This window comes from Lathamus discolor, assembly GCF_037157495.1.
Source record: "Lathamus discolor isolate bLatDis1 chromosome 2 unlocalized genomic scaffold, bLatDis1.hap1 SUPER_2_unloc_1, whole genome shotgun sequence".
NCBI lineage: Eukaryota > Metazoa > Chordata > Aves > Psittaciformes > Psittacidae > Lathamus > Lathamus discolor.
In genome coordinates, this window is record NW_027069094.1 from 65574 (window position 1) to 136861 (window position 71288).

Genomic DNA, 71288 nt, shown 5'->3' on the forward strand with positions numbered 1-71288 from the left:
CTAATTTCTCAATTGAAACACAAAGTTCTCCAGCAAAACGCTTAGTTCTCCAGCAAAACGCTAAGTTCTCCCGCGAAACACTAAGTTGTCCAGCAAAACGTTAACTTCTCCAGTGAAACGATAAGTTCTGCATTACCGAACTAATTTCTCAATTGAAAAGCAAAGTTCTCCAGCAAAACGCTAAGTTCTCCAGCGAAACGCTAAGTTCTCCAGCGAAACGCTCAGTTCTCCAGCGATACAAGAAGTTCTGCATTACCGAACCAATTTCTCAATTGAAACACAATGTTCTCCATCAAAAAGGTAAGTTCTCCAGCGAAACGCTAAGTTCTCCAGCGAAACGCTAAGTTCTTCACAGAAACGCTAACTTCTCCAGCGAAACGCTAAGTTCTCCAGCGAAACACTAAGGTGTCCAGCGAAACGTTAAGTTCTCCAGTGAAAAGGTATGTTATGCATTATCGAACTAATTTCTCAATTGAAACACAAAGTTCTCCAGTGAAATGCTAAGTTCTCTACAGAAAAGATAAGTTCTACATTACCGAACCAATTTCTCAATTGAAACGCAAAGTTCTCCAGCAAAAAGCTAAGTTCTCCAGCGAAACACTAAGTTCTCCAGCGAAACGCTAAGTTCTGCATTACCGAACTAATTTCTCAATTGAAACACAAAGTTCTCCAGCAAAACGCTTAGTTCTCCAGCAAAACGCTAAGTTCTCCAGCGAAACACTAAGTTATCCAGCGAAACCTTAACTTCTCCAGTGAAACGATAAGTTCTGCATTACCGAACTAATTTCTCAATTGAAAAGCAAAGTTCTCCAGCAAAACGCTAAGTTCTCCAGCGAAACGCTATGTTCTCCAGCAAAATGCTAAATTCTCCAGAAAAAACACTATGTTCTCCATCGAAACGCTAAGTTCTCTACAGAAAAGATAAGTTCTACATTACCGAACCAATTTCTCAATTGAAACGCAAAGTTCTCCTGCAAAACGCTAAGTTCTCCAGCGAAACGCTAAGTTCTCCAGCGATACAAGAAGTTCTGCATTACCGAACTAATTTCTCAATTGAAACACAAAGTTCTCCAGCGAAACGCTAAGTTCTCCAGCAAAACGCTATGTTCTCCAGCGAAATATTAAATTCTCCAGCAAAACCCTAAGCTCTCCAGCGAAACACTAAGGTGTCCAGCGAAACGTTAAGTTCTCCAGTGAAAAGGTATGTTCTGCATTATCGAACAAATTTCTCAATTGAAACACAAAGTTCTCCAGCAAAACGCTTAGTTCTCCAGCAAAACACTAAGTTCTCCAGCGAAACGCTAAGTTCTCCAGCAAAACGCTATGTTCTCCAGCGAAACACTAAGTTGTCCAGCGAAACGCTATGTTCTCCAGCGAAACGCTTACTTCTCCAGCAAAACGCTAAGTTCTCCAGCAAAACACTATGTTCTCCATCGAAACGCTAAGTTCTCTACAGAAAAGATAAGTTCTACATTACCGAACCAATTTCTTAATTGAAACGCCATGTTCTCCTCCAAAACGCTAAGTTCTCCAGCGAAACGCTAAGTTCTCCAGCGATACAAGAAGTTCTGCATTACCGAACCAATTTCTCAATTGAAACACAATGTTCTCCATCGAAAAGCTAAGTTCTCCAGCGAAACGCTAAGTTCTCCAGCGAAACGCTAAGTTCTTCACAGAAACGCTAACTTCTCCAGCGAAACGCTAAGTTCTCCAGCGAAACGTTAAGTTCTCCAGTGAAAAGGTATGTTATGCATTATCGAACTAATTTCTCAATTGAAACACAAAGTTCTCCAGTGAAATGCTAAGTTCTCTACAGAAAAGATAAGTTCTACATTACCGAACCAATTTCTCAATTGAAACGCAAAGTTCTCCAGCAAATAGCTAAGTTCTCCAGCGAAACGCTAAGTTCTCCAGCGAAACGCTAAGTTCTGCATTACCGAACTAATTTCTCAATTGAAACGCAAAGTTCTCCAGCAAAATGCTAAGTTCTACAGCGAAACGCTATGTTCTCCAGCGAAACAGTAAGTTCTCCAGCAAAAAGCTAAGTTCTCCAGCGAAACGCTACGTTCTCCACTGAAACGCTAAGTTCTGCATTACCGAACCAATTTCTCAATTGAAACACAAAGTTCTCCAGCAAAACGCTTAGTTCTCCAGCAAAACGCTAAGTTCTCCCGCGAAACACTAAGTTGTCCAGCGAAACGTTAACTTCTCCAGTGAAACGATAAGTTCTGCATTACCGAACTAATTTCTCAATTGAAAAGCAAAGTTCTCCAGCAAAACGCTAAGTTCTCCAGCGAAACGCTAAGTTCTCCAGCGAAACGCTCAGTTCTCCAGCGATACAAGAAGTTCTGCATTACCGAACCAATTTCTCAATTGAAACACAATGTTCTCCATCAAAAAGGTAAGTTCTCCAGCGAAACGCTAAGTTCTCCAGCGAAACGCTAAGTTCTTCACAGAAACGCTAACTTCTCCAGCGAAACGCTAAGTTCTCCAGCGAAACGCTAAGGTGTCCAGCGAAACGTTAAGTTCTCCAGTGAAAAGGTATGTTATGCATTATCGAACTAATGTCTCAATTGAAACACAAAGTTCTCCAGTGAAATGCTAAGTTCTCTACAGAAAAGATAAGTTCGACATTACCGAACCAATTTCTCAATTGAAACGCAAAGTTCTCCAGCAAAAAGCTAAGTTCTCCAGCGAAACGCTAAGTTCTCCAGCGAAACGCTAAGTTCTGCATTACCGAACTAATTTCTCAATTGAAACACAAAGTTCTCCAGCAAAACGCTTAGTTCTCCAGCAAAACGCTAAGTTCTCCAGCGAAACACTAAGTTATCCAGCGAAACCTTAACTTCTCCAGTGAAACGATAAGTTCTGCATTACCGAACTAATTTCTCAATTGAAAAGCAAAGTTCTCCAGCAAAACGCTAAGTTCTCCAGCGAAACACTAAGTTCTCCGGCAAAACGCTAAGTTCTCCAGCGAAACGCTATGTTCTCCAGCAAAATGCTAAGTTCTCCAGAAAAAACACTATGTTCTCCATCGAAACGCTAAGTTCTCTACAGAAAAGATAAGTTCTACATTACCAAACCAATTTCTCAATTGAAACGCAAAGTTCTCCTGCAAAACGCTAAGTTCTTCAGCGAAACGCTAAGTTCTCCAGCGATACAAAAAGTTCTGCATTACCGAACCAATTTCTCAATTGAAACATAAAGTTCTCCAGCGAAACGCTAAGTTCTCCAGCGAAACGCTAAGTTCTCCAGCAAAACGCTATGTTCTCCAGCGAAATATTAAATTCTCCAGCAAAACCCTAAGCTCTCCAGCGAAACACTAAGGTGTCCAGCGAAACGTTAAGTTCTCCAGTGAAAAGGTATGTTCTGCATTATCGAACTAATTTCTCAATTGAAACACAAAGTTCTCCAGCAAAACGCTTAGTTCTCCAGCAAAACGCTAAGTTCTCCAGCGAAACGCTAAGTTCTCCAGCAAAACGCTATGTTCTCCAGCGAAACACTAAGTTGTCCAGCGAAACGCTATGTTCTCCAGCGAAACGCTTACTTCTCCAGCAAAACGCTAAGTTCTCCAGCGAAACGCTATGTTCTCCAGCGAAATGCTAAGTTCTCCAGCAAAACACTATGTTCTCCATCGAAACGCTAAGTTCTCTACAGAAAAGATAAGTTCTACATTACCGAACCAATTTCTTAATTGAAACGCAAAGTTCTCCTCCAAAACGCTAAGTTCTCCAGCGATACAAGAAGTTCTGCATTACCGAACCAATTTCTCAATTGAAACACAATGTTCTCCATCGAAAAGCTAAGTTCTCCAGCGAAACGCTAAGTTCTCCAGCGAAACGCTAAGTTCTCCAGCAAAACGCTAAGTTCTTCACAGAAACGCTAACTTCTCCAGCGAAACGCTAAGTTCTCCAGCGAAACACTAAGTTCTACAGTGAATCCCTAAGTTCTCCAGCGAAAGGTTAAGTTCTCCAGCAAAACGCTAAGTTCTCCACAGAAAAGATAAGTTCTACATTACCAAACCAATTTCTCAATTGAAACGCTAAGTTCTTCAGCAAAACGCTAAATTAGTTCTCCAGCGAAACGCTAAGTTCTCCAGCAAAACACTATGTTCTCCATCGAAACGCTAAGTTCTCTACAGAAAAGATAAGTTCTACATTACCGAACCAATTTCTCAATTGAAACACAAAGTTCACCTGCAAAACGCTAAGTTCTCCAGCGAAACGCTCAGTTCTCCAGCGATACAAGAAGTTCTGCATTACCGAACTAATTTCTCAATTGAAACGCAAAGTTCTCCGGCAAAATGCTAAGTTCTACAGCGAAACGCTATGTTCTCCAGCGAAACAGTAAGTTCTCCAGCAAAAAGCTAAGTTCTCCAGCGAAACGCTACGTTCTCCACTGAAACGCTAAGTTCTGCATTACCTAACTAATTTCTCAATTGAAACACAAAGTTCTCCAGCAAAACGCTTAGTTCTCCAGCAAAACGCTAAGTTCTCCCGCGAAACACTAAGTTGTCCAGCAAAACGTTAACTTCTCCAGTGAAACGATAAGTTCTGCATTACCGAACTAATTTCTCAATTGAAAAGCAAAGTTCTCCAGCAAAACGCTAAGTTCTCCAGCGAAACGCTAAGTTCTCCAGCGAAACGCTCAGTTCTCCAGCGAAACGCTCAGTTCTCCAGCGATACAAGAAGTTCTGCATTACCGAACCAATTTCTCAATTGAAACACAATGTTCTCCATCAAAAAGGTAAGTTCTCCAGCGAAACGCTAAGTTCTCCAGCGAAACGCTAAGTTCTTCACAGAAACGCTAAATTATCCAGCGAAACTCTAAGTTCTCCAGCGAAACGCTAAGGTGTCCAGCGAAACGTTAAGTTCTCCAGTGAAAAGGTATGTTATGCATTATCGAACTAATTTCTCAATTGAAACACAAAGTTCTCCAGTGAAATGCTAAGTTCTCTACAGAAAAGATAAGTTCTACATTACCGAACCAATTTCTCATTTGAAACGCAAAGTTCTCCAGCAAAAAGCTAAGTTCTCCAGCGAAACGCTAAGTTCTCCAGCGAAACGCTAAGTTCTGCATTACCGAACTAATTTCTCAATTGAAACACAAAGTTCTCCAGCAAAACGCTTAGTTCTCCAGCAAAACGCTAAGTTCTCCAGCGAAACACTAAGTTATCCAGCGAAACCTTAACTTCTCCAGTGAAACGATAAGTTCTGCATTACCGAACTAATTTCTCAATTGAAAAGCAAAGTTCTCCAGCAAAACGCTAAGTTCTCCAGCGAAACACTAAGTTCTCCAGCAAAACGCTAAGTTCTCCAGCGAAACGCTATGTTCTCCAGCAAAATGCTAAGTTCTCCAGAAAAAACACTATGTTCTCCATCGAAACGCTAAGTTCTCTACAGAAAAGATAAGTTCTACATTACCAAACCAATTTCTCAATTGAAACGCAAAGTTCTCCTGCAAAACGCTAAGTTCTTCAGCGAAACGCTAAGTTCTCCAGCGATACAAAAAGTTCTGCATTACCGAACCAATTTCTCAATTGAAACACAAAGTTCTCCAGCGAAACGCTAAGTTCTCCAGCGAAACGCTAAGTTCTCCAGCAAAACACTATGTTCTCCAGCGAAATATTAAATTCTCCAGCAAAACCCTAAGCTCTCCAGCGAAACACTAAGGTGTCCAGCGAAACGTTAAGTTCTCCAGTGAAAAGGTATGTTCTGCATTATCGAACTAATTTCTCAATTGAAACACAAAGTTCTCCAGCAAAACGCTTAGTTCTCCAGCAAAACGCTATGTTCTCCAGCGAAACACTAAGTTGTCCAGCGAAACGCTATGTTCTCCAGCGAAACGCTTACTTCTCCAGCAAAACGCTACGTTCTCCAGCGAAACGCGATGTTCTCCAGCGAAATGCTAAGTTCTCCAGCAAAACACTATGTTCTCCATCGAAACGCTAAGTTCTCTACAGAAAAGATAAGTTCTACATTACCGAACCAATTTCTTAATTGAAACGCAAAGTTCTCCTCCAAAACGCTAAGTTCTCCAGCGATACAAGAAGTTCTGCATTACCGAACCAATTTCTCAATTGAAACACAATGTTCTCCATCGAAAAGCTAAGTTCTCCAGCGAAACGCTAAGTTCTCCAGCGAAACGCTAAGTTCTCCAGCAAAACGCTAAGTTCTTCACAGAAACGCTAACTTCTCCAGCGAAACGCTAAGTTCTCCAGCGAAACGCTAAGTTCTACAGTGAATCGCTAAGTTCTCCAGCGAAAGGTTAAGTTCTCCAGCAAAACGCTAAGTTCTCCACAGAAAAGATAAGTTCTACATTACCGAACCAATTTCTCAATTGAAACGCTAAGTTCTCCAGCAAAACGCTAAGTTAATTCTCCAGCGAAACGCTATGTTCTCCAGCAAAACACTATGTTCTCCAGCGAAACGCTAAGTTCTCCAGAGAAATGCTAAGTTCTCCAGCAAAACACTATGTTCTCCATCGAAACGCTAAGTTCTCTACAGAAAAGATAAGTTCTACATTACTGAACCAATTTCTCAATTGAAACACAAAGTTCACCTGCAAAACGCTAAGTTCTCCAGCGAAACGCTCAGTTCTCCAGCGATACAAGAAGTTCTGCATTACCGAACTAATTTCTCAATTGAAACGCAAAGTTCTCCAGCAAAATGCTAAGTTCTACAGCGAAACGCTATGTTCTCCAGCGAAACAGTAAGTCCTCCAGCAAAAAGCTAAGTTCTCCAGCGAAACGCTACGTTCTCATCTGAAACGCTAAGTTCTGCATTACCGAACTAATTTCTCAATTGAAACACAAAGTTCTCCAGCAAAACGCTTAGTTCTCCAGCAAAACGCTAAGTTCTCCCGCGAAACACTAAGTTGTCCAGCGAAACGTTAACTTCTCCAGTGAAACGATAAGTTCTGCATTACCGAACTAATTTCTCAATTGAAAAGCAAAGTTCTCCAGCAAAACGCTAAGTTCTCCAGCGAAACGCTAAGTTCTCCAGCGAAACGCTAAGTTCTTCACAGAAACGCTAACTTCTCCAGCGAAACGCTAAGTTCTCCAGCGAAACACTAAGGTGTCCAGCGAAACGTTAAGTTCTCCAGTGAAAAGGTATGTTATGCATTATCGAACTAATTTCTCAATTGAAACACAAAGTTCTCCAGTGAAATGCTAAGTTCTCTACAGAAAAGATAAGTTCTACATTACCGAACCAATTTCTCAATTGAAACGCAAAGTTCTCCAGCAAAAAGCTAAGTTCTCCAGCGAAACACTAAGTTCTCCAGCGAAACGCTAAGTTCTGCATTACCGAACTAATTTCTCAATTGAAACACAAAGTTCTCCAGCAAAACGCTTAGTTCTCCAGCAAAACGCTAAGTTCTCCAGCGAAACACTAAGTTATCCAGCGAAACCTTAACTTCTCCAGTGAAACGATAAGTTCTGCATTACCGAACTAATTTCTCAATTGAAAAGCAAAGTTCTCCAGCAAAACGCTAAGTTCTCCAGCGAAACGCTATGTTCTCCAGCAAAATGCTAAATTCTCCAGAAAAAACACTATGTTCTCCATCGAAACGCTAAGTTCTCTACAGAAAAGATAAGTTCTACATTACCGAACCAATTTCTCAATTGAAACGCAAAGTTCTCCTGCAAAACGCTAAGTTCTCCAGCGAAACGCTAAGTTCTCCAGCGATACAAGAAGTTCTGCATTACCGAACTAATTTCTCAATTGAAACACAAAGTTCTCCAGCGAAACGCTAAGTTCTCCAGCAAAACGCTATGTTCTCCAGCGAAATATTAAATTCTCCAGCAAAACCCTAAGCTCTCCAGCGAAACACTAAGGTGTCCAGCGAAACGTTAAGTTCTCCAGTGAAAAGGTATGTTCTGCATTATCGAACAAATTTCTCAATTGAAACACAAAGTTCTCCAGCAAAACGCTTAGTTCTCCAGCAAAACACTAAGTTCTCCAGCGAAACGCTAAGTTCTCCAGCAAAACGCTATGTTCTCCAGCGAAACACTAAGTTGTCCAGCGAAACGCTATGTTCTCCAGCGAAACGCTTACTTCTCCAGCAAAACGCTAAGTTCTCCAGCAAAACACTATGTTCTCCATCGAAACGCTAAGTTCTCTACAGAAAAGATAAGTTCTACATTACCGAACCAATTTCTTAATTGAAACGCCATGTTCTCCTCCAAAACGCTAAGTTCTCCAGCGAAACGCTAAGTTCTCCAGCGATACAAGAAGTTCTGCATTACCGAACCAATTTCTCAATTGAAACACAATGTTCTCCATCGAAAAGCTAAGTTCTCCAGCGAAACGCTAAGTTCTCCAGCGAAACGCTAAGTTCTCCAGCAAAAGCTAAGTTCTTCACAGAAACGCTAACTTCTCCAGCGAAACGCTAAGTTCTCCAGCGAAACACTAAGTTCTACAGTGAATCGCTAAGTTCTCCAGCGAAAGGTTAAGTTCTCCAGCAAAACGCTAAGTTCTCCACAGAAAAGATAAGTTCTACATTACCGAACCAATTTCTCAATTGAAACGCTAAGTTCTCCAGCAAAACGCTAAGTTAGTTCTCCAGCGAAACACTATGTTCTCCAGCGAAACGCTAAGTTCTCCAGAGAAATGCTAAGTTCTCCAGCAAAACACTATGTTCTCCATCGAAACGCTATGTTCTCTACAGAAAAGATAATTTCTACATTACCGAACCAATTTCTCAATTGAAACACAAAGTTCACCTGCAAAACGCTAAGTTCTCCAGCGAAACGCTCAGTTCTCCAGCGATACAAGAAGTTCTGCATTACCGAACTAATTTCTCAATTGAAACGCAAAGTTCTCCAGCAAAATGCTAAGTTCTACAGCGAAAAGCTATGTTCTCCAGCGAAACAGTAAGTTCTCCAGCAAAAAGCTAAGTTCTCCAGCGAAACACTACGTTCTCCACTGAAACGCTAAGTTCTGCATTACCGAACTAATTTCTCAATTGAAACACAAAGTTCTCCAGCAAAACGCTTAGTTCTCCAGCAAAACGCTAAGTTCTCCAGCGAAACGCTAAGTTCTCCAGCGAAACGCTCAGTTCTCCAGCGATACAAGAAGTTCTGCATTACCGAACCAATTTCTCAATTGAAACACAATGTTGTCCATCAAAAAGGTAAGTTCTCCAGCGAAACGCTAAGTTCTCCAGCGAAACACTAAGGTGTCCAGCGAAACGTTAAGTTCTCCAGTGAAAAGGTATGTTATGCATTATCGAACTAATTTCTCAATTGAAACACAAAGTTCTCCAGTGAAATGCTAAGTTCTCTACAGAAAAGATAAGTTCTACATTACCGAACCAATTTCTCAATTGAAACGCAAAGTTCTCCAGCAAAAAGCTAATTTCTCCAGCGAAACGCTAAGTTCTCCAGCGAAACGCTAAGTTCTGCATTACCGAACTAATTTCTCAATTGAAACACAAAGTTCTCCAGCAAAACGCTTCGTTCTCCAGCAAAACGCTAAGTTCTCCAGCGAAACACTAAGTTATCCAGCGAAACCTTAACTTCTCCAGTGAAACGATAAGTTCTGCATTACCGAACTAATTTCTCAATTGAAAAGCAAAGTTCTCCAGCAAAACGCTAAGTTCTCCAGCGAAACGCTATGTTCTCCAGCAAAATGCTAAGTTCTCCAGAAAAAACACTATGTTCTCCATCGAAACGCTAAGTTCTCTACAGAAAAGATAAGTTCTACATTACCGAACCAATTTCTCAATTGAAACGCAAAGTTCTCCTGCAAAACGCTAAGTTCTTCAGCGAAACGCTAAGTTCTCCAGCGATACAAGAAGTTCTGCATTACCGAACCAATTTCTCAATTGAAACACAAAGTTCTCCAGCAAAACGCTATGTTCTCCAGCGAAATATTAAATTCTCCAGCAAAACCCTAAGCTCTCCAGCGAAACACTAAGGTGTCCAGCGAAACGTTAAGTTCTCCAGTGAAAAGGTATGTTCTGCATTATCGAACTAATTTCTCAATTGAAACACAAAGTTCTCCAGCAAAACGCTTAGTTCTCCAGCGAAACGCTAAGTTCTCCAGCAAAACGCTATGTTCTCCAGCGAAACACTAAGTTGTCCAGCGAAACGCTATGTTCTCCAGCGAAACGCTTACTTCTCCAGCAAAACGCTAAGTTCTCCAGCAAAACACTATGTTCTCCAGCGAAACGCTAAGTTCTCTACAGAAAAGATAAGTTCTACATTACCGAACCAATTTCTTAATTGAAACGCAAAGTTCTCCTCCAAAACGCTAAGTTCTCCAGCGAAACGCTAAGTTCTCCAGCGATACAAGAAGTTCTGCATTACCGAACCAATTTCTCAATTGAAACACAATGTTCTCCATCGAAAAGCTAAGTTCTCCAGCGAAACGCTAAGTTCTCCAGCGAAACGCTAAGTTCTCCAGCAAAACGCTAAGTTCTTCACAGAAACGCTAACTTCTCCAGCGAAACGCTAAGTTCTCCAGCGAAACACTAAGTTCTACAGTGAATCGCTAAGTTCTCCAGCGAAAGGTTAAGTTCTCCAGCAAAACGCTAAGTTCTCCACAGAAAAGATAAGTTCTACATTACCGAACCAATTTCTCAATTGAAACGCTAAGTTCTCCAGCAAAACGCTAAGTTAGTTCTCCAGCGAAACGCTAAGTTCTCCAGCAAAACACTATGTTCTCCAGCGAAACGCTAAGTTCTCCAGAGAAATGCTAAGTTCTCCAGCAAAACACTATGCTCTCCATCGAAACGCTAAGTTCTCTACAGAAAAGATAAGTTCTACATTACCGAACCAATTTCTCAATTGAAACACAAAGTTCACCTGCAAAACGCTAAGTTCTCCAGCGAAACGCTCAGTTCTCCAGCGATACAAGAAGTTCTGCATTACCGAACTAATTTCTCAATTGAAACGCAAAGTTCTCCAGCAAAATGCTAAGTTCTACAGCGAAACGCTATGTTCTCCAGCGAAACAGTAAGTTCTCCAGCAAAAAGCTAAGTTCTCCAGCGAAACGCTACGTTCTCCACTGAAACGCTAAGTTCTGCATTACCGAACTAATTTCTCAATTGAAACACAAAGTTCTCCAGCAAAACGCTTAGTTCTCCAGCAAAACGCTAAGTTCTCCCGCGAAACACTAAGTTGTCCAGCGAAACGTTAACTTCTCCAGTGAAACGATAAGTTCTGCATTACCGAACTAATTTCTCAATTGAAAAGCAAAGTTCTCCAGCAAAACGCTAAGTTCTCCAGCGAAACGCTAAGTTCTCCAGCGAAACGCTCAGTTCTCCAGCGATACAAGAAATTCTGCATTACCGAACCAATTTCTCAATTGAAACACAATGTTCTCCATCAAAAAGGTAAGTTCTCCAGCGAAACGCTAAGTTCTCCAGCGAAACGCTAAGTTCTTCACAGAAACGCTAACTTCTCCAGCGAAACGCTAAGTTCTCCAGCGAAACGCTAAGGTGTCCAGCGAAACGTTAACTTCTCCAGTGAAAAGGTATGTTATGCATTATCGAACTAATTTCTCAATTGAAACACAAAGTTCTCCAGTGAAATGCTAAGTTCTCTACAGAAAAGATAAGTTCTACATTACCGAACCAATTTCTCAATTGAAACGCAAAGTTCTCCAGCAAAACGCTAAGTTCTTCACAGAAACGCTAACTTCTCCAGCGAAACGCTAAGTTCTCCAGCGAAACACTAAGTTCTACAGTGAATCGCTAAGTTCTCCAGCGAAAGGTTAAGTTCTCCAGCAAAACGCTAAGTTCTCCACAGAAAAGATAAGTTCTACATTACCGAACCAATTTCTCAATTGAAACGCTAAGTTCTCCAGCAAAACGCTAAGTTAGTTCTCCAGCGAAACGCTAAGTTCTCCAGCAAAACACTATGTTCTCCAGCGAAACGCTAAGTTCTCCAGAGAAATGCTAAGTTCTCCAGCAAAACACTATGCTCTCCATCGAAACGCTAAGTTCTCTACAGAAAAGATAAGTTCTACATTACCGAACCAATTTCTCAATTGAAACACAAAGTTCACCTGCAAAACGCTAAGTTCTCCAGCGAAACGCTCAGTTCTCCAGCGATACAAGAAGTTCTGCATTACCGAACTAATTTCTCAATTGAAACGCAAAGTTCTCCAGCAAAATGCTAAGTTCTACAGCGAAACGCTATGTTCTCCAGCGAAACAGTAAGTTCTCCAGCAAAAAGCTAAGTTCTCCAGCGAAACGCTACGTTCTCCACTGAAACGCTAAGTTCTGCATTACCGAACTAATTTCTCAATTGAAACACAAAGTTCTCCAGCAAAACGCTTAGTTCTCCAGCAAAACGCTAAGTTCTCCCGCGAAACACTAAGTTGTCCAGCGAAACGTTAACTTCTCCAGTGAAACGATAAGTTCTGCATTACCGAACTAATTTCTCAATTGAAAAGCAAAGTTCTCCAGCAAAACGCTAAGTTCTCCAGCGAAACGCTAAGTTCTCCAGCGAAACGCTCAGTTCTCCAGCGATACAAGAAATTCTGCATTACCGAACCAATTTCTCAATTGAAACACAATGTTCTCCATCAAAAAGGTAAGTTCTCCAGCGAAACGCTAAGTTCTCCAGCGAAACGCTAAGTTCTTCACAGAAACGCTAACTTCTCCAGCGAAACGCTAAGTTCTCCAGCGAAACGCTAAGGTGTCCAGCGAAACGTTAAGTTCTCCAGTGAAAAGGTATGTTATGCATTATCGAACTAATTTCTCAATTGAAACACAAAGTTCTCCAGTGAAATGCTAAGTTCTCTACAGAAAAGATAAGTTCTACATTACCGAACCAATTTCTCAATTGAAACGCAAAGTTCTCCAGCAAAACGCTAAGTTCTTCACAGAAACGCTAACTTCTCCAGCGAAACGCTAAGTTCTCCAGCGAAACACTAAGTTCTACAGTGAATCGCTAAGTTCTCCAGGGAAAGGTTAAGTTCTCCAGCAAAACGCTAAGTTCTCCACAGAAAAGATAAGTTCTACATTACCGAACCAATTTCTCAATTGAAACGCTAAGTTCTCCAGCAAAACGCTAAGTTAGTTCTCCAGCGAAACGCTAAGTTCTCCAGCAAAACACTATGTTCTCCAGCGAAACGCTAAGTTCTCCAGAGAAATGCTAAGTTCTCCAGCAAAACACTATGCTCTCCATCGAAACGCTAAGTTCTCTACAGAAAAGATAAGTTCTACATTACCGAAACAATTTCTCAATTGAAACACAAAGTTCACCTGCAAAACGCTAAGTTCTCCAGCGAAACGCTCAGTTCTCCAGCGATACAAGAAGTTCTGCATTACCGAACTAATTTCTCAATTGAAACGCAAAGTTCTCCAGCAAAATGCTAAGTTCTACAGCGAAACGCTATGTTCTCCAGCGAAACAGTAAGTTCTCCAGCAAAAAGCTAAGTTCTCCAGCGAAACGCTACGTTCTCCACTGAAACGCTAAGTTCTGCATTACCGAACTAATTTCTCAATTGAAACACAAAGTTCTCCAGCAAAACGCTAAGTTCTCCCGCGAAACACTAAGTTGTCCAGCGAAACGTTAACTTCTCCAGTGAAACGATAAGTTCTGCATTACCGAACTAATTTCTCAATTGAAAAGCAAAGTTCTCCAGCGAAACGCTAAGTTCTCCAGCGAAACGCTCAGTTCTCCAGCGATACAAGAAGTTCTGCATTACCGAACCAATTTCTCAATTGAAACACAATGTTCTCCATCAAAAAGGTAAGTTCTCCAGCGAAACGCTAAGTTCTCCAGCGAAACGCTAACTTCTCCAGCGAAACGCTAAGTTCTCCAGCGAAACGCTAAGTTCTTCACAGAAACGCTAACTTCTCCAGCGAAACGCTAAGTTCTCCAGCGAAACACTAAGGTGTCCAGCGAAACGTTAAGTTCTCCAGTGAAAAGGTATGTTATGCATTATCGAACTAATTTCTCAATTGAAACACAAAGTTCTCCAGTGAAATGCTAAGTTCTCTACAGAAAAGATAAGTTCTACATTACCGAACCAATTTCTCAATTGAAACGCAAAGTTCTCCAGCAAAAAGCTAAGTTCTCCAGCGAAACACTAAGTTCTCCAGCGAAACGCTAAGTTCTGCATTACCGAACTAATTTCTCAATTGAAACACAAAGTTCTCCAGCAAAACGCTTAGTTCTCCAGCAAAACGCTAAGTTCTCCAGCGAAACACTAAGTTATCCAGCGAAACCTTAACTTCTCCAGTGAAACGATAAGTTCTGCATTACCGAACTAATTTCTCAATTGAAAAGCAAAGTTCTCCAGCAAAACGCTAAGTTCTCCAGCGAAACGCTATGTTCTCCAGCAAAATGCTAAATTCTCCAGAAAAAACACTATGTTCTCCATCGAAACGCTAAGTTCTCTACAGAAAAGATAAGTTCTACATTACCGAACCAATTTCTCAATTGAAACGCAAAGTTCTCCTGCAAAACGCTAAGTTCTCCAGCGAAACGCTAAGTTCTCCAGCGATACAAGAAGTTCTGCATTACCGAACCAATTTCTCAATTGAAACACAAAGTTCTCCAGCAAAACGCTATGTTCTCCAGCGAAATATTAAATTCTCCAGCAAAACCCTAAGCTCTCCAGCGAAACACTAAGGTGTCCAGCGAAACGTTAAGTTCTCCAGTGAAAAGGTATGTTCTGCATTATCGAACTAATTTCTCAATTGAAACACAAAGTTCTCCAGCAAAACGCTTAGTTCTCCAGCGAAACGCTAAGTTCTCCAGCAAAACGCTATGTTCTCCAGCGAAACACTAAGTTGTCCAGCGAAACGCTATGTTCTCCAGCGAAACGCTTACTTCTCCAGCAAAACGCTAAGTTCTCCAGCAAAACACTATGTTCTCCAGCGAAACGCTAAGTTCTCTACAGAAAAGATAAGTTCTACATTACCGAACCAATTTCTTAATTGAAACGCAAAGTTCTCCTCCAAAACGCTAAGTTCTCCAGCGAAACGCTAAGTTCTCCAGCGATACAAGAAGTTCTGCATTACCGAACCAATTTCTCAATTGAAACACAATGTTCTCCATCGAAAAGCTAAGTTCTCCAGCGAAACGCTAAGTTCTCCAGCGAAACGCTAAGTTCTCCAGCAAAACGCTAAGTTCTTCACAGAAACGCTAACTTCTCCAGCGAAACGCTAAGTTCTCCAGCGAAACACTAAGTTCTACAGTGAATCGCTAAGTTCTCCAGCGAAAGGTTAAGTTCTCCAGCAAAACGCTAAGTTCTCCACAGAAAAGATAAGTTCTACATTACCGAACCAATTTCTCAATTGAAACGCTAAGTTCTCCAGCAAAACGCTAAGTTAGTTCTCCAGCGAAACGCTAAGTTCTCCAGCAAAACACTATGTTCTCCAGCGAAACGCTAAGTTCTCCAGAGAAATGCTAAGTTCTCCAGCAAAACACTATGCTCTCCATCGAAACGCTAAGTTCTCTACAGAAAAGATAAGTTCTACATTACCGAACCAATTTCTCAATTGAAACACAAAGTTCACCTGCAAAACGCTAAGTTCTCCAGCGAAACGCTCAGTTCTCCAGCGATACAAGAAGTTCTGCATTACCGAACTAATTTCTCAATTGAAACGCAAAGTTCTCCAGCAAAATGCTAAGTTCTACAGCGAAACGCTATGTTCTCCAGCGAAACAGTAAGTTCTCCAGCAAAAAGCTAAGTTCTCCAGCGAAACGCTACGTTCTCCACTGAAACGCTAAGTTCTGCATTACCGAACTAATTTCTCAATTGAAACACAAAGTTCTCCAGCAAAACGCTTAGTTCTCCAGCAAAACGCTAAGTTCTCCCGCGAAACACTAAGTTGTCCAGCGAAACGTTAACTTCTCCAGTGAAACGATAAGTTCTGCATTACCGAACTAATTTCTCAATTGAAAAGCAAAGTTCTCCAGCAAAACGCTAAGTTCTCCAGCGAAACGCTAAGTTCTCCAGCGAAACGCTCAGTTCTCCAGCGATACAAGAAATTCTGCATTACCGAACCAATTTCTCAATTGAAACACAATGTTCTCCATCAAAAAGGTAAGTTCTCCAGCGAAACGCTAAGTTCTCCAGCGAAACGCTAAGTTCTTCACAGAAACGCTAACTTCTCCAGCGAAACGCTAAGTTCTCCAGCGAAACGCTAAGGTGTCCAGCGAAACGTTAACTTCTCCAGTGAAAAGGTATGTTATGCATTATCGAACTAATTTCTCAATTGAAACACAAAGTTCTCCAGTGAAATGCTAAGTTCTCTACAGAAAAGATAAGTTCTACATTACCGAACCAATTTCTCAATTGAAACGCAAAGTTCTCCAGCAAAACGCTAAGTTCTTCACAGAAACGCTAACTTCTCCAGCGAAACGCTAAGTTCTCCAGCGAAACACTAAGTTCTACAGTGAATCGCTAAGTTCTCCAGCGAAAGGTTAAGTTCTCCAGCAAAACGCTAAGTTCTCCACAGAAAAGATAAGTTCTACATTACCGAACCAATTTCTCAATTGAAACGCTAAGTTCTCCAGCAAAACGCTAAGTTAGTTCTCCAGCGAAACGCTAAGTTCTCCAGCAAAACACTATGTTCTCCAGCGAAACGCTAAGTTCTCCAGAGAAATGCTAAGTTCTCCAGCAAAACACTATGCTCTCCATCGAAACGCTAAGTTCTCTACAGAAAAGATAAGTTCTACATTACCGAACCAATTTCTCAATTGAAACACAAAGTTCACCTGCAAAACGCTAAGTTCTCCAGCGAAACGCTCAGTTCTCCAGCGATACAAGAAGTTCTGCATTACCGAACTAATTTCTCAATTGAAACGCAAAGTTCTCCAGCAAAATGCTAAGTTCTACAGCGAAACGCTATGTTCTCCAGCGAAACAGTAAGTTCTCCAGCAAAAAGCTAAGTTCTCCAGCGAAACGCTACGTTCTCCACTGAAACGCTAAGTTCTGCATTACCGAACTAATTTCTCAATTGAAACACAAAGTTCTCCAGCAAAACGCTTAGTTCTCCAGCAAAACGCTAAGTTCTCCCGCGAAACACTAAGTTGTCCAGCGAAACGTTAACTTCTCCAGTGAAACGATAAGTTCTGCATTACCGAACTAATTTCTCAATTGAAAAGCAAAGTTCTCCAGCAAAACGCTAAGTTCTCCAGCGAAACGCTAAGTTCTCCAGCGAAACGCTCAGTTCTCCAGCGATACAAGAAATTCTGCATTACCGAACCAATTTCTCAATTGAAACACAATGTTCTCCATCAAAAAGGTAAGTTCTCCAGCGAAACGCTAAGTTCTCCAGCGAAACGCTAAGTTCTTCACAGAAACGCTAACTTCTCCAGCGAAACGCTAAGTTCTCCAGCGAAACGCTAAGGTGTCCAGCGAAACGTTAAGTTCTCCAGTGAAAAGGTATGTTATGCATTATCGAACTAATTTCTCAATTGAAACAGAAAGTTCTCCAGTGAAATGCTAAGTTCTCTACAGAAAAGATAAGTTCTACATTACCGAACCAATTTCTCAATTGAAACGCAAAGTTCTCCAGCAAAACGCTAAGTTCTTCACAGAAACGCTAACTTCTCCAGCGAAACGCTAAGTTCTCCAGCGAAACACTAAGTTCTACAGTGAATCGCTAAGTTCTCCAGCGAAAGGTTAAGTTCTCCAGCAAAACGCTAAGTTCTCCACAGAAAAGATAAGTTCTACATTACCGAACCAATTTCTCAATTGAAACGCTAAGTTCTCCAGCAAAACGCTAAGTTAGTTCTCCAGCGAAACGCTAAGTTCTCCAGCAAAACACTATGTTCTCCAGCGAAACGCTAAGTTCTCCAGAGAAATGCTAAGTTCTCCAGCAAAACACTATGTTCTCCATCGAAACGCTAAGTTCTCTACAGAAAAGATAAGTTCTACATTACCGAACCAATTTCTCAATTGAAACACAAAGTTCACCTGCAAAACGCTAAGTTCTCCAGCGAAACGCTCAGTTCTCCAGCGATACAAGAAGTTCTGCATTACCGAACTAATTTCTCAATTGAAACGCAAAGTTCTCCAGCAAAATGCTAAGTTCTACAGCGAAACGCTATGTTCTCCAGCGAAACAGTAAGTTCTCCAGCAAAAAGCTAAGTTCTCCAGCGAAACGCTACGTTCTCCACTGAAACGCTAAGTTCTGCATTACCGAACCAATTTCTCAATTGAAACGCAATGTTCTCCATCAAAAGGTAAGTTCTCCAGTGAAACGCTAAGTTCTCCAGCGAAACGCTAAGTTCTTCACAGAAACGCTAACTTCTCCAGCGGAACGCTAAGTTCTCCAGCGAAACGCTAAGGTGTCCAGCGAAACGTTAAGTTCTCCAGTGAAAAGGTATGTTATGCATTATCGAACTAATTTCTCAATTGAAACACAAAGTTCTCCAGTGAAATGCTAAGTTCTCTACAGAAAAGATAAGTTCTACATTAGCGAACCAATTTCTCAATTGAAACGCAAAGTTCTCCAGCAAAAAGCTAAGTTCTCCAGCGAAACGCTAAGTTCTCCAGCGAAACGCTAAGTTCTGCATTACCGAACTAATTTCTCAATTGAAACACAAAGTTCTCCAGCAAAACGCTTAGTTCTCCAGCAAAACGCTAAGTTCTCCAGCGAAACACTAAGTTATCCAGCGAAACCTTAACTTCTCCAGTGAAACGATAAGTTCTGCATTACCGAACTAATTTCTCAATTGAAAAGCAAAGTTCTCCAGCAAAACGCTAAGTTCTCCAGCGAAACGCTATGTTCTCCAGCAAAATGCTAAGTTCTCCAGAAAAAACACTATGTTCTCCATCGAAACGCTAAGTTCTCTACAGAAAAGATAAGTTCTACATTACCGAACCAATTTCTCAATTGAAACGCAAAGTTCTCCTGCAAAACGCTAAGTTCTTCAGCGAAACGCTAAGTTCTCCAGCGATACAAGAAGTTCTGCATTACCGAACCAATTTCTCAATTGAAACACAAAGTTCTCCAGCGAAACGCTAAGTTCTCCAGCAAAACGCTATGTTCTCCAGCGAAATATTAAATTCTCCAGCAAAACCCTAAGCTCTCCAGCGAAACACTAAGGTGTCCAGCGAAACGTTAAGTTCTCCAGTGAAAAGGTATGTTCTGCATTATCGAACAAATTTCTCAATTGAAACACAAAGTTCTCCAGCAAAACACTTAGTTCTCCAGCAAAACACTAAGTTCTCCAGCGAAACGCTAAGTTCTCCAGCAAAACGCTATGTTCTCCAGCGAAACACTAAGTTGTCCAGCGAAACGCTATGTTCTCCAGCGAAACGCTTACTTCTCCAGCAAAACGCTAAGTTCTCCAGCAAAACACTATGTTCTCCAGCGAAACGCTAAGTTCTCTACAGAAAAGATAAGTTCTACATTACCGAACCAATTTCTTAATTGAAACGCCATGTTCTCCTCCAAAACGCTAAGTTCTCCAGCGAAACGCTAAGTTCTCCAGCGATACAAGAAGTTCTGCATTACCGAACCAATTTCTCAATTGAAACACAATGTTCTCCATCGAAAAGCTAAGTTCTCCAGCGAAACGCTAAGTTCTCCAGCGAAACGCTAAGTTCTCCAGCAAAACGCTAAGTTCTTCACAGAAACGCTAACTTCTCCAGCGAAACGCTAAGTTCTCCAGCGAAACACTAAGTTCTACAGTGAATCGCTAAGTTCTCCAGCGAAAGGTTAAGTTCTCCAGCAAAACGCTAAGTTCTCCACAGAAAAGATAAGTTCTACATTACCGAACCAATTTCTCAATTGAAACGCTAAGTTCTCCAGCAAAACTCAAGTTAGTTCTCCAGCGAAACACTATGTTCTCCAGCGAAACGCTAAGTTCTCCAGAGAAATGCTAAGTTCTCCAGCAAAACACTATGTTCTCCATCGAAACGCTAAGTTCTCTACAGAAAAGATAAGTTCTACATTACCGAACCAATTTCTCAATTGAAACACAAAGTTCACCTGCAAAACGCTAAGTTCTCCAGCGAAACGCTCAGTTCTCCAGCGATACAAGAAGTTCTGCATTACCGAACTAATTTCTCAATTGAAACGCAAAGTTCTCCAGCAAAATGCTAAGTTCTACAGCGAAACGCTATGTTCTCCAGCGAAACAGTAAGTTCTCCAGCAAAAAGCTAAGTTCTCCAGCGAAACGCTACGTTCTCCACTGAAACGCTAAGTTCTGCATTACCGAACTAATTTCTCAATTGAAACACAAAGTTCTCCAGCAAAACGCTTAGTTCTCCAGCAAAACGCTAAGTTCTCCCGCGAAACACTAAGTTGTCCAGCGAAACGTTAACTTCTCCAGTGAAACGATAAGTTCTGCATTACCGAACTAATTTCTCAATTGAAAAGCAAAGTTCTCCAGCGAAACGCTAAGTTCTCCAGCAAAACGCTATGTTCTCCAGCGAAATATTAAATTCTCCAGCAAAACCCTAAGCTCTCCAGCGAAACACTAAGGTGTCCAGCGAAACGTTAAGTTCTCCAGTGAAAAGGTATGTTCTGCATTATCGAACAAATTTCTCAATTGAAACACAAAGTTCTCCAGCAAAACGCTTAGTTCTCCAGCAAAACACTAAGTTCTCCAGCGAAACGCTAAGTTCTCCAGCGAAACGCTATGTTCTCCAGCGAAACGCTTACTTCTCCAGCAAAACGCTAAGTTCTCCAGCAAAACGCTAAGTTCTCCAGCGAAACGCTAAGTTCTCTACAGAAAAGATAAGTTCTACATTACCGAACTAATTTCTCAATTGAAAAGCAAAGTTCTCCAGCAAAACGCTAAGTTCTCCAGCGAAACGCTAAGTTCTCCAGCGATACAAGAAGTTCTGCATTACCGAACCAATTTCTCAATTGAAACACAATGTTCTCCATCGAAAAGCTAAGTTCTCCAGCGAAACGCTAAGTTCTCCAGCGAAACGCTAAGTTCTCCAGCAAAACGCTAAGTTCTTCACAGAAACGCTAACTTCTCCAGCGAAACGCTATGTTCTCCAGCGAAACACTAAGTTCTACAGTGAATCGCTAAGTTCTCCAGCGAAACGCTAAGTTCTCCACAGAAAAGATAAGTTCTACATTACCGAACCAATTTCTCAATTGAAACGCAAAGTTCTCCAGCAAAACGCTAAGTTCTTCACAGAAACGCTAACTTCTCCAGCGAAACGCTAAGTTCTCCAGTGAAACACTAAGTTCTACAGTGAATCGCTAAGTTCTCCAGCGAAAGGTTAAGTTCTCCAGCAAAACGCTAAGTTCTCCACAGAAAAGATAAGTTCTACATTACCAAACCAATTTCTCAATTGAAACGCTAAGTTCTCCAGCAAAACACTAAGTTAGTTCTCCAGCGAAACGCTAAGTTCTCCAGCAAAACACTATGTTCTCCAGCGAAACGCTAAGTTCTCTACAGAAAAGATAAGTTCTACATTACCGAACCAATTTCTCAATTGAAACACAAAGTTCACCTGCAAAACGCTAAGTTCTCCAGCGAAACGCTCAGTTCTCCAGCGATACAAGAAGTTCTGCATTACCGAACTAATTTCTCAATTGAAACGCAAAGTTCTCCAGCAAAATGCTAAGTTCTACAGCGAAACGCTATGTTCTCCAGCGAAACAGTAAGTTCTCCAGCAAAAAGCTAAGTTCTCCAGCGAAACGCTACGTTCTCCACTGAAACGCTAAGTTCTGCATTACCGAACCAATTTCTCAATTGAAACGCAATGTTCTCCATCAAAAAGGTAAGTTCTCCAGCGAAACGCTAAGTTCTCCAGCGAAACGCTAAGTTCTTCACAGAAACGCTAACTTCTCCAGCGAAACGCTAAGTTCTCCAGCGAAACACTAAGGTGTCCAGCGAAACGTTAAGTTCTCCAGTGAAAAGGTATGTTATGCATTATCGAACTAATTTCTCAATTGAAACACAAAGTTCTCCAGTGAAATGCTAAGTTCTCTACAGAAAAGATAAGTTCTACATTACCGAACCAATTTCTCAATTGAAACGCAAAGTTCTCCAGCAAAAAGCTAAGTTCTCCAGCGAAACGCTAAGTTCTCCAGCGAAACGCTAAGTTCTGCATTACCGAACTAATTTCTCAATTGAAACACAAAGTTCTCCAGCAAAACGCTTAGTTCTCCAGCAAAACGCTAAGTTCTCCAGCGAAACACTAAGTTATCCAGCGAAACCTTAACTTCTCCAGTGAAACGATAAGTTCTGCATTACCGAACTAATTTCTCAATTGAAAAGCAAAGTTCTCCAGCAAAACGCTAAGTTCTCCAGCGAAACACAAAGTTCTCCAGCAAAACGCTAAGTTCTCCAGCGAAACGCTATGTTCTCCAGCAAAATGCTAAGTTCTCCAGAAAAAACACTATGTTCTCCATCGAAACGCTAAGTTCTCTACAGAAAAGATAAGTTCTACATTACCAAACCAATTTCTCAATTGAAACGCAAAGTTCTCCTGCAAAACGCTAAGTTCTTCAGCGAAACGCTAAGTTCTCCAGCGATACAAAAAGTTCTGCATTACCGAACCAATTTCTCAATTGAAACACAAAGTTCTCCAGCGAAACGCTAAGTTCTCCAGTGAAACGCTAAGTTCTCCAGCAAAACGCTATGTTCTCCAGCGAAATATTAAATTCCCCAGCAAAACCCTAAGCTCTCCAGCGAAACACTAAGGTGTCCAGCGAAACGTTAAGTTCTCCAGTGAAAAGGTATGTTCTGCATTATCGAACTAATTTCTCAATTGAAACACAAAGTTCTCCAGCAAAACGCTTAGTTCTCCAGCAAAACGCTAAGTTCTCCAGCGAAACGCTAAGTTCTCCAGCAAAACGCTATGTTCTCCAGCGAAACACTAAGTTGTCCAGCGAAACGCTATGTTCTCCAGCGAAACGCTTACTTCTCCAGCAAAACGCTAAGTTCTCCAGCGAAACGCTATGTTCTCCAGCAAAATGCTAAGTTCTCCAGCAAAACACTATGTTCTCCATCGAAACGCTAAGTTCTCTACAGAAAAGATAAGTTCTACATTACCGAACCAATTTCTTAATTGAAACGCAAAGTTCTCCAGCGAAACGCTAAGTTCTCCAGCGATACAAGAAGTTCTGCATTACCGAACCAATTTCTCAATTGAAACACAATGTTCTCCATCGAAAAGCTAAATTCTCCAGCGAAACGCTAAGTTCTCCAGCAAAACGCTAAGTTCTCCAGCGAAACACTAAGTTCTACAGTGAATCGCTAAGTTCTCCAGCGAAAGGTTAAGTTCTCCAGCAAAACGCTAAGTTCTCCACAGAAAAGATAAGTTCTACATTACCGAACCAATTTCTCAATTGAAACGCTAAGTTCTCCAGCAAAACGCTAAGTTAGTTCTCCAGCGAAATGCTAAGTTCTCCAGCAAAACACTATGTTCTCCAGCGAAACGCTAAATTCTCCAGAGAAATGCTATGTTCTCCAGCAAAACACTATGTTCTCCATCGAAACGCTAAGTTCTCTACAGAAAAGATAAGTTCTACATTACCGAACCAATTTCTCAATTGAAACACAAAGTTCACCTGCAAAACGCTAAGTTCTCCAGCGAAACGCTCAGTTCTCCAGCAAAACGCTAAGTTCTCCCGCGAAACACTAAGTTGTCCAGCGAAACGTTAACTTCTCCAGTGAAACGATAAGTTCTGCATTACCGAACTAATTTCTCAATTGAAACACAAAGTTCTCCAGCAAAACGCTTAGTTCTCCAGCAAAACGCTAAGTTCTCCCGCGAAACACTAAGTTGTCCAGCGAAACGTTAACTTCTCCAGTGAAACGATAAGTTCTGCATTACCGAACTAATTTCTCAATTGAAAAGCAAAGTTCTCCAGCAAAACGCTAAGTTCTCCAGCGAAACGCTAAGTTCTCCAGCGAAACGCTCAGTTCTCCAGCGATACAAGAAGTTCTGCATTACCGAACCAATTTCTCAATTGAAACACAATGTTCTCCATCAAAAAGGTAAGTTCTCCAGCGAAACGCTAAGTTCTCCAGCGAAACGCTAAGTTCTTCACAGAAACGCTAACTTCTCCAGCGAAACGCTAAGTTCTCCAGCGAAACACTAAGGTGTCCAGCGAAACGTTAAGTTCTCCAGTGAAAAGGTATGTTCTGCATTATCGAACTAATTTCTCAATTGAAACACAAAGTTCTCCAGTGAAATGCTAAGTTCTCTACAGAAAAGATAAGTTCTACATTACCGAACCAATTTCTCAATTGAAACGCAAAGTTCTCCAGCAAAACGCTAAGTTCTTCACAGAAACGCTAACTTCTCCAGCGAAAAGCTAAGTTCTCCAGCGAAACACTAAGTTCTACAGTGAATCGCTAAGTTCTCCAGCGAAAGGTTAAGTTCTCCAGCAAAACGCTAAGTTCTCCACAGAAAAGATAAGTTCTACATTACCGAACCAATTTCTCAATTGAAACGCTAAGTTCTCCAGCAAAACGCTAAGTTAGTTCTCCAGCGAAACGCTAAGTTCTCCAGCAAAACACTATGTTCTCCAGCGAAACGCTAAGTTCTCCAGAGAAATGCTAAGTTCTCCAGCAAAACACTATGTTCTCCATCGAAACGCTAAGTTCTCTACAGAAAAGATAAGTTCTACATTACCGAACCAATTTCTCAATTGAAACACAAAGTTCACCTGCAAAACGCTAAGTTCTCCAGCGAAACGCTCAGTTCTCCAGCGATACAAGAAGTTCTGCATTACCGAACTAATTTCTCAATTGAAACGCAAAGTTCTCCAGCAAAATGCTAAGTTCTACAGCGAAACGCTATGTTCTCCAGCGAAACAGTAAGTTCTCCAGCAAAAAGCTAAGTTCTCCAGCGAAACGCTACGTTCTCCACTGAAACGCTAAGTTCTGCATTACCGAACCAATTTCTCAATTGAAACGCAATGTTCTCCATCAAAAAGGTAAGTTCTCCAGCGAAACGCTAAGTTCTCCAGCGAAACGCTAAGTTCTTCACAGAAACGCTAACTTCTCCAGCGAAACGCTAAGTTCTCCAGCGAAACACTAAGGTGTCCAGCGAAACGTTAAGTTCTCCAGTGAAAAGGTATGTTATACATTATCGAACTAATTTCTCAATTGAAACACAAAGTTCTCCAGTGAAATGCTAAGTTCTCTACAGAAAAGATAAGTTCTACATTACCGAACCAATTTCTCAATTGAAACGCAAAGTTCTCCAGCAAAAAGCTAAGTTCTCCAGCGAAACGCTAAGTTCTCCAGCGAAACGCTAAGTTCTGCATTACCGAACCAATTTCTCAATTGAAACACAATGTTCTCCATCGAAAAGCTAAGTTCTCCTGGGAAACGATAAGTTCTCCAGCGAAACGCTAAGTTCTCCAGCGAAACGCTATGTTCTCCAGCGAAACATTAAACTCTCCAGCAAAACCCTAAGTTCTCCAGCGAAACACTATGGTGTCCAGCGAAACGTTAAGTTCTCCAGTGAAAAGGTATGTTCTGCATTATCGAACTAATTTCTCAATTGAAACACAAAGTTCTCCAGCAAAACGCTTTGTTCTCCAGCAAAACACTAAGTTGTGCAGCGAAACGTTAACTTCTCAATTGAAACGCCATGTTCTCTATCGAAAAGCTAAGTTCTCCAGCAAAACGCTAAGTTCTCCAGCAAAACACTAAGTTGTCCAGCGAAACGTTAACTTCTCCAGTGAAACGATAAGTTCTGCATTACCGAACTAATTTCTCAATTGAAAAGCAAAATTCTCCAGCAAAACGCTAAGTTCTCCAGCGAAACGCTAAGTTCTCCAGCAAAACGCTAAGTTCTCCACAGAAACGCTAAGTTCTCCACAGAAACGCTAAGTTCTCCACAGAAACGCTAAGTTCTCCAGCGAAACACTAAGTTCTCCAGCAAAACACTAAGTTCTCCAGCAAAATGCTAAGTTCTTCAGCAAAACACTATGTTCTCCATCGAAACGCTAAGTTATCTACAGAAAAGATAAGTTCTACATTACCGAACCAATTTCTCAATTGAAACACAATGTTCTCCATCGAAAAGCTAAGTTCTCCAGCGAAACGCTATGTTCTCCAGCGAAACATTAAATTCTCCAGAAAAACCCTAAGTTCTCCAGCGAAACACTAAGGTGTCCAGCGAAACGTTAAGTTCTCCAGTGAAAAGGTATGTTCTGCATTATCGAACTAATTTCTCAATTGAAACACAAAGTTCTCCAGCGAAATGCTAAGTTCTCCAGCGAAACACTAAGTTGTCCTGGGAAACGATAAGTTCTGCATTACCGAACTAATTTCTCAATTGAAACGCAAAGTTCTCCAGCGAAATGCTAAGTTCTCCAGCGAAAAGCTAAGTTGTCCAGGGAAACGATAAGTTCTGCATTACCGAACTAATTTCTCAATTGAAACACAAAGTTCTCCAGCAAAACGCTTAGTTCTCCAGCAAAACGCTAAGTTCTCCACAGAAAAGATAAGTTCTATATTACCAAAAAAGTTTCTCAATTGAAACGCAAAATTCTCCAGCGAAACGCTAAGTTCTCCACAGAAACGCTAAGTTCTCCAGCGAAAATCTAAGTTCTCCAGCGAAACGCTAAGTTCTCCACAGAAACGCTAAGTTCTCCACAGAAACGCTAAGTTCTCCAGCGAAACACTAACTTGTCCTGGGAAACGATAAGTTCTGCATTACCGAACTAATTTCTCAATTGAAACGCAAAGTTCTCCAGCGAAATGCTAAGTTCTCCAGCGAAACACTAACTTGTCCTGGGAAACAATAAGTTCTGCATTACCGAACTAATTTCTTAATTGAAACGCAAAGTTCTCCAGCGAAATGCTAAGTTCTCCAGCGAAAAGCTAAGTTGTCCAGGGAAACGATAAGTTCTGCATTACCGAACTAATTTCTCAATTGAAACGCAAAGTTCTCCAGCAAAACGCTTAGTTCTCCAGCAAAACGCTAAGTTCTCCACAGAAAAGATAAGTTCTATATTACCAAACAAATTTCTCAATTGAAACGCAAAGTTCTCCAGCAAACCGCTAAGTTCTCCACAGAAACGCTAAGTTCTCCAGCGAAAATCTAAGTTCTCCACAGAAACGCTAAGTTCTCCACAGAAACGGTAAGTTCTCCAGCGAAATGCTAAGTTCTCCAGCGGAACACTAAGTTGTCCAGGGAAACGATAACTTCTGCATTACCGAACTAATTTCTCAATTGAAACGCAAAGTTCTCCAGCAAAACGCTATGTTCTCCAGCGAAACGCTAAGTTCTCCACAGAAACGCTAAGTTCTCCAGCGAAATGCTAAGTTCTCCAGCGAAACACTAAGTTGTCCTGGGAAACGATAAGTTCTGCATTACCGAACTAATTTTTCAATTGAAACGCAAAGTTCTCCACCAAAATGCTAAGTTCTACAGCGACACACTATGTTCTCCAGCGAAACGGTAAGTTCTCCACTGAAACGCTAAGTTCTGCATTACCGAACTAATTTCTCAATTGAAACGCAAAGTTCCCCAGCGAAATGCTAAGTTCTCCAGCGGAACACTAAGTTGTCCTGGGAAACGATAAGTTCTGCATTACCGAACTAATTTCTCAATTGAAACGCAAAGTTCTCCAGCAAAATGCTAAGTTCTACAGCGAAACGCTATGTTCTCCAGCGAAACGGTAAGTTCTGCGAAACAGTAAGTTCTCCTGCGAAACGCAATGTTCTCCAGTGAAACTCTAAGTTATCCAGCAAAACGCTAAGTTCTCCAGCAAAACGCTATGTGCTCCAGCGAAACACTAAGTTGTCCAGCGAAACGTTAACTTCTCCAGTGAAACGATAAGTTCAGCATTACCGAACTAATTTCTCAATTGAAACACAAGGTTCTCCAGCAAAACGCTAAGTTCTCCAGCAAAACGCTAAGTTCTCCAGCGAAACTAGAAGTTCTGCATTACCGAACCAATTTCTCAATTGAAACACAATGTTTCCCATTGAAAAGCTAAGTTCTCCTGGGAAACGATAAGTTCTTCAGCGAAACGCTAAGTTCTCCAGCGAAACGCTATGTTCTCCAGCGAAACATTAAATTCTCCAGCAAAACCCTAAGTTCTCCAGCGAAACACTAAGGTGTCCAGCGAAACGTTAAGTTCTCCAGTGAAAAGGTATGTTCTGCATTACCGAACTAATTTCTCAATTGAAACGCAAAGTTCTCCAGCGAAATGCTAAGTTCTCCAGCGAAACACTAAGTTGTCCTGGGAAACGATAAGTTCTGCATTACCGAACTAATTTCTCAATTGAAACGCAAAATTCTCCAGCGAAATGCTAAGTTCACCAGCGAAAAGCTAAGTTGTCTCTAGGGTCTCTATACGGTCTCTATAGGGTCTCTATAGGGTCCCTAGGGTCTCTATAGGGTCTCTATAGCGTCTCTAGGGTCTCTATAGGGTCTCTATAGGGTCTCTAGTGTCTCTATACGGTCTCTATAGGGTCCCTATGGTCTCTATAGGGTCTCTATAGGGTTCCTAGGGTCTCTATAGGTTCCATAGGGTCTCTATAGGGTCTCTAGGGTCTCTATAGGGTCTCTATAGGGTCTCTATAGGGTCTCTAGGGTCTCTCTAGAATCTCTATAGGGTCTCTAGGGTCTCTATAGGGTCTCTATAGGGTCCCTAGGGTCTCTATAGGGTCTCTATAGGGTCCCTAGGGTCTCTATAGGGTCTCTATAGGGTCCCTAGGGTCTCTATAGGGTCTCTATAGGGTCTCTAGGGTCTCTATAGGGTCTCTATAGGGTCCCTAGGGCCTCTATAGGGTCTCTATAGGGTTCCTAGTGTCTCTATAGGGTCTCTAGGGTCTCTCTAGGGTCTCTCTAAGGTCTCTAGGGTCTCTATAGGGTCTCTATAGGGTCTCTATACGGTCTCTATAGGGTTCCTAGGGTCTCTATAGGGTCTCTATAGGGTCTCTAGGGTCTCTATAGGGTCTCTATAGGGTCACTAGGGTTTCTATAGGGTCTCTATAGGGTTCCTAGGGTCTCTCTAGGATCCCTAGGGTCTCTATAGGGTCTCTAGGGTCTCTATACGGTCTCTATAGGGTCTCTATAGGGTCTCTAGGGTCTCTCTAGGGTCTCTATAGGGTCTCTAGGGTCTCTCTAGGGTCTCTATAGGGTCTCTAGGGTCTCTCTAGGGTCCCTATAGGGTCTCTAGGGTTTCTATAGGGTCTCTATAGGGTCTCTATACGGTCTCTATAGGGTTCCTAGGGTCTCTATAGGGTCTCTATAGGGTCCCTAGTGTCTCTATAGGGTCTCTATAGGGTTCCTAGGGTCTCTATAGGGTCCCTCGGGTCTCTATAGGGTCTCTAGGGTCTCTCTAGGGTCTCTATAGGGTCTCTATAGGGTCCCTAGGGTCTCTATAGGGTCTCTATAGGGTTCCTAGGGTCTCTATAGGTTCCCTAGGGTCTCTATAAGGTCTCTAGGGTCTCTATAGGGTCTCTATAGGGTCTCTAGTGTCTCTATAGGGTCTCTATAGGGTCCCTAGGGCCTCTATAGGGTCTCTATAGGGTTCCTAGGATATCTATAGGGTCCCTAGGGTCTCTATAGGGTCTCTAGGGTCTCTCTAGGGTCTCTGTAGGGTCTCTAGGGTCTCTCTAGGGTCTCTATAGGGTCTCTAGGATCTCTCTAGGGTCTCTATATGGTCTCTAGGGTCTCTATACGGTCTCTATAGGGTTCCTAGGGTCTCTATAGGGTCTCTATAGGGTCTCTAGGGTCTCTATAGGGTCTCTATAGGGTCCCTAGGGTCTCTATTGGGTCTCTATAGGGTTCCTAGGGTCTCTATAGGGTCCCTAGGGTCTCTATAGGGTCTCTAGGGTCTCTCTAGGGTCTCTATAGGGTCTCTAGGGTCTCTCTAGGGTCTCTATAGGGTCTCTAGGGTCTCTATAGGGTCTCTATGGGGTCTCTAGTGTCTCTATAGGGTCCCTATTGGTCCCCTAGGATCTCTATAGGGTCTCTATAGGGTTCCTAGGGTCTCTATAGGTTCCCTAGGCTCTCTATAGGGTCTCTAGGGTCTCTATAGTGTCTCTATAGGGTCTCTAGTGTCTCTATACGGTCTCTATTGGGTCCCTAGGGTCGCTATAGGGTCCCTAGGGTCTCTATAGGGTCTCTAGGGTCTCTCCAGGGTCTCTATAGGGTCTCTAGGGTCTCTCTAGGGTCACTATAGGGTCTCTAGGGTCTCTATAGGGTCTCTATAGGGTCTCTAGTGTCTCTATAGGGTCTCTATAGGGTCCCTAGGGTCTCTATAGGGTCTCTATAGGGTCTCTATAGGGTCTCTAGGGTCTCTATAGGGTCTCTATAGGGTTCCTAGGGTCTCTATAGGTTCCCTAGGGTCTCTATAGGGTCTCTAGGGTCTCTATATGGTCTCTATAGGGTCTCTATAGGGTCTCTAGGGTCTCTCTAGGGTCTCTATAGGGTCTCTAGGGTCTCTCTAGGGTCTCTATAGGGTCTCTAGGGTCTCTATAGGGTCTCTATAGGGTCTCTAGGGTCTCTATACGGTCTCTATAGGGTCTCTAGGGTCTCTATAGGGTCTCTATAGGGTCTCTAGGGTCTCTATAGGGTCTCTATAGGGTCTCTAGGGTCTCTATAGGGTCTCTATTAGGTTCCTAGGGTCTCTATATGGTCCCTAGGGTCTCTATAGGGTCTCTAGGGTCTCTCTAGTGTCTCTATAGAATCTCTAGGGTCTCTCTAGGGTCTCTATAGGGTCTCTAGTGTCTCTATAGGGTCTCTATAGGGTCTATAGGGTCTCTATAGGGTCTCTATAGGGTCTCTAGGGTCTCTATAGTGTCTCTATAGGGTCTCTAGGGTCTCTATAGGGTCTCTATAGGGTTCCTAGGGTCTCTATAGGGTCCCTAGGGTCTCTATAGTCTCTCTAGGGTCTCTATAGGGTTCCAAGGGTCTGTATAGTGTCTGTATAGGGTCTCTAGGGTCTCTCTAGGGTCTCTGTAGGGTCTCTAGGGTCTCTATACGGTCTCTATAGGGTCTCTATAGGGTCCCTAGGGTCTCTATAGGGTCTCTATAGCGTCTCAAGGGTCTCTATAGGGTCTCTATAGGGTCTCTAGTGTCTCTATACGGTCTCTATAGGGTCCCTATGGTCTCTATAGGGTCTCTATAGGGTTCCTAGGGTCTCTATAGGTTCCATAGGGTCTCTATAGGTTCTCTAGGGTCTCTATAGGGTCTCTAGGGTCTCTATAGGGTCTCTATAGGGTCTCTAGGGTCTCTATAGGGTCTCTTTAGGGTCCCTAGTGTCTCTATAGGGTCTCTATAGGGTTCCTAGGGTCTCTATAGGGTCTCTAGGGTCTCTATAGGGTCTCTAGGGTCTCTCTAGAATCTCTGTAGGGTCTCTAGGGTCTCTATAGGGTCTCTATAGGGTCCCTAGAGTCTCTATAAGGTCTCTATAGGGTCCCTAGGGACTCTATAGGGTCTCTATAGGGTCTCTATAGGGTCTCTATAGGGTCTCTATAGGGTCCCTAGGGCCTCTATAGGGTCTCTATAGGGTTCCTAGTGTCTCTATAGGGTCTCTAGGGTCTCTCTAGGGTCTCTGTAGGGTCTCTATGGTCTCTCTAGGGTCTCTCTAGGGTCTCTCTAGGGTCTCTCTAGGGTCTCTCTAGGGTCTCTATAGGGTCCCTAGGGTCTCTATAGGGTCTCTATAGGGTCTCTAGGGTCTCTATAGGGTCTCTATAGGGTCTCTAGGGTCTCTATAGTGTCTCTATAGGGTCTCTAGTGTCTCTATAGGGTATCTATAGGGTTCCTAGGGTCGCTATAGGGTCCCTAGGGTCTCTATAGGGTCTCTAGGGTCTCTCTAGGGTATCTATAGGGTCTCTAGGGTCTCTCTAGGGTCACTATAGGGTCTCTAGGGTCTCTATAGGGTCTCTATAGGGTCTCTAGTGTCTCTATAGGGTCTCTATAGGGTACCTAGGGTCTCTATAGGGTCTCTATAGGGTCTCTATAGGGTCTCTAGGGTCTCTATAGGGTCTCTATAGGGTCCCTAGGGCCTCTATAGGGTCTCTATAGGGTTCCTAGGGTCTCTATAGGTTCCCTAGGCTCTCTATAGGGTCTCTAGGGTCTCTATAGTGTCTCTATAGGGTCTCTATAGGGTCTCTAGGGTCTCTCTAGGATCTCTATAGGGTCTCTAGTTTCTCTCTAGGGTCTCTATAGGGTCTCTAGGGTCTCTATAGGGTCTCTATAGGGTCTCTAGGGTCTCTATACGGTCTCTATAGGGTTCCTAGGGTCTCTATAGGGTCTCTATAGGGTCTCTAGGGTCTCTATAGGGTCTCTATTAGGTCCCTAGGGTCTCTATAGGGTCTCTATAGGGTTCCTAGGGTCTCTATATGGTCCCTAGGGTCTCTATAGGGTCTCTAGGGTCTCTCTAGGGTCTCTATAGAATCTCTAGGGTCTCTCTAGGGTCTCTCTAGGGTCTCTATAGGGTCTCTAGTGTCTCTATAGTGTCTCTATAGGGTCTCTAGGGTCTCTATAGGGTCTCTATAGGGTTCCTAGGGTCTCTATAGGGTCCCTAGGGTCTCTCTAGGGTCTCTATAGGGTCTCTATAGGGTCTCTAGGGTCTCTATAGTGTCTCTATAGGGTCTCTAGGGTCTCTATAGGGTCTCTATAGGGTTCCTAGGGTCTCTATAGGGTCCCTAGGGTCTCTATAGTCACTCTAGGGTCTCTATAGGGTTCCAAGGGTCTGTATAGTGTCTGTATAGGGTCTCTAGGGTCTCTCTAGGGTCTCTATAGGGTCTCTAGGGTCTCTATACGGTCTCTATAGGGTCTCTATAGGGTCCCTAGGGTCTCTATAGGGTCTCTATAGCGTCTCTAGGGTCTCTATAGGGTCTCTAGTGTCTCTATACCGTCTCTATAGGGCCCCTATGGTCTCTATAGGGTCTCTATAGGGTTCCTAGGGTCTCTATAGGTTCCATAGGATCTCTATAGGGACTCTAGGGTCTATATAGGGTCTCAATAGGGTCTCTAGGGTCTCTATAGGGTCTCTTTAGGGTCCCTAGTGTCTCTATAGGGTCTCTATAGGGTTCCTAGGTTCTCTATAGGGTCTCTAGGGTCTCTCTAGTGTCTCTATAGGGTCTCTAGGGTCTCTCTAGAATCTCTATAGGGTCTCTAGGGTCTCTATAGGGTCTCTATAGGGTCCCTAGGGTCTCTATAGGGTCTCTATAGGGTCTCTATAGGGTCTCTAGGGTCTCTATAGGGTCTCTATAGGGTCCCTAGGGCCTCTATAGGGTCTCTATAGGGTTCCTAGTGTCTCTATAGGGTCTCTAGGGTCTCTCTAGGGTCTCTCTAGGGTCTCTATAGGGTCTCTAGGGTCTCTATAGGGTCTCTAGGGTCTCTATACGGTCTCTGTAGGGTTCCTAGGGTCTCTATAGGGTCTCTATAGGGTCTCTAGGGTCTCTATAGGGTCTCTATAGGGTCCCTAGGGTCTCTATAGGGTCTCTATAGGGTTCCTAGTGTCTCTCTAGGGTCCCTAGGGTCTCTATAGGGTCTCTATAGGGTCTCTAGGGTCTCTATAGGGTCTCTATAGGGTCTCTAGGGTCTCTTTAGGGTCTCTATAGGGTCCCTAGGGTCTCTATAGGGTCTCTATAGGGTTCCTAGGGTCTCTCTAGGGTCCCTAGGGTCTCTATAGGGTCTCTATAGGGTCTCTAGGGTCTCTCTAGGGTCTCTATAGGGTCTCTAGGGTCTCTATAGGGTCTCTATAGGGTCTCTAGGGTTTCTATAGGGTCTCTATAGGGTTCCTAGGGTCTCTATAGTGTCTCTATAGGGTTCCTAGGGTCTCTATAGGTTCCCTAGGGTCTCTATAGGGTCTCTAGGGTCTCTATAGGGTCTCTATACGGTCTCTAGGTTCTCTATGGGGTCTCTATAGGGTCTCTAGTGTCTCTATAGGGTCTCTATAGGGTCCCTAGGGTCTCTATAGGGTCTCTATAGGGTCTCTATAGGGTCTCTATAGGGTCTCTATAGGGTCCCTAGGGTCTCTATAGGGTTCCTAGTGTCTCTATAGGTTCCCTAGGGTCTCTATAGGGTCTCTAGGGTCTCTTTAGGGTCTCTATAGAGTCTCTAGGGTCTCTATACGGTCTCTATAGGGTCCCTAGGGTCTCTATAGGGTCTCTATAGGGTTCCTAGGGTCTCTATAGGGTCCCTAGGGTCTCTAGGATCTCTCTAGGGTCTCTATAGGGTCTCTAGGGTCTCTATACGGTCTCTATAGGGTCTCTAGCGTCTCTATAGGGTCTCTATAGGGTCCCTAGGGTCTCTATAGGGCCTCTATAGGGTTCCTAGGGTCTCTATAGGTTCCCTAGGGTCTCTATAGGGTCTCTAGGATCTCTATAGGGTCTCTATAGGGTCCCTAGTGTCTCTATAGGGTCTCTATGGTCTCTACAGGGTCTCTGTTGGGTCCCTAGTGCCTCTTTAGGGTCTCTATAGGGTTCCTAGGGTCTCTATAGGGTCTCTAGGGTCTCTCTACGGTCTCTATAGGGTCTCTAGGGTCCCTAGGGTCCCTAGGTTCAATTGTGTTTCAATTGAACACAATGTTTCAATTGTGTTCAATTGAAACACAAAGTTCTCCAGCGAAATGCTAAGTTCTCCAGCGAAACACTAAGTTGTCCTGGGAAACGATAAGTTCTGCATTACCGAACTAATTTCTCAATTGAAACACAAAGTTCTCCAGCAAAACGCTTAGTTCTCCAGCAAAACGCTAAGTTCTCCACAGAAAAGATAAGTTCTATATTACCAAACAAATTTCTCAATTGAAACGCAAAGTTCTCCAGCAAAACGCTAAGTTCTCCAGCGAAACGCTAAGTTCTCCACAGAAACGCTAAGTTCTCCTGCGAAAATCTAAGTTCTCCAGCGAAACGCTAAGTTCTCCACAGAAACGCTAAGTTCTCCAGTGAAACGCTAAGTTCTCCAGCGAAACACTAACTTGTCCTGGGAAACGATAAGTTCTGCATTACCGAACTAATTTCTCAATTGAAACGCAAAGTTCTCCAGCAAAACGCTGTGTTCTCCAGCGAAACGCTAAGTTCTCCACAGAAACGCTAAGTTCTCCAGCGAAATGCTAAGTTCTCCAGCGAAACACTAAGTTGTCCTGGGAAACGATAAGTTCTGCATTACCGAACTAATTTTTCAATTGAAACGCAAAGTTCTCCACCAAAATGCTAAGTTCTACAGCGACACACTATGTTCTCCAGCGAAACGGTAAGTTCTCCACTGAAACGCTAAGTTCTGCATTACCGAACTAATTTCTCAATTGAAACGCAAAGTTCTCCAGCAAAACGCTACGTTGTCCAGCAAAACGCTAAGAGCTCCAGCAAAACACTAAGTTCTCCAGTGAAACGCTAAGTTGTCCTGCGAAACAGTAAGTTCTCCTGCGAAACGCAATGTTCTCCAGTGAAACTCTAAGTTATCCAGCAAAACGCTAAGTTCTCCAGCAAAACGCTAAGTGCTCCAGCGAAACACTAAGTTGTCCAGCGAAACGTTAACTTCTCCAGTGAAACGATAAGTTCAGCATTACCGAACTAATTTCTCAATTGAAACACAAAGTTCTCCAGCAAAACGCTAAGTTCTCCAGCAAAACGCTAAGTTCTCCAGCAAAACGCTAAGTTCTCCAGCGAAACAAGAAGTTCTGCATTTCCGAACCAATTTCTCAATTGAAACACAATGTTCTCCATCGAAAAGCTAAGTTCTCCTGGGAAACGATAAGTTCTCCAGCGAAACGCTAAGTTCTCCAGCGAAACGCTATGTTCTCCAGCGAAACGCTATGTTCTCCAGCGAAACGCTATGTTCTCCAGCGAAACATTAAATTCTCCAGCGAAACACTAAGGTGTCCAGCGAAACGTTAAGTTCTCCAGTGAAAAGGTATCACAGAATCACAGAATCACAGAATCCCAAGGGTTTGAAGGGACCTCAAAAGATCATCTAGTCCAACCCCCCTGCAAGAGCAGGGTAACCTACAGTACATCACACAGGAACTTGTCCAGGCGGGCCTTGAATATCTCCAGTGTAGGAGACTCCACAACCCCCCTGGGCAACCTGTTCCAGTGCTCTGTCACTCTTACAGTAAAGAAGTTCTTCCTGATGTTAACGTGGAACTTCCTATGTTCCAGTTTACACCCATTGCCCCTTGTCCTATCACTGGATATCACTGAAAAAAGCCTAGCTCCATCATCCTGACACCTACCCTTTACATATTTGTAAACATTGATGAGGTCACCCCTCAGTCTCCTCTTCTCCAAGCTAAAGAGACCCAGCTCCCTCAGCCTCTCCTCATAAGGGAGATGTTCCACTCCCTTAATCATCTTTGTGGCTCTGCGCTGGACTCCTTCAAGCAATTCCCTGTCCTTCTTGAACAGAGGGGCCCAGAACTGGACGCAATATTCCAGATGCGGCCTCACCAAGGCTGAGTAGAGGGGGAGGAGAACCTCTCTTGACCTACTAACCACTCCCTTTCTAATGCACCCTAAGACGCCATTTGCCTTCTTGGCCGCAAGAGCACATTGCTGGCTCATGGTCATCCTCCTATCCACCAGGACCCCCAGGTCCCTTTCCCCTTAAAGATATGTTCCGCATTATTGAACTAATTTCTCAATTGAAACACAAAGTTCTCCAGCGAAATGATAAGTTCTCCAGCGAAACACTAAGTTGTCCTGGGAAACGATAAGTTCTGCATTACCGAACTAATTTCTCAATTAAAACGCAAAGTTCTCCAGCGAAATGCTAAGTTCTCCAGCGAAACACTAAGTTGTCCAGGGAAACGATAAGTTCTGCATTACCGAACTAATTTCTCAATTGAAAAGCAAAGTTCTCCAGCAAAACGCTAAGTTCTCCAGCGAAACGCTAAGTTCTCCAGCAAAACGCTAAGTTCTCCAGCAAAACGCTAAGTTCTCCAGCGAAACGCTAAGTTCTCCAGCGAAACGCTAAGTTCTCCAGCGAAACGCTAAGTTCTCCAGCGATACAAGAAGTTCTGCATTACCGAACCAATTTCTCAATTGAAACACAATGTTCTCCATCGAAAAGCTAAGTTCTCCAGCGAAACGCTATGTTCTCCAGCGAAACATTAAATTCTCCAGAAAAACCCTAAGTTCTCCAGCTAAACACTAAGGTGTCCAGCGAAACGTTAAGTTCTCCAGTGAAAAGATATGTTCTGCATTATCGAACTAATTTCTCAATTGAAACACAAAGTTCTAAAGCGAAATGCTAAGTTCTCCAGCGAAACACTAAGTTGTCCTGGGAAACGATAAGTTCTGCATTACCGAACTAATTTCTCAATTAAAACGCAAAGTTCTCCAGCGAAATGCTAAGTTCTCCAGCGAAACACTAAGTTGTCCAGGGAAACGATAAGTTCTGCATTACCGAACTAATTTCTCAATTGAAAAGCAAAGTTCTCCAGCAAAACACTAAGTTCTCCAGCGAAACGCTAAGTTCTCCAGCAAAACGCTAAGTTCTCCACAGAAACGCTAAGTTCTCCAGCGAAACGCTCAGTTCTCCACAGAAACGCTCAGTTCTCCAGTGAAACGCTAAGTTCTCCAGCGAAACACTAACTTGTCCTAGGAAACGATAAGTTCTGCATTACCGAACTAATTTCTCAATTGAAACGCAAAGTTCTCCAGCAAAACGCTATGTTCTCCAGCGAAACGCTAAGTTCTCCACAGAAACGCTAAGTTCTCCAGCGAAATGCTAAGTTCTCCAGCGAAACACTAAGTTGTCCTGGGAAATGATAAGTTCTGCATTACCGAACTAATTTCTCAATTGAAACGCAAAGTTCTCCAGCAAAATGCTAAGTTCTACAGCGAAACACTATGTTCTCCAGCGAAACGGTAAGTTCTCCACTGAAACGCTAAGTTCTGCATTACCGAACTAATTTCACAATTGAAACACAAAGTTCTCCAGCAAAACGCTACGTTGTCCAGCAAAACGCTAAGAGCTCCAGCAAAACACTAAGTTCTCCAGTGAAACGCTAAGTTGTCCTGCGAAACAGTAATTTCTCCTGCGAAACGCAATGTTCTCCAGTGAAACTCTAAGTTATCCAGCAAAACGCTAAGTTCTCCAGCAAAACGCTAAGTGCTCCAGCGAAACACTAAGTTGTCCAGCGAAACGTTAACTTCTCCAGTGAAACGATAAGTTCTGCATTACCGAACTAATTTCTCAATTGAAACACAAAGTTCTCCAGCAAAATGCTAAGTTCTCCAGCGAAAAGCTAAGTTGTCCAGGGAAACGATAAGTTCTGCATTACCGAACTAATTTCTCAATTGAAACGCAAAGTTCTCCAGCAAAACGCTTAGTTCTCCAGCAAAACGCTAAGTTCTCCACAGAAAAGATAAGTTCTATATTACCAAACAAATTTCTCAATTGAAACGCAAAGTTCTCCAGCAAAACGCTAAGTTCTCCAGCGAAACGCTAAGTTCTCCACAGAAACGCTAAGTTCTCCAGCGAAATTCTAAGTTCTCCAGCGAAACACTAAGTTGTCCAGCGAAACGTTAACTTCTCCAGTGAAACGATAAGTTCAGCATTACCAAACTAATTTCTCAATTGAAACACAAAGTTCTCCAGCAAAACGCTAAGTTCTCCAGCAAAACGCTAAGTTCTCCAGCAAAACAAGAAGTTCTGCATTACCGAACCAATTTCTCAATTGAAACACAATGTTCTCCATCGAAAAGCTAAGTTGTCCTGGGAAACGATAAGTTCTCCAGCGAAACGCTAAGTTCTCCAGCGAAACGCTAAGTTCTCCAGCGAAACACTATGTTCTCCAGCGAAACATTAAATTCTCCAGCAATACCCTAAGTTCTCCAGCGAAACACTAAGGTGTCCTGCGAAACAGTAAGTTCTCCTGCGAAACGCAATGTTCTATAGTGAAACTCTAAGTTATCCAGCAAAACGCTATGTTCTCCAGCAAAACGCTAAGTGCTCCAGCGAAACACTAAGTTGTCCAGCGAAACGTTAACTTCTCCAGTGAAACGATAAGTTCTGCATTACCGAACTAATTTCTCAATTGAAACACAAAGTTCTCCAGCAAAACACAAAGTTCTCCAGCAAAACGCTAAGTTCTCCAGCAAAATAAGAAGTTCTGCATTACCGAACCAATTTCTCAATTGAAACACAATGTTCTCCATCGAAAAGCTAAGTTCTCCTGGGAAACGATAAGTTCTCCAGCGAAACGCTAAGTTCTCCAGCGAAACGCTATGTTCTCCAGCGAAACATTAAACTCTCCAGCAAAACCCTAAGTTCTCCAGCGAAACACTAAGGTTTCCAGCGAAACGTTAAGTTGTCCTGGGAAACGATAAGTTCTGCATTACCGAACTAATTTCTCAATTGAAACGCAAAGTTCTCCAGCGAAATGCTAAGTTCTCCAGCGAAAAGCTAAGTTGTCCAGGGAAACGATAAGTTCTGCATTACCGAACTAATTTCTCAATTGAAACACAAAGTTCTCCAGCAAAACGCTTAGTTCTCCAGCAAAACGCTAAGTTCTCCACAGAAAAGATAAGTTCTGTATTACCAAACAAATTTCTCAATTGAAACGCAAAATTCTCCAGCAAAACGCTAAGTTCTCCAGCGAAACGCTAAGTTCTCCACAGAAACGCTAAGTTCTCCAGCGAAAATCTAAGTTCTCCAGCGAAACGCTAAGTTCTCCACAGAAACGCTAAGTTCTCCAGTGAAACGCTAAGTTCTCCAGCGAAATACTAACTTGTCCTGGGAAACGATAAGTTCTGCATTACCGAACTAATTTCTCAATTGAAACGCAAAGTTCTCCAGCAAAACGCTATGTTCTCCAGCGAAACGCTAAGTTCTCCACAGAAACGCTAAGTTCTCCAGCGAAATGCTAAGTTCTCCAGCGAAACACTAAGTTGTCCTGGGAAACGATAAGTTCTGCATTACCGAACTAATTTTTCAATTGAAACGCAAAGTTCTCCACCAAAATGCTAAGTTCTACAGCGACACACTATGTTCTCCAGCGAAACGGTAAGTTCTCCACTGAAACGCTAAGTTCTGCATTACCGAACTAATTTCTCAATTGAAACGCAAAGTTCTCCAGCAAAACGCTACGTTGTCCAGCAAAACGCTAAGAGCTCCAGCAAAACACTAAGTTCTCCAGTGAAACGCTAAGTTGTCCTGCGAAACAGTAAGTTCTCCTGCGAAACGCAATGTTCTCCAGTGAAACTCTAAGTTATCCAGCAAAACGCTAAGTTCTCCAGCAAAACGCTAAGTGCTCCAGCGAAACACTAAGTTGTCCAGCGAAACGTTAACTTCTCCAGTGAAACGATAAGTTCAGCATTACCGAACTAATTTCTCAATTGAAACACAAAGTTCTCCAGCAAAACGCTAAGTTCTCCAGCAAAACGCTAAGTTCTCCAGCGAAACAAGAAGTTCTGCATTTCCGAACCAATTTCTCAATTGAAACACAATGTTCTCCATCGAAAAGCTAAGTTCTCCTGGGAAACGATAAGTTCTCCAGCGAAACGCTAAGTTCTCCAGCGAAACGCTATGTTCTCCAGCGAAACGCTATGTTCTCCAGCGAAACGCTATGTTCTCCAGCGAAACATTAAATTCTCCAGCGAAACACTAAGGTGTCCAGCGAAACGTTAAGTTCTCCAGTGAAAAGGTATCACAGAATCACAGAATCACAGAATCCCAAGGGTTTGAAGGGACCTCAAAAGATCATCTAGTCCAACCCCCCTGCAAGAGCAGGGTAACCTACAGTACATCACACAGGAACTTGTCCAGGCGGGCCTTGAATATCTCCAGTGTAGGAGACTCCACAACCCCCCTGGGCAACCTGTTCCAGTGCTCTGTCACTCTTACAGTAAAGAAGTTCTTCCTGATGTTAACGTGGAACTTCCTATGTTCCAGTTTACACCCATTGCCCCTTGTCCTATCACTGGATATCACTGAAAAAAGCCTAGCTCCATCATCCTGACACCTACCCTTTACATATTTGTAAACATTGATGAGGTCACCCCTCAGTCTCCTCTTCTCCAAGCTAAAGAGACCCAGCTCCCTCAGCCTCTCCTCATAAGGGAGATGTTCCACTCCCTTAATCATCTTTGTGGCTCTGCGCTGGACTCCTTCAAGCAATTCCCTGTCCTTCTTGAACAGAGGGGCCCAGAACTGGACGCAATATTCCAGATGCGGCCTCACCAAGGCTGAGTAGAGGGGGAGGAGAACCTCTCTTGACCTACTAACCACTCCCTTTCTAATGCACCCTAAGACGCCATTTGCCTTCTTGGCCGCAAGAGCACATTGCTGGCTCATGGTCATCCTCCTATCCACCAGGACCCCCAGGTCCCTTTCCCCTTAAAGATATGTTCCGCATTATTGAACTAATTTCTCAATTGAAACACAAAGTTCTCCAGCGAAATGATAAGTTCTCCAGCGAAACACTAAGTTGTCCTGAGAAACGATAAGTTCTGCATTACCGAACTAATTTCTCAATTAAAACGCAAAGTTCTCCAGCGAAATGCTAAGTTCTCCAGCGAAACACTAAGTTGTCCAGGGAAACGATAAGTTCTGCATTACCGAACTAATTTCTCAATTGAAAAGCAAAGTTCTCCAGCAAAACGCTAAGTTCTCCAGCGAAACGCTAAGTTCTCCAGCAAAACGCTAAGTTCTCCAGCAAAACGCTAAGTTCTCCAGCGAAACGCTAAGTCCTCCAGCGAAACGCTAAGTTCTCCAGCGAAACGCTAAGTTCTCCAGCGATACAAGAAGTTCTGCATTACCGAACCAATTTCTCAATTGAAACACAATGTTCTCCATCGAAAAGCTAAGTTCTCCAGCGAAACGCTATGTTCTCCAGCGAAACATTAAATTCTCCAGAAAAACCCTAAGTTCTCCAGCTAAACACTAAGGTATCCAGCGAAACGTTAAGTTCTCCAGTGAAAAGATATGTTCTGCATTATCGAACTAATTTCTCAATTGAAACACAAAGTTCTAAAGCGAAATGCTAAGTTCTCCAGCGAAACACTAAGTTGTCCTGGGAAACGATAAGTTCTGCATTACCGAACTAATTTCTCAATTAAAACGCAAAGTTCTCCAGCGAAATGCTAAGTTCTCCAGCGAAACACTAAGTTGTCCAGGGAAACGATAAGTTCTGCATTACCGAACTAATTTCTCAATTGAAAAGCAAAGTTCTCCAGCAAAACACTAAGTTCTCCAGCGAAACGCTAAGTTCTCCAGCAAAACGCTAAGTTCTCCACAGAAACGCTAAGTTCTCCAGCGAAACGCTCAGTTCTCCAGCAAAACGCTAAGTTCTCCAGCGAAACGCTATGTTCTCCAGCGAAATGCTAAGTTCTCTACGGAAAAGATAAGTTCTACATTACCGAACTGATTTCTCAATTGAAACGCAAAGTTCTCCAGCGAAATGCTAAGTTCTCCAGCGAAAAGCTAAGTTGTCCAGGGAAACGATAAGTTCTGCATTACCGAACTAATTTCTCAATTGAAACACAAAGTTCTCCAGCAAAACGCTTAGTTCTCCAGCAAAACGCTAAGTTCTCCACAGAAAAGATAAGTTCTATATTACCAAACAAATTTCTCAATTGAAACTCAAAGTTCTCCAGCAAAACGCTAAGTTCTCCAGCGAAACGCTAAGTTCTCCACAGAAACGCTAAGTTCTCCAGTGAAACGCTAAGTTCTCCAGCGAAACACTAACTTGTCCCGGGAAACGATAAGTTCTGCATTACCGAACTAATTTCTCAATTGAAACGCAAAGTTCTCCAGCAAAACGCTATGTTCTCCAGTGAAACGCTAAGTTCTCCACAGAAACGCTAAGTTCTCCAGCGAAATGCTAAGTTCTCCAGCGAAACACTAAGTTGTCCAGCGAAACGTTAACTTCTCCAGTGAAACGATAAGTTCAGCATTACCGAACTAATTTCTCAATTGAAACACAAAGTTCTCCAGCAAAACGCTAAGTTCTCCAGCAAAACGCTAAGTTCTCCAGCGAAACAAGAAGTTCTGCATTACCGAACCAATTTCTCAATTGAAACACAATGTTCTCCATCGAAAAGCTAAGTTCTCCTGGGAAACGATAAGTTCTCCAGCGAAACGCTAAGTTCTCCAGCGAAACACTATGTTCTCCAGCGAAACATTAAATTCTCCAGCAAAACCCTAAGTTCTCCAGTGAAACACTAAGGTGTCCAGCGAAACGTTAAGTTCTCCAGTGAAAAGGTATGTTCTGCATTATCGAAATAATTTCTCAATTGAAACACAAAGTTCTCCAGCGAAATGCTAAGTTCTCCAGCGAAACACTAAGTTGTCCTGGGAAACGATAAGTTCTGCATTACCGAACTAATTTCTCAATTAAAACGCAAAGTTCTCCAGCGAAATGCTAAGTTCTCCAGTGAAACACTAAGTTGTCCAGGGAAACGATAAGTTCTGCATTACCGAACTAATTTCTCAATTGAAAAGCAAAGTTCTCCAGCAAAACACTAAGTTCTCCAGCGAAACGCTAAGTTCTCCAGCAAAACGCTAAGTTCTCCACAGAAACGCTAAGTTCTCCAGCGAAAATCTAAGTTCTCCAGCAAAACACTAAGTTCTCCAGCGAAACGCTATGTTCTCCAGCGAAATGCTAAGTTCTCCAGCAAAACACTATGTTCTCCATCGAAAAGCTAAGTTCTCTACAGAAAAGATAAGTTCTACATTACCGAACTAATTTCTCAATTGAAACGCAAAGTTCTCCAGCGAAATGCTACGTTCTCCAGCGAAAAGCTAAGTTGTCCAGGGAAACGATTAGTTCTGCATTACCGAACTAATTTCTCAATTGAAACACAAAGTTCTTCAGCAAAACGCTAAGCTCTCCAGCGAAACAAGAAGTTCTTCATTACCGAACCAATTTCTCAATTGAAACACAATGTTCTCCATCGAAAAGCTAAGTTCTCCTGGGAAACGATAAGTTCTCCAGCGAAACGCTAAGTTCTCCAGCGAAACGCTATGTTCTCCAGCGAAACATTAAACTCTCCAGCGAAACACTAAGCTGTCCAGCGAAACGTTAAGTTCTCCAGTGAAAAGGTATGTTCTGCATTATCGAACTAATTTCTCAATTGAAACACAAAGTTCTCCAGCGAAATTCTAAGTTCTCCAGCGAAACACTAAGTTGTCCTGGGAAACGATAAGTTCTGCATTACCGAACTAATTTCTCAATTGAAACGCAAAGTTCTCCAGCGAAAAGCTAAGTTGTCCAGGGAAACGATAAGTTCTGCATTACCGAACTAATTTCTCAATTGAAACACAAAGTTCTCCAGCAAAACGCAAAGTTCTCCAGCAAAACGCTAAGTTCTCCACAGAAAAGATAAGTTCTATATTACCAAACAAATTTCTCAATTGAAACGCAAAGTTCTCCACAGAAACGCTAAGTTCTCCAGCGAAAATCTAAGTTCTCCAGCGAAACGCTAAGTTCTCCACAGAAACGCTAAGTTCTCCAGTGAAACGCTAAGTTCTCCAGCGAAACACTAACTTGTCCCGGGAAACGATAAGTTCTGCATTACCGAACTAATTTCTCAATTGAAACGCAAAGTTCTCCAGCAAAACGCTATGTTCTCCAGCGAAACGCTAAGTTCTCCACAGAAACGCTAAGTTCTCCAGCGAAATGCTAAGTTCTCCAGCGAAACACTAAGTTGTCCAGCGAAACGTTAACTTCTCCAGTGAAACGATAAGTTCAGCATTACCGAACTAATTTCTCAATTGAAACACAAAGTTCTCCAGCAAAACGCTAAGTTCTCCAGCAAAACGCTAAGTTCTCCAGCGAAACAAGAAGTTCTGCATTACCGAACCAATTTCTCAATTGAAACACAATGTTCTCCATCGAAAAGCTAAGTTCTCCTGGGAAACGATAAGTTCTCCAGCGAAACGCTAAGTTCTCCAGCGAAACACTATGTTCTCCAGCGAAACATTAAATTCTCCAGCAAAACCCTAAGTTCTCCAGCGAAACACTAAGGTGTCCAGCGAAACGTTAAGTTCTCCAGTGAAAAGGTATGTTCTGCATTATCGAAATAATTTCTCAATTGAAACACAAAGTTCTCCAGCGAAATGCTAAGTTCTCCAGCGAAACACTAAGTTGTCCTGGGAAACGATAAGTTCTGCATTACCGAACTAATTTCTCAATTAAAACGCAAAGTTCTCCAGCGAAATGCTAAGTTCTCCAGTGAAACACTAAGTTGTCCAGGGAAACGATAAGTTCTGCATTACCGAACTAATTTCTCAATTGAAAAGCAAAGTTCTCCAGCAAAACACTAAGTTCTCCAGCGAAACGCTAAGTTCTCCAGCGAAACGCTAAGTTCTCCAGCAAAACGCTAAGTTCTCCACAGAAACGCTAAGTTCTCCAGCGAAAATCTAAGTTCTCCAGCAAAACACTAAGTTCTCCAGCGAAACGCTATGTTCTCCAGCGAAATGCTAAGTTCTCCAGCAAAACACTATGTTCTCCATCGAAAAGCTAAGTTCTCTACAGAAAAGATAAGTTCTACATTACCGAACTAATTTCTCAATTGAAACGCAAAGTTCTCCAGCGAAATGCTACGTTCTCCAGCGAAAAGCTAAGTTGTCCAGGGAAACGATTAGTTCTGCATTACCGAACTAATTTCTCAATTGAAACACAAAGTTCTTCAGCAAAACGCTAAGCTCTCCAGCGAAACAAGAAGTTCTTCATTACCGAACCAATTTCTCAATTGAAACACAATGTTCTCCATCGAAAAGCTAAGTTCTCCTGGGAAACGATAAGTTCTCCAGCGAAACGCTAAGTTCTCCAGCGAAACGCTATGTTCTCCAGCGAAACATTAAACTCTCCAGCGAAACACTAAGCTGTCCAGCGAAACGTTAAGTTCTCCAGTGAAAAGGTATGTTCTGCATTACCGAACTAATTTCTCAATTGAAACGCAAAGTTCTCCAGCGAAAAGCTAAGTTGTCCAGGGAAACGATAAGTTCTGCATTACCGAACTAATTTCTCAATTGAAACACAAAGTTCTCCAGCAAAACGCTAAGTTCTCCAGCAAAACGCTAAGTTCTCCACAGAAAAGATAAGTTCTATATTACCAAACAAATTTCTCAATTGAAACGCAAAGTTCTCCACAGAAACGCTAAGTTCTCCAGCGAAAATCTAAGTTCTCCAGCGAAACGCTAAGTTCTCCACAGAAACGCTAAGTTCTCCAGTGAAACGCTAAGTTCTCCAGCGAAACACTAACTTGTCCTAGGAAACGATAAGTTCTGCATTACCGAACTAATTTCTCAATTGAAACGCAAAGTTCTCCAGCAAAACGCTATGTTCTCCAGCGAAACGCTAAGTTCTCCACAGAAACGCTAAGTTCTCCAGCGAAATGCTAAGTTCTCCAGCGAAACACTAAGTTGTCCTGGGAAATGATAAGTTCTGCATTACCGAACTAATTTCTCAATTGAAACGCAAAGTTCTCCAGCAAAATGCTAAGTTCTACAGCGAAACACTATGTTCTCCAGCGAAACGGTAAGTTCTCCACTGAAACGCTAAGTTCTGCATTACCGAACTAATTTCTCAATTGAAACACAAAGTTCTCCAGCAAAACGCTACGTTGTCCAGCAAAACGCTAAGAGCTCCAGCAAAACACTAAGTTCTCCAGTGAAACGCTAAGTTGTCCTGCGAAACAGTAATTTCTCCTGCGAAACGCAATGTTCTCCAGTGAAACTCTAAGTTATCCAGCAAAACGCTAAGTTCTCCAGCAAAACGCTAAGTGCTCCAGCGAAACACTAAGTTGTCCAGCGAAACGTTAACTTCTCCAGTGAAACGATAAGTTCTGCATTACCGAACTAATTTCTCAATTGAAACACAAAGTTCTCCAGCAAAATGCTAAGTTCTCCAGCGAAAAGCTAAGTTGTCCAGGGAAACGATAAGTTCTGCATTACCGAACTAATTTCTCAATTGAAACGCAAAGTTCTCCAGCAAAACGCTTAGTTCTCCAGCAAAACGCTAAGTTCTCCACAGAAAAGATAAGTTCTATATTACCAAACAAATTTCTCAATTGAAACGCAAAGTTCTCCAGCAAAACGCTAAGTTCTCCAGCGAAACGCTAAGTTCTCCACAGAAACGCTAAGTTCTCCAGTGAAACGCTAAGTTCTCCAGCGAAACACTAACTTGTCCCGGGAAACGATAAGTTCTGCATTACCGAACTAATTTCTCAATTGAAACGCTAAGTTCTCCAGCAAAACGCTATGTTCTCCAGCGAAACGCTAAGTTCTCCACAGAAACGCTAAGTTCTCCAGCGAAATTCTAAGTTCTCCAGCGAAACACTAAGTTGTCCAGCGAAACGTTAACTTCTCCAGTGAAACGATAAGTTCAGCATTACCAAACTAATTTCTCAATTGAAACACAAAGTTCTCCAGCAAAACGCTAAGTTCTCCAGCAAAACGCTAAGTTCTCCAGCGAAACAAGAAGTTCTGCATTACCGAACCAATTTCTCAATTGAAACACAATGTTCTCCATCGAAAAGCTAAGTTCTCCTGGGAAACGATAAGTTCTCCAGCGAAACGCTAAGTTCTCCAGAGAAACACTATGTTCTCCAGCGAAACATTAAATTCTCCAGCAAAACCCTAAGTTCTCCAGCGAAACACTAAGGTGTCCTGCGAAACAGTAAGTTCTCCTGCGAAACGCAATGTTCTATAGTGAAACTCTAAGTTATCCAGCAAAACGCTATGTTCTCCAGCAAAACGCTAAGTGCTCCAGCGAAACACTAAGTTGTCCAGCGAAACGTTAACTTCTCCAGTGAAACGATAAGTTCTGCATTACCGAACTAATTTCTCAATTGAAACACAAAGTTCTCCAGCAAAACACAAAGTTCTCCAGCAAAACGCTAAGTTCTCCAGCGAAATAAGAAGTTCTGCATTACCGAACCAATTTCTCAATTGAAACACAATGTTCTCCATCGAAAAGCTAAGTTCTCCTGGGAAACGATAAGTTCTCCAGCGAAACGCTAAGTTCTCCAGCGAAACGCTATGTTCTCCAGCGAAACATTAAACTCTCCAGCAAAACCCTAAGTTCTCCAGCGAAACACTAAGGTTTCCAGCGAAACGTTAAGTTGTCCTGGGAAACGATAAGTTCTGCATTACCGAACTAATTTCTCAATTGAAACGCAAAGTTCTCCAGCGAAATGCTAAGTTCTCCAGCGAAAAGCTAAGTTGTCCAGGGAAACGATAAGTTCTGCATTACCGAAATAATTTCTCAATTGAAACACAAAGTTCCCCAGCAAAACACAAAGTTCTCCAGCAAAACGCTTAGTTCTACAGCAAAACGCTAAGTTCTCCACAGAAAAGATAAGTTCTATATTACCAAACAAATTTCTCAATTGAAACGCAAAGTTCTCCAGCAAAACACTAAGTTCTCCAGCGAAACGCTAAGTTCTCCACAGAAACGCTAAGTTCTCCAGTGAAACGCTAAGTTCTCCAGCGAAACACTAACTTGTCCTGGGAAACGATAAGTTCTGCATTACCGAACTAATTTCTCAATTGAAACGCAAAGTTCTCCAGCAAAACGCTATGTTCTCCAGCGAAACGCTAAGTTCTCCACAGAAACGCTATGTTCTCCAGCGAAATGCTAAGTTCTCCAGCGAAACACTAAGTTGTCCTGGGAAACGATAAGTTCTGCATTACCGAACCAATTTCTCAGTTGAAACGCAATGTTCTCCTGCAAAACGCTAAGTTCTCCACCGAAACGCTAAGTTCTCCAGCAAAACAAGAAGTTCTGCATTACCGAACCAATTTCTAATTTGAAACACAATGTTCTCCATCGAAAAGCTAAGTTCTCCTGGGAAACAATAAGTTCTCCAGCGAAACGCTAAGTTCTCCTGCGAAACGCTATGTTCCTCAGCGAAACATTAAATTCTCCAGCAAAACCCTAAGTTCTCCAGCGAAACACTAAGGTGTCCAGCGGAACGTTAAGTTCTCCAGTGAAAAGGTATGTTCTGCATTATCGAACTAATTTCTCAATTGAAACACAAAGTTCTCCAGCGAAATGCTAAGTTCTCCAGCGAAACACTAAGTTGTCCTGGGAAACGATAAGTTCTGCATTACCGAACTAATTTATCAATTAAAACGCAAAGTTCTCCAGCGAAATGCTAAGTTCTCCAGCGAAAGACTAAGTTGTCCAGGGAAACGATAAGTTCTGCATTACTGAACTAATTAATCAATTGAAACACAAAGTTCTCCAGCAAAAGGCTTTGTTCTCCAGCAAAACGCTAAGTTCTCCAGTGAAACGCTAAGTTCTCCAGCGAAACACTAAGTTGTCCAGCGAAACGTTAACTTCTCCAGTGAAACGATAAGTTCTGCATTACCGAACGAATTTCTCAATTGAAACGCCATGTTCTCTATCGAAAAGCTAAGTTCTCCTGCAAAACGCTAAGTTCTCCATCGAAACGCTAAGTTCTCTACAGAAAAGATAAGTTCTACATTACCGAACCAATTTCTCAATTGAAACGCAAAGTTCTCCTGCAAAACGCTAAGTTCTCCAGCGATACAAGAAGTTCTGCATTGCCGAACCAATTTCTCAATTGAAACACAATGTTCTCCATCGAAAAGCTAAGTTCTCCAGCGAAACGCTATGTTCTCCAGCGAAACATTAAATTCTCCAGAAAAACCCTAAGATCTCCAGCGAAACACTAAGGTGTCCAGCGAAACGTTAAGTTCTCCAGTGTAAAGATATGTTCTGCATTATCGAACTGATTTCTCAATTGAAACGCAAAGTTCTCCAGCGAAATGCTAAGTTCTCCAGCGAAAAGCTAAGTTGTCCAGGGAAACGATAAGTTCTGCATTACCGAACTAATTTCTCAATTGAAACACAAAGTTCTCAAGCAAAACGCTTAGTTCTCCAGCAAAACGCTAAGTTCTCCACAGAAAAGATAAGTTCTGCATTACCGAACTAATTTCTCAATTAAAACGCAAAGTTCTCCAGCGAAATGCTAAGTTCACCAGCGAAACACTAAGTTGTCCAGGGAAACGATAAGTTCTGCATTACCGAACTAATTTCTCAATTGAAACACAAAGTTCTCCAGCAAAACGCTTTGTTCTCCAGCAAAACGCTAAGTTCTCCCGTGAAACGCTAAGTTCTCCAGCGAAACACTAAGTTGTCCAGCGAAACGTTAACTTCTCCAGTGAAACGATAAGTTCTGCATTACCGAACTAATTTCTCAATTGAAACGCCATGTTCTCTATCGAAAAGCTAAGTTCTCCAGCAAAACGCTAAGTTCTCCAGCGAAACAAGACGTTCTGCATTACCGAACCAATTTCTCAATTGAAACACAATGTTCTACACAAAGTTCTACTGCGAAACGCAATGTTCCCCAGTGAAACTCTAAGTTATCCAGCGAAACGCTAAGTTCTCCAGCAAAACGTTAACTTCTCCAGTGAAACGGTAAGTTCTGCACTACCGAACTAATTTCTCAATTGAAACACAAAGTTCTCCAGCAAAACGCTTAGTTCTCCAGCAAAACGCTAAGTTCTCCACAGAAAAGATAAGTTCTATATTACCAAACAAATTTCTCAATTAAAACGCAAAGTTCTCCAGCAAAACGCTAAGTTCTCCACAGAAACGCTAAGTTCTACACAGAAACGCTATGTTCTCCTGCGAAAACCAAAGTTCTCCAGCAAAACGCTAAGTTCTCCACAGAAACACTAAGTTCTCCAGTGAAACGCTAAGTTCTCCAGCGAAACACTAACTTGTCCTGGGAAACGATAAGTTCTGCATTACCGAACTAATTTCTCAATTGAAACGCAAAGTTCTACAGCAAAAAGCTAAGTTCTCCAGCGAAACGCTAAGTTCTCCAGCAAAACGCTAAGTTCTGCACTACCGAAATAATTTCTCAATTGAAACACAAAGTTCTCCAGCAAAACGCTTAGTTCTCCAGCAAAACGCTAAGTTCTCCAGCGAAACGCTAAGTTCTCCACAGAAACGCTAAGTTCTCCAGCGAAACACTAAGTTCTCCAGCAAAACGCTAAGTTCTCCAGCGAAACGCTATGTTCTCCAGCGAAATTCTAAGTTCTCCAGCAAAACACTATGTTCTCCATCGAAACGCTAAGTTCTCTACAGAAAAAATAAGTTCTACATTACCGAACCAATTTCTCAATTGAAACGCAAAGTTCTCCTGCAAAACGCTAAGTTCTCCAGCGAAACGCTAACTTCTCCAGCGATACAAGAAGTTCTGCATTACTGAACCAATTTCTCAATTGAAACACAATGTTCTCCATCGAAAAGCTAAGTTCTCCAGCGAAACGCTAAGTTCTCCAGTGAAACACTAAGTTCTGCACTACCGTACTAATTTCTCAACTGAAACACAAAGTTCTCCAGCAAAACACTTAGTTCTCCAGCAAATCGCTAAGTTCTCCAGCGAAACACTAAGTTGTCCAGCGAAACGTTAACTTCTCCAGTGAAACGATAAGTTCTGCATTACCGAACTAATTTCTCAATTGAAAAGCAAAGTTCTCCAGCAAAACGCTGAGTTCTCCAGCAAAACGCTAAGTTCTCCAGCAAAACGCTAAGTTCTCCAGCAAAACGCTAAGTTCACAGAAACGCTAAGTTCTCCAGCGAAACAGTATGTTCTCCAGCAAAAAGCTAAGTTCTCCAGCGAAACACTATGTTCTCCAGCAAAATGCTATGTTCTCCAGCAAAACACTATGTTCTCCATCGAAACGCTAAGTTCTCTACAGAAAAGATAAGTTCTACATTACCGAACCAATTTCTCAATTGAAACGCAAAGTTCTCCTGCAAAACGCTACGTTCTCCAGCGAAACGCTAAGTTCTCCAGCGAAAAGCTAAGTTGTCCAGGGAAACGATAAGTTCTGCATTACCGAACTAATTTCTCAATTGAAACACAAAGTTCTCCAGCAAAACGCTTAGTTCTCCAGCAAAACGCTAAGTTCTCCAGCAAAACGCTAAGTTCTCCGGCAAAACACTAAGTTCTCCAGCAAAACGCTAAGTTCTCCACAGAAACGCTAAGTTCTCCAGCAAAACGTTAACTTCTCCAGTGAAACGGTAAGTTCTGCATTACTGAACTAATTTCTCAATTGAAACACAAAGTTCTCCAGCAAAACGCTAAGTTCTCCAGCAAAACGCTAAGTTCTCCAGCAAAACGCTAAGTTCTCAGGCGAAACGCTAAGTTCTCCAGCAAAACACTAAGTTCTCCAGCGAATCGCTAAGTTCTCCAGCAAAACGCTAAGTTCTCCAGCGAAACGCTAAGTTCTCCACAGAAACGCTAAGTTCTCCAGCAAAACGTTAACTTCTCCAGTGAAACGGTAAGTTCTGCATTACCGAACCAATTTCTCAATTGAAACACAATGTTCTCCATCGAAAAGCTAAGTTCTCCTGGGAAACGATAAGTTCTCCAGCGAAACGCTAAGTTCTCCAGCGAAACGCTATGTTCTCCAGCGAAACATTAAACTCTCCAGCAAAACCCTAAGTTCTCCAGCGAAACACTAAGGTTTCCAGCGAAACGTTAAGTTGTCCTGGGAAACGATAAGTTCTGCATTACCGAACTAATTTCTCAATTGAAACGCAAAGTTCTCCAGCGAAATGCTAAGTTCTCCAGCGAAAAGCTAAGTTGTCCAGGGAAACGATAAGTTCTGCATTACCGAAATAATTTCTCAATTGAAACACAAAGTTCCCCAGCAAAACACAAAGTTCTCCAGCAAAACGCTTAGTTCTACAGCAAAACGCTAAGTTCTCCACAGAAAAGATAAGTTCTATATTACCAAACAAATTTCTCAATTGAAACGCAAAGTTCTCCAGCAAAACACTAAGTTCTCCAGCGAAACGCTAAGTTCTCCACAGAAACGCTAAGTTCTCCAGTGAAACGCTAAGTTCTCCAGCGAAACACTAACTTGTCCTGGGAAACGATAAGTTCTGCATTACCGAACTAATTTCTCAATTGAAACGCAAAGTTCTCCAGCAAAACGCTATGTTCTCCAGCGAAACGCTAAGTTCTCCACAGAAACGCTATGTTCTCCAGCGAAATGCTAAGTTCTCCAGCGAAACACTAAGTTGTCCTGGGAAACGATAAGTTCTGCATTACCGAACCAATTTCTCAGTTGAAACGCAATGTTCTCCTGCAAAACGCTAAGTTCTCCACCGAAACGCTAAGTTCTCCAGCAAAACAAGAAGTTCTGCATTACCGAACCAATTTCTAATTTGAAACACAATGTTCTCCATCGAAAAGCTAAGTTCTCCTGGGAAACAATAAGTTCTCCAGCGAAACGCTAAGTTCTCCTGCGAAACGCTATGTTCCTCAGCGAAACATTAAATTCTCCAGCAAAACCCTAAGTTCTCCAGCGAAACACTAAGGTGTCCAGCGGAACGTTAAGTTCTCCAGTGAAAAGGTATGTTCTGCATTATCGAACTAATTTCTCAATTGAAACACAAAGTTCTCCAGCGAAATGCTAAGTTCTCCAGCGAAACACTAAGTTGTCCTGGGAAACGATAAGTTCTGCATTACCGAACTAATTTATCAATTAAAACGCAAAGTTCTCCAGCGAAATGCTAAGTTCTCCAGCGAAAGACTAAGTTGTCCAGGGAAACGATAAGTTCTGCATTACTGAACTAATTAATCAATTGAAACACAAAGTTCTCCAGCAAAAGGCTTTGTTCTCCAGCAAAACGCTAAGTTCTCCAGTGAAACGCTAAGTTCTCCAGCGAAACACTAAGTTGTCCAGCGAAACGTTAACTTCTCCAGTGAAACGATAAGTTCTGCATTACCGAACGAATTTCTCAATTGAAACGCCATGTTCTCTATCGAAAAGCTAAGTTCTCCTGCAAAACGCTAAGTTCTCCATCGAAACGCTAAGTTCTCTACAGAAAAGATAAGTTCTACATTACCGAACCAATTTCTCAATTGAAACGCAAAGTTCTCCTGCAAAACGCTAAGTTCTCCAGCGATACAAGAAGTTCTGCATTGCCGAACCAATTTCTCAATTGAAACACAATGTTCTCCATCGAAAAGCTAAGTTCTCCAGCGAAACGCTATGTTCTCCAGCGAAACATTAAATTCTCCAGAAAAACCCTAAGATCTCCAGCGAAACACTAAGGTGTCCAGCGAAACGTTAAGTTCTCCAGTGTAAAGATATGTTCTGCATTATCGAACTGATTTCTCAATTGAAACGCAAAGTTCTCCAGCGAAATGCTAAGTTCTCCAGCGAAAAGCTAAGTTGTCCAGGGAAACGATAAGTTCTGCATTACCGAACTAATTTCTCAATTGAAACACAAAGTTCTCAAGCAAAACGCTTAGTTCTCCAGCAAAACGCTAAGTTCTCCACAGAAAAGATAAGTTCTGCATTACCGAACTAATTTCTCAATTAAAACGCAAAGTTCTCCAGCGAAATGCTAAGTTCACCAGCGAAACACTAAGTTGTCCAGGGAAACGATAAGTTCTGCATTACCGAACTAATTTCTCAATTGAAACACAAAGTTCTCCAGCAAAACGCTTTGTTCTCCAGCAAAACGCTAAGTTCTCCCGTGAAACGCTAAGTTCTCCAGCGAAACACTAAGTTGTCCAGCGAAACGTTAACTTCTCCAGTGAAACGATAAGTTCTGCATTACCGAACTAATTTCTCAATTGAAACGCCATGTTCTCTATCGAAAAGCTAAGTTCTCCAGCAAAACGCTAAGTTCTCCAGCGAAACAAGACGTTCTGCATTACCGAACCAATTTCTCAATTGAAACACAATGTTCTACACAAAGTTCTACTGCGAAACGCAATGTTCCCCAGTGAAACTCTAAGTTATCCAGCGAAACGCTAAGTTCTCCAGCAAAACGTTAACTTCTCCAGTGAAACGGTAAGTTCTGCACTACCGAACTAATTTCTCAATTGAAACACAAAGTTCTCCAGCAAAACGCTTAGTTCTCCAGCAAAACGCTAAGTTCTCCACAGAAAAGATAAGTTCTATATTACCAAACAAATTTCTCAATTAAAACGCAAAGTTCTCCAGCAAAACGCTAAGTTCTCCACAGAAACGCTAAGTTCTACACAGAAACGCTATGTTCTCCTGCGAAAACCAAAGTTCTCCAGCAAAACGCTAAGTTCTCCACAGAAACACTAAGTTCTCCAGTGAAACGCTAAGTTCTCCAGCGAAACACTAACTTGTCCTGGGAAACGATAAGTTCTGCATTACCGAACTAATTTCTCAATTGAAACGCAAAGTTCTCCAGCAAAAAGCTAAGTTCTCCAGCGAAACGCTAAGTTCTCCAGCAAAACGCTAAGTTCTGCACTACCGAAATAATTTCTCAATTGAAACACAAAGTTCTCCAGCAAAACGCTTAGTTCTCCAGCAAAACGCTAAGTTCTCCAGCGAAACGCTAAGTTCTCCACAGAAACGCTAAGTTCTCCAGCGAAACACTAAGTTCTCCAGCAAAACGCTAAGTTCTCCAGCGAAACGCTATGTTCTCCAGCGAAATTCTAAGTTCTCCAGCAAAACACTATGTTCTCCATCGAAACGCTAAGTTCTCTACAGAAAAAATAAGTTCTACATTACCGAACCAATTTCTCAATTGAAACGCAAAGTTCTCCTGCAAAACGCTAAGTTCTCCAGCGAAACGCTAACTTCTCCAGCGATACAAGAAGTTCTGCATTACTGAACCAATTTCTCAATTGAAACACAATGTTCTCCATCGAAAAGCTAAGTTCTCCAGCGAAACGCTAAGTTCTCCAGTGAAACACTAAGTTCTGCACTACCGTACTAATTTCTCAACTGAAACACAAAGTTCTCCAGCAAAACACTTAGTTCTCCAGCAAATCGCTAAGTTCTCCAGCGAAACACTAAGTTGTCCAGCGAAACGTTAACTTCTCCAGTGAAACGATAAGTTCTGCATTACCGAACTAATTTCTCAATTGAAAAGCAAAGTTCTCCAGCAAAACGCTGAGTTCTCCAGCAAAACGCTAAGTTCTCCAGCAAAACGCTAAGTTCTCCAGCAAAACGCTAAGTTCACAGAAACGCTAAGTTCTCCAGCGAAACAGTATGTTCTCCAGCAAAAAGCTAAGTTCTCCAGCGAAACACTATGTTCTCCAGCAAAATGCTATGTTCTCCAGCAAAACACTATGTTCTCCATCGAAACGCTAAGTTCTCTACAGAAAAGATAAGTTCTACATTACCGAACCAATTTCTCAATTGAAACGCAAAGTTCTCCTGCAAAACGCTACGTTCTCCAGCGAAACGCTAAGTTCTCCAGCGAAAAGCTAAGTTGTCCAGGGAAACGATAAGTTCTGCATTACCGAACTAATTTCTCAATTGAAACACAAAGTTCTCCAGCAAAACGCTTAGTTCTCCAGCAAAACGCTAAGTTCTCCAGCAAAACGCTAAGTTCTCCGGCAAAACACTAAGTTCTCCAGCAAAACGCTAAGTTCTCCACAGAAACGCTAAGTTCTCCAGCAAAACGTTAACTTCTCCAGTGAAACGGTAAGTTCTGCATTACTGAACTAATTTCTCAATTGAAACACAAAGTTCTCCAGCAAAACGCTAAGTTCTCCAGCAAAACGCTAAGTTCTCCAGCAAAACGCTAAGTTCTCAGGCGAAACGCTAAGTTCTCCAGCAAAACACTAAGTTCTCCAGCGAATCGCTAAGTTCTCCAGCAAAACGCTAAGTTCTCCAGCGAAACGCTAAGTTCTCCACAGAAACGCTAAGTTCTCCAGCAAAACGTTAACTTCTCCAGTGAAACGGTAAGTTCTGCATTACCGAACTAATTTCTCAATTGAAACACAAAGTTCTCCAGCAAAACGCTAAGTTCTCCAGCGAAACGCTAAGTTCTCCAGCGAAACGCTAAGTTCTCCAGCGAAACGCTAAGTTCTCCAGCGAAACGCTAAGTTCTCCAGCGAAACGCTAAGTTCTCCAGCGAAACGCTAAGTTCTCCAGCGAAACGCTAAGTTCTCCAGCGAAACGCTAAGTTCTCCAGCGAAAAGCTAAATTCTCCAGCAAAACGCTAAGTTCTCCAGCAAAATGCTATGTTCTCCAGCGAAACATTAAATTCTCCAGAAAAACCCTAAGTTCTCCAGCGAAACACTAAGGTGTCCAGCGAAACGTTAAGTTCTCCAGTGAAAAGATATGTTCCGCATTATTGAACTAATTTCTCAATTGAAACACAAAGTTCTCCAGCGAAACACTAAGTTGTCCTGGGAAACGATACGTTCTGCATTACCGAACTAATTTCTCAATTGAAACGCAAAGTTCTCCAGCGAAATGCTAAGTTCTCCAGCGAAAAGCTAAGTTGTCCATGGAAACGATAAGTTCTGCATTACCGAACTAATTTCTCAATTGAAACACAAAGTTCTCCAGCAAAACGCTTAGTTCTCCAGCAAAACGCTAAGTTCTCCAGCAAAACGCTAAGTTCTCCAGCAAAACGCTAAGTTCTCCAGCAAAACGCTAAGTTCTCCAGCAAAACGCTAAGTTCTCCAGCAAAACGCTAAGTTCTCCAGCAAAACGCTAAGTTCTCCAGCAAAACGCTAAGTTCTCCAGCAAAACGCTAAGTTCTCCAGCAAAACATTTAATTCTCCATCAAAACACTAAGTTCTCCAGCGAAACACTAAGGTGTCCAGCGAAACGTTAAGTTCTCCAGTGAAAAGATATGTTCCGCATTATCGAACTAATTTCTCAATTGAAACACAAAGTTCTCCAGCGAAACACTAAGTTGTCCTGGGAAACGCTAAGTTCTTCACAGAAACGCTAAGTTCCCCAGCGAAAGGCTACGTTCTCCAGCAAAACACTAAGTTCTCCAGCGAATCGCTAAGTTCTCCAGCGAAACGCTAAGTTCTCCACAGAAACGCTGAGTTCTCCACAGAAACGCTGAGTTCTCCACAGAAACGCTGAGTTCTCCACAGAAACGCTGAGTTCTCCAGCGAAACGCTGAGTTCTCCAGCGAAACGCTGAGTTCTCCAGCGAAACGCTGAGTTCTCCAGCGAAACGCTAAGTTCTCCAGCGAAACGCTAAGTTCTCCAGCGAAACGCTAAGTTCTCCAGCGAAACTATAAGTTCTGCATTACCGAACTAATTTCTCAATTGAAAAGCAAAGTTCTCCAGCAAAACGCTAAGTTCTCCAGCGAAACGCTAAGTTCTCCACAGAAACGCTAAGTTCTCCAGCAAAACGTTAACTTCTCCAGTGAAACGGTAAGTTCTGCATTACCGAACTAATTTCTCAATTGAAACACAAAGTTCTCCAGCAAAACGCTAAGTTCTCCAGCGAAACGCTAAGTTCTCCAGCGAAACGCTAAGTTCTCCAGCGAAACGCTAAGTTCTCCAGCGAAACGCTAAGTTCTCCAGCGAAACGCTAAGTTCTCCAGCGAAACGCTAAGTTCTCCAGCGAAACGCTAAGTTCTCCAGCGAAACGCTAAGTTCTCCAGCGAAACGCTAAGTTCTCCAGCGAAACGCTAAGTTCTCCAGCGAAAAGCTAAATTCTCCAGCAAAACGCTAAGTTCTCCAGCAAAACGCTATGTTCTCCAGCGAAACACTAAGGTGTCCAGCGAAACGTTAAGTTCTCCAGTGAAAAGATATGTTCCGCATTATCGAACTAATTTCTCAATTGAAACACAAAGTTCTCCAGCGAAACACTAAGTTGTCCTGGGAAACGCTAAGTTCTTCACAGAAACGCTAAGTTCTCCAGCGAAAGGCTACGTTCTCCAGCAAAACACTAAGTTCTCCAGCGAATCGCTAAGTTCTCCAGCGAAACGCTAAGTTCTCCACAGAAACGCTTAGTTCTCCACAGAAACGCTGAGTTCTCCACAGAAACGCTGAGTTCTCCACAGAAACGCTGAGTTCTCCAGCGAAAAGCTGAGTTCTCCAGCGAAACACTGAGTTCTCCAGCGAAACGCTAAGTTCTCCAGCGAAACGCTAAGTTCTCCAGCGAAACGCTAAGTTCTCCAGCGAAACTATAAGTTCTGCATTACCGAACTAATTTCTCAATTGAAAAGCAAAGTTCTCCAGCAAATCGCTAAGTTCTCCAGCGAAACACTAAGTTGTCCAGCGAAACGTTAACTTCTCCAGTGAAACGATAAGTTCTGCATTACCGAACTAATTTCTCAATTGAAAAGCAAAGTTCTCCAGCGAAACGCTAAGTTCTCCAGCGAAACGCTAAGTTCTCCACAGAAACGCTAAGTTCTCCACAGAAATGCTAAGTTCTCAAGCAAAACGTTAACTTCTCCAGTGAAACGGTAAGTTCTGCATTACCGAACTAATTTCTCAATTGAAACACAAAGTTCTCCAGCAAAACGCTAAGTTCTTCACAGAAACGCTAAGTTCTCCAGCGAAACGCTAAGTTCTCCAGCGAAACGCTAAGTTCTCCAGCGAAACGCTATGTTTTCAGGCAAAACGCTATGTTCTCCAGCAAAACACTAAGTTCTCCAGCGAATCGCTAAGTTCTCCAGCGAAACGCTAAGTTCTCCAGCGAAACGCTAAGTTCTCCACAGAAACGCTAAGTTCTCAAGCAAAACGTTAACTTCTCCAGTGAAACGGTAAGTTCTGCATTACCGAACTAATTTCTCAATTGAAGCACAAAGTTCTCCAGCAAAACGCTAAGTTCTCCAGCGAAACGCTAAGTTCTCCAGCGAAACGCTAAGTTCTCCAGCGAAACGCTAAGTTCTCCAGCGAAACGCTAAGTTCTCCAGCGAAACGCTAAGTTCTCCAGCGAAACGCTAAGTTCTCCAGCGAAACGCTAAGTTCTCCAGCGAAACGCTAAGTTCTCCAGCGAAACGCTAAGTTCTCCAGCGAAATTCTAAGTTCTCCAGCAAAACACTATGTTCTCCATCGAAACGCTAAGTTCTCTACAGAAAAAATAAGTTCTACATTACCGAACCAATTTCTCAATTGAAACGCAAAGTTCTCCTGCAAAACGCTAAGTTCTCCAGCGAAACGCTAAGTTCTCCAGCAAAACGCTAAGTTCTCCAGCAAAACATTAAATTCTCCAGCAAAACCCTAAGTTCTCCAGCGAAACACTAAGGTGTCCAGCGAAACGTTAAGTTCTCCAGTGAAAAGATATGTTCCGCATTATCGAACTAATTTCTCAATTGAAACACAAAGTTCTCCAGCGAAACACTAAGTTGTCCTGGGAAACGATATGTTCTGCATTACCGAACTAATTTCTCAATTGAAACGCAAAGTTCTCCAGCGAAATGCTAAGTTCTCCAGCGAAAAGCTAAGTTGTCCAGGGAAACGATAAGTTCTGCATTACCGAACTAATTTCTCAATTGAAACACAAAGTTCTCCAGCAAAACGCTTAGTTCTCCAGCAAAATGCTAAGTTCTCCAGCAAAACGCTAAGTTCTCCAGCAAAACGCTAAGTTCTCCAGCAAAACGCTAAGTTCTCCACAGAAACGCTAAGTTCTCCAGCAAAACGTTAACTTCTCCAGTGAAACGGTAAGTTCTGCATTACTGAACTAATTTCTCAATTGAAACACAAAGTTCTCCAGCAAAACGCTAAGTTCTCCAGCAAAACGCTAAGTTCTCCAGCAAAACGCTAAGTTCTCCAGCAAAACGCTAAGTTCTCCAGCAAAACGCTAAGTTCTCCAGCAAAACACTAAGTTCTCCAGCGAATCGCTAAGTTCTCCAGCAAAACGCTAAGTTCTCCAGCGAAACGCTAAGTTCTCCACAGAAACGCTAAGTTCTCCAGCAAAACGTTAACTTCTCCAGTGAAACGGTAAGTTCTGCATTACCGAACTAATTTCTCAATTGAAACACAAAGTTCTCCAGCAAAACGCTAAGTTCTCCAGCGAAACGCTAAGTTCTCCAGCGAAACGCTAAGTTCTCCAGCGAAACGCTAATTTCTCCAGCGAAACGCTAAGTTCTCCAGCGAAACGCTAAGTTCTCCAGCGAAACGCTAAGTTCTCCAGCGAAACGCTAAGTTCTCCAGCGAAACGCTAAGTTCTCCAGCGAAAAGCTAAATTCTCCAGCAAAACGCTAAGTTCTCCAGCAAAATGCTATGTTCTCCAGCGAAACATTAAATTCTCCAGAAAAACCCTAAGTTCTCCAGCGAAACACTAAGGTGTCCAGCGAAACGTTAAGTTCTCCAGTGAAAAGATATGTTCCGCATTATTGAACTAATTTCTCAATTGAAACACAAAGTTCTCCAGCGAAACACTAAGTTGTCCTGGGAAACGATACGTTCTGCATTACCGAACTAATTTCTCAATTGAAACGCAAAGTTCTCCAGCGAAATGCTAAGTTCTCCAGCGAAAAGCTAAGTTGTCCATGGAAACGATAAGTTCTGCATTACCGAACTAATTTCTCAATTGAAACACAAAGTTCTCCAGCAAAACGCTTAGTTCTCCAGCGAAACGCTAAGTTCTCCAGCAAAACGCTAAGTTCTCCAGCAAAACGCTAAGTTCTCCAGCAAAACGCTAAGTTCTCCACAGAAACGCTAAGTTCTCCAGCAAAACGCTAAGTTCTCCAGCAAAACGCTAAGTTCTCCAGCAAAACGCTAAGTTCTCCAGCAAAACGCTAAGTTCTCCAGCAAAACGCTAAGTTCTCCAGCAAAACGCTAAGTTCTCCAGCAAAACATTAAATTCTCCATCAAAACACTAAGTTCTCCAGCGAAACACTAAGGTGTCCAGCGAAACGTTAAGTTCTCCAGTGAAAAGATATGTTCCGCATTATCGAACTAATTTCTCAATTGAAACACAAATTTCTCCAGCGAAACACTAAGTTGTCCTGGGAAACGCTAAGTTCTTCACAGAAACGCTAAGTTCCCCAGCGAAAGGCTACGTTCTCCAGCAAAACACTAAGTTCTCCAGCGAATCGCTAAGTTCTCCAGCGAAACGCTAAGTTCTCCACAGAAACGCTGAGTTCTCCACAGAAACGCTGAGTTCTCCACAGAAACGCTGAGTTCTCCACAGAAACGCTGAGTTCTCCAGCGAAACGCTGAGTTCTCCAGCGAAACGCTGAGTTCTCCAGCGAAACGCTGAGTTCTCCAGCGAAACGCTAAGTTCTCCAGCGAAACGCTAAGTTCTCCAGCGAAACGCTAAGTTCTCCAGCGAAACTATAAGTTCTGGATTACCGAACTAATTTCTCAATTGAAAAGCAAAGTTCTCCAGCAAAACGCTAAGTTCTCCAGCGAAACGCTAAGTTCTCCACAGAAACGCTAAGTTCTCCAGCAAAACGTTAACTTCTCCAGTGAAACGGTAAGTTCTGCATTACCGAACTAATTTCTCAATTGAAACACAAAGTTCTCCAGCAAAACGCTAAGTTCTCCAGCGAAACGCTAAGTTCTCCAGCGAAACGCTAAGTTCTCCAGCGAAACGCTAAGTTCTCCAGCGAAACGCTAAGTTCTCCAGCGAAACGCTAAGTTCTCCAGCGAAACGCTAAGTTCTCCAGCGAAACGCTAAGTTCTCCAGCGAAACGCTAAGTTCTCCAGCGAAACGCTAAGTTCTCCAGCGAAACGCTAAGTTCTCCAGGGAAACGCTAAGTTCTCCAGCGAAACGCTAAGTTCTCCAGGGAAACGCTAAGTTCTCCAGCAAAACGCTAAGTTCTCCAGCGAAACATTAAATTCTCCAGCAAAACCCTAAGTTCTCCAGCGAAACACTAAGGTGTCCAGCGAAACGTTAAGTTCTCCAGTGAAAAGATATGTTCCGTGTTATCGAACTAATTTCTCAATTGAAACACAAAGTTCTCCAGCGAAACACTAAGTTGTCCTGGGAAACGATATGTTCTGCATTACCGAACTAATTTCTCAATTGAAACGCAAAGTTCTCCAGCGAAATGCTAAGTTCTCCAGCGAAAAGCTAAGTTGTCCATGGAAACGATAAGTTCTGCATTACCGAACTAATTTCTCAATTGAAACACAAAGTTCTCCAGCAAAACGCTTAGTTCTCCAGCGAAACGCTAAGTTCTCCAGCAAAACGCTAAGTTCTCCAGCAAAACGCTAAGTTCTCCAGCAAAACGCTAAGTTCTCCAGCAAAACGCTAAGTTCTCCAGCAAAACGCTAAGTTCTCCAGCAAAACGCTAAGTTCTCCAGCAAAACGCTAAGTTCTCCAGCAAAACATTAAATTCTCCATCAAAACACTAAGTTCTCCAGCGAAACACTAAGGTGTCCAGCGAAACGTTAAGTTCTCCAGTGAAAAGATATGTTCCGCATTATCGAACTAATTTCTCAATTGAAACACAAAGTTCTCCAGCGAAACACTAAGTTGTCCTGGGAAACGCTAAGTTCTTCACAGAAACGCTAAGTTCTCCAGCGAAAGGCTACGTTCTCCAGCAAAACACTAAGTTCTCCAGCAAAACGCTTAGTTCTCCAGCGAAACGCTAAGTTCTCCACAGAAACGCTGAGTTCTCCACAGAAACGCTGAGTTCTCCACAGAAACGCTGAGTTCTCCACAGAAACGCTGAGTTCTCCAGCGAAACGCTGAGTTCTCCAGCGAAACGCTGAGTTCTCCAGCGAAACGCTGAGTTCTCCAGCGAAACGCTAAGTTCTCCAGCGAAACGCTAAGTTCTCCAGCGAAACGCTAAGTTCTCCAGCGAAACTATAAGTTCTGCATCACCGAACTAATTTCTCAATTGAAAAGCAAAGTTCTCCAGCAAATCGCTAAGTTCTCCAGCGAAACACTAAGTTGTCCAGCGAAACGTTAACTTCTCCAGTGAAACGATAAGTTCTGCATTACCGAACTAATTTCTCAATTGAAAAGCAAAGTTCTCCAGCAAAACGCTAAGTTCTCCAGCAAAACGCTAAGTTCTCCAGCGAATCGCTAAGTTCTCCAGCGAAACGCTAAGTTCTCCAGCGAAACGCTAAGTTCTCCACAGAAACGCTAAGTTCTCCACAGAAACGCTAAGTTCTCAAGCAAAACGTTAACTTCTCCAGTGAAACGGTAAGTTCTGCATTACCGAACTAATTTCTCAATTGAAACACAAAGTTCTCCAGCAAAACGCTAAGTTCTTCACAGAAACGCTAAGTTCTCCAGCTAAACGCTAAGTTCTCCAGCGAAACGCTAAGTTCTCCAGCGAAACGCTAAGTTCTCCAGCGAAACGCTAAGTTCTCCAGCGAAACGCTAAGTTCTCCAGCGAAACGCTAAGTTCTCCAGCGAAACGCTAAGTTCTCCAGCGAAACGCTAAGTTCTCCAGCGAAACGCTAAGTTCTCCAGCGAAACGCTAAGTTCTCCAGCAAAACGCTAAGTTCTCCAGCAAAACATTAAATTCTCCAGCAAAACCCTAAGTTCTCCAGCGAAACACTAAGGTGTCCAGCGAAACGTTAAGTTCTCCAGTGAAAAGATATGTTCCGCATTATCGAACTAATTTCTCAATTGAAACACAAAGTTCTCCAGCGAAACACTAAGTTGTCCTGGGAAACGATATGTTCTGCATTACCGAACTAATTTCTCAATTGAAACGCAAAGTTCTCCAGCGAAATGCTAAGTTCTCCAGCGAAAAGCTAAGTTGTCCATGGAAACGATAAGTTCTGCATTACCGAACTAATTTCTCAATTGAAACACAAAGTTCTCCAGCAAAACGCTTAGTTCTCCAGCAAAATGCTAAGTTCTCCAGCAAAACGCTAAGTTCTCCAGCAAAACGCTAAGTTCTCCAGCAAAACGCTAAGTTCTCCACAGAAACGCTAAGTTCTCCAGCAAAACGTTAACTTCTCCAGTGAAACGGTAAGTTCTGCATTACTGAACTAATTTCTCAATTGAAACACAAAGTTCTCCAGCAAAACGCTAAGTTCTCCAGCAAAACGCTAAGTTCTCCAGCAAAACGCTAAGTTCTCAGGCGAAACGCTAAGTTCTCCAGCAAAACACTAAGTTCTCCAGCGAATCGCTAAGTTCTCCAGCAAAACGCTAAGTTCTCCAGCGAAACGCTAAGTTCTCCACAGAAACGCTAAGTTCTCCAGCAAAACGTTAACTTCTCCAGTGAAACGGTAAGTTCTGCATTACCGAACTAATTTCTCAATTGAAACACAAAGTTCTCCAGCAAAACGCTAAGTTCTCCAGCGAAACGCTAAGTTCTCCAGCGAAACGCTAAGTTCTCCAGCGAAACGCTAAGTTCTCCAGCGAAACGCTAAGTTCTCCAGCGAAACGCTAAGTTCTCCAGCGAAACGCTAAGTTCTCCAGCGAAACGCTAAGTTCTCCAGCGAAACGCTAAGTTCTCCAGCGAAACGCTAAATTCTCCAGCAAAACGCTAAGTTCTCCAGCAAAATGCTATGTTCTCCAGCGAAACATTAAATTCTCCAGAAAAACCCTAAGTTCTCCAGCGAAACACTAAGGTGTCCAGCGAAACGTTAAGTTCTCCAGTGAAAAGATATGTTCCGCATTATTGAACTAATTTCTCAATTGAAACACAAAGTTCTCCAGCGAAACACTAAGTTGTCCTGGGAAACGATACGTTCTGCATTACCGAACTAATTTCTCAATTGAAACGCAAAGTTCTCCAGCGAAATGAATGCTAAGTTCTCCAGCGAAAAGCTAAGTTGTCCATGGAAACGATAAGTTCTGCATTACCGAACTAATTTCTCAATTGAAACACAAAGTTCTCCAGCAAAACGCTTAGTTCTCCAGCGAAACGCTAAGTTCTCCAGCAAAACGCTAAGTTCTCCAGCAAAACGCTAAGTTCTCCAGCAAAAACGCTAAGTTCTCCAGCAAAAACGCTAAGTTCTCCAGCAAAACGCTAAGTTCTCCAGCAAAACGCTAAGTTCTCCAGCAAAACGCTAAGTTCTCCAGCAAAACGCTAAGTTCTCCAGCAAAACATTAAATTCTCCATCAAAACACTAAGTTCTCCAGCGAAACACTAAGGTGTCCAGCGAAACGTTAAGTTCTCCAGTGAAAAGATATGTTCCGCATTATCGAACTAATTTCTCAATTGAAACACAAAGTTCTCCAGCGAAACACTAAGTTGTCCTGGGAAACGCTAAGTTCTTCACAGAAAACGCTAAGTTCTCCAGCGAAAGGCTACGTTCTCCAGCAAAACACTAAGTTCTCCAGCGAATCGCTAAGTTCTCCAGCGAAACGCTAAGTCTCCACAGAAACGCTGAGTTCTCCACAGAAACGCTGAGTTCTCCACAGAAACGCTGAGTTCTCCAGCGAAACGCTGAGTTCTCCAGCGAAACGCTGAGTTCTCCAGCGAAACGCTGAGTTCTCCAGCGAAACGCTGAGTTCTCCAGCGAAACGCTGAGTTCTCCAGCGAAACGCTGAGTTCTCCAGCGAAACGCTAAGTTCTCCAGCGAAACGCTAAGTTCTCCAGCGAAACGCTAAGTTCTCCAGCGAAACTATAAGTTCTGCATTACCGAACTAATTTCTCAATTGAAAAGCAAAGTTCTCCAGCAAAACGCTAAGTTCTCCAGCGAAACGCTAAGTTCTCCACAGAAACGCTAAGTTCTCCAGCAAAACGTTAACTTCTCCAGTGAAACGGTAAGTTCTGCATTACCGAACTAATTTCTCAATTGAAACACAAAGTTCTCCAGCAAAACGCTAAGTTCTCCAGCGAAACGCTAAGTTCTCCAGCGAAACGCTAAGTTCTCCAGCGAAACGCTAAGTTCTCCAGCGAAACGCTAAGTTCTCCAGCGAAACGCTAAGTTCTCCAGCGAAACGCTAAGTTCTCCAGCGAAACGCTAAGTTCTCCAGCGAAACCGCTAAGTTCTCCAGCGAAACGCTAAGTTCTCCAGCGAAACGCTAAGTTCTCCAGCGAAACGCTAAGTTCTCCAGCGAAACGCTAAGTTCTCCAGCGAAACGCTAAGTTCTCCAGCGAAAAGCTAAATTCTCCAGCAAAACGCTAAGTTCTCCAGCAAAACGCTAAGTTCTCCAGCAAAACGCTATGTTCTCCAGAAAAACCCTAAGTTCTCCAGCGAAACACTAAGGTGTCCAGCGAAACGTTAAGTTCTCCAGTGAAAAGATATGTTCCGCATTATTGAACTAATTTCTCAATTGAAACACAAAGTTCTCCAGCGAAACACTAAGTTGTCCTGGGAAACGATATGTTCTGCATTACCGAACTAATTTCTCAATTGAAACGCAAAGTTCTCCAGCGAAATGCTAAGTTCTCCAGCGAAAAGCTAAGTTGTCCATGGAAACGATAAGTTCTGCATTACCGAACTAATTTCTCAATTGAAACACAAAGTTCTCCAGCAAAACGCTTAGTTCTCCAGCGAAACGCTAAGTTCTCCAGCAAAAACGCTAAGTTCTCCAGCAAAACGCTAAGTTCTCCAGCAAAACGCTAAGTTCTCCAGCAAAACGCTAAGTTCTCCAGCAAAACGCTAAGTTCTCCAGCAAAACGCTAAGTTCTCCAGCAAAACGCTAAGTTCTCCAGCAAAACATTAAATTCTACATCAAAACACTAAGTTCTCCAGCGAAACACTAAGGTGTCCAGCGAAACGTTAAGTTCTCCAGTGAAAAGATATGTTCCGCATTATCGAACTAATTTCTCAATTGAAACACAAAGTTCTCCAGCGAAACACTAAGTTGTCCTGGGAAACGCTAAGTTCTTCACAGAAACGCTAAGTTCTCCAGCGAAACGCTGAGTTCTCCAGCGAAACGCTGAGTTCTCCAGCGAAACGCTGAGTTCTCCAGCGAAACGCTGAGTTCTCCAGCGAAACGCTGAGTTCTCCAGCGAAACGCTGAGTTCTCCAGCGAAACGCTGAGTTCTCCAGCGAAACGCTAAGTTCTCCAGCGAAACGCTAAGTTCTCCAGCGAAACTATAAGTTCTGCATTACCGAACTAATTTCTCAATTGAAAAGCAAAGTTCTCCAGCAAAACGCTAAGTTCTCCAGCGAAACGCTAAGTTCTCCACAGAAACGCTAAGTTCTCCAGCAAAACGTTAACTTCTCCAGTGAAACGGTAAGTTCTGCATTACCGCACTAATTTCTCAATTGAAACACAAAGTTCTCCAGCAAAACGCTAAGTTCTCCAGCGAAACGCTAAGTTCTCCAGCGAAACGCTAAGTTCTCCAGCGAAACGCTAAGTTCTCCAGCGAAACGCTAAGTTCTCCAGCGAAACGCTAAGTTCTCCAGCGAAACGCTAAGTTCTCCAGCGAAACGCTAAGTTCTCCAGCGAAACGCTAAGTTCTCCAGCGAAACGCTAAGTTCTCCAGCGAAACGCTAAGTTCTCCAGCGAAACGCTAAGTTCTCCAGCGAAAAGCTAAATTCTCCAGCAAAACGCTAAGTTCTCCAGCAAAACGCTATGTTCTCCAGCGAAACATTAAATTCTCCAGAAAAACCCTAAGTTCTCCAGCGAAACACTAAGGTGTCCAGCGAAACGTTAAGTTCTCCAGTGAAAAGATATGTTCCGCATTATTGAACTAATTTCTCAATTGAAAACACAAAGTTCTCCAGCGAAACACTAAGTTGTCCTGGGAAACGATATGTTCTGCATTACCGAACTAATTTCTCAATTGAAACGCAAAGTTCTCCAGCGAAATGCTAAGTTCTCCAGCGAAAAGCTAAGTTGTAAATGGAAACGATAAGTTCTGCATTACCGAACTAATTTCTCAATTGAAACACAAAGTTCTCCAGCAAAACGCTTAGTTCTCCAGCGAAACGCTAAGTTCTCCAGCAAAACGCTAAGTTCTCCAGCAAAACGCTAAGTTCTCCAGCAAAACGCTAAGTTCTCCAGCAAAACGCTAAGTTCTCCAGCAAAACGCTAAGTTCTCCAGCAAAACGCTAAGTTCTCCAGCAAAACATTAAATTCTCCATCAAAACACTAAGTTCTCCAGCGAAACACTAAGGTGTCCAGCGAAACGTTAAGTTCTCCAGTGAAAAGATATGTTCCGCATTATCGAACTAATTTCTCAATTGAAACACAAAGTTCTCCAGCGAAACACTAAGTTGTCCTGGGAAACGCTAAGTTCTTCACAGAAACGCTAAGTTCTCCAGCGAAAGGCTACGTTCTCCAGCAAAACACTAAGTTCTCCAGCAAAACGCTTAGTTCTCCAGCGAAACGCTAAGTTCTCCACAGAAACGCTGAGTTCTCCACAGAAACGCTGAGTTCTCCACAGAAACGCTGAGTTCTCCACAGAAACGCTGAGTTCTCCAGCGAAACGCTGAGTTCTCCAGCGAAACGCTGAGTTCTCCAGCGAAACGCTGAGTTCTCCAGCGAAACGCTAAGTTCTCCAGCGAAACGCTAAGTTCTCCAGCGAAACTATAAGTTCTGCATTACCGAACTAATTTCTCAATTGAAAAGCAAAGTTCTCCAGCAAATCGCTAAGTTCTCCAGCGAAACACTAAGTTGTCCAGCGAAACGTTAACTTCTCCAGTGAAACGATAAGTTCTGCATTACCGAACTAATTTCTCAATTGAAAAGCAAAGTTCTCCAGCAAAACGCTAAGTTCTCCAGCAAAACGCTAAGTTCTCCAGCGAATCGCTAAGTTCTCCAGCGAAACGCTAAGTTCTCCAGCGAAACGCTAAGTTCTCCACAGAAACGCTAAGTTCTCCACAGAAACGCTAAGTTCTCAAGCAAAACGTTAACTTCTCCAGTGAAACGGTAAGTTCTGCATTACCGAACTAATTTCTCAATTGAAACACAAAGTTCTCCAGCAAAACGCTAAGTTCTTCACAGAAACGCTAAGTTCTCCAGCTAAACGCTAAGTTCTCCAGCGAAACGCTAAGTTCTCCAGCGAAACGCTAAGTTCTCCAGCGAAACGCTAAGTTCTCCAGCGAAACGCTAAGTTCTCCAGCGAAACGCTAAGTTCTCCAGCGAAACGCTAAGTTCTCCAGCGAAACGCTAAGTTCTCCGGCAAAACGCTATGTTCTCCAGCAAAACACTAAGTTCTCCAGCGAATCGCTAAGTTTTCCAGCGAAACGCTAAGTTCTCCAGCGAAACGCTAAGTTCTCCACAGAAACGCTAAGTTCTCAAGCAAAACGTTAACTTCTCCAGTGAAACGGTAAGTTCTGCATTACCGAACTAATTTCTCAATTGAAGCACAAAGTTCTCCAGCAAAACGCTAAGTTCTTCACAGAAACGCTAAGTTCTCCAGCTAAACGCTAAGTTCTCCAGCGAAACGCTAAGTTCTCCAGCGAAACGCTAAGTTCTCCAGCGAAACGCTAAGTTCTCCAGCGAAACGCTAAGTTCTCCAGCGAAACGCTAAGTTCTCCAGCAAAACATTAAATTCTCCAGCAAAACCCTAAGTTCTCCAGCGAAACACTAAGGTGTCCAGCGAAACGTTAAGTTCTCCAGTGAAAAGATATGTTCCGCATTATCGAACTAATTTCTCAATTGAAACACAAAGTTCTCCAGCGAAACACTAAGTTGTCCTGGGAAACGATATGTTCTGCATTACCGAACTAATTTCTCAATTGAAACGCAAAGTTCTCCAGCGAAATGCTAAGTTCTCCAGCGAAAAGCTAAGTTGTCCAGGGAAACGATAAGTTCTGCATTACCGAACTAATTTCTCAATTGAAACACAAAGTTCTCCAGCAAAACGCTTAGTTCTCCAGCAAAATGCTAAGTTCTCCAGCAAAACGCTAAGTTCTCCAGCAAAACGCTAAGTTCTCCAGCAAAACGCTAAGTTCTCCACAGAAACGCTAAGTTCTCCAGCAAAACGTTAACTTCTCCAGTGAAACGGTAAGTTCTGCATTACTGAACTAATTTCTCAATTGAAACACAAAGTTCTCCAGCAAAACGCTAAGTTCTCCAGCAAAACGCTAAGTTCTCCAGCAAAACGCTAAGTTCTCAGGCGAAACGCTAAGTTCTCCAGCAAAACACTAAGTTCTCCAGCGAATCGCTAAGTTCTCCAGCAAAACGCTAAGTTCTCCAGCGAAACGCTAAGTTCTCCACAGAAACGCTAAGTTCTCCAGCAAAACGTTAACTTCTCCAGTGAAACGGTAAGTTCTGCATTACCGAACTAATTTCTCAATTGAAACACAAAGTTCTCCAGCAAAACGCTAAGTTCTCCAGCGAAACGCTAAGTTCTCCAGCGAAACGCTAAGTTCTCCAGCGAAACGCTAAGTTCTCCAGCGAAACGCTAAGTTCTCCAGCGAAACGCTAAGTTCTCCAGCGAAACGCTAAGTTCTCCAGCGAAACGCTAAGTTCTCCAGCGAAACGCTAAGTTCTCCAGCGAAACGCTAAGTTCTCCAGCGAAACGCTAAGTTCTCCAGCGAAAAGCTAAATTCTCCAGCAAAACGCTAAGTTCTCCAGCAAAACGCTATGTTCTCCAGCGAAACATTAAATTCTCCAGAAAAACCCTAAGTTCTCCAGCGAAACACTAAGGTGTCCAGCGAAACGTTAAGTTCTCCAGTGAAAAGATATGTTCCGCATTATTGAACTAATTTCTCAATTGAAACACAAAGTTCTCCAGCGAAACACTAAGTTGTCCTGGGAAACGATATGTTCTGCATTACCGAACTAATTTCTCAATTGAAACGCAAAGTTCTCCAGCGAAATGCTAAGTTCTCCAGCGAAAAGCTAAGTTGTCCATGGAAACGATAAGTTCTGCATTACCGAACTAATTTCTCAATTGAAACACAAAGTTCTCCAGCAAAACGCTTAGTTCTCCAGCAAAACGCTAAGTTCTCCAGCAAAACGCTAAGTTCTCCAGCAAAACGCTAAGTT